Source organism: Lepidochelys olivacea (genome assembly GCF_965140295.1).
Source record: "Lepidochelys olivacea isolate rLepOli2 genome assembly, chromosome: 3".
NCBI lineage: Eukaryota > Metazoa > Chordata > Testudines > Cheloniidae > Lepidochelys > Lepidochelys olivacea.
The window spans coordinates 128731178-128800940 of NC_140413.1; the positions used below are offsets into that span (position 1 = coordinate 128731178).

Consider the following 69763-nt stretch of genomic DNA (forward strand, 5'->3'; position numbering starts at 1 on the left):
TGTAGACACACCCTCAGAGCCTGCATCAATTGACTCAGGCTTGGGCTGCGGGACTAAAAATGTCCAGAGACGTTTCTGGTTGGGCTGGAGCCCAGGCTCCAAGACCCTCTGCTCTCACTGGGTTTCAGATCCTGAGCTCCAGCCTGAGTGGGAATGTCTACATTCCTATTTTTAGCTGTGCAGCCCATGCCCCATGAGCCTGAGTCAATTTACCTGGACTCTGGAACTTGGCACTGGGCGTTTTTCTTTGCAGTTTAGACATACTCAGAGACTACAGTTTCCAGCATTCACCAAGTGACATGAGCCAGATTAATACAATAGCAGATTAAAGTAAAATGGTACACTGGGCTAGATCCTCAACTGGTGTAAATCGGCATAGTTTCATTGAAGTCAAAGCTGTGCAGGGAGCAAATAACAACAAGAGAAAAAGTCTGGCACACCTAGCAAGCAGCAAACCAATTAAAGGCAAAGAGCATAATAAAAGGGCCCGATATCTGCTCTTGGTTACACTTATGCTAAATTGTTAAGTAAATGGACCATATAAGACAACAATGAGAGGTTTTTCGCAGGAGTGGGTGGGTGAGATTCTGTGGCCTGCGTTGTGCAGGAGGTCGGACTAGATGATCATAATGGTCCCTTCTGACCTTAATATCTATGAATCTATGAAAAACAATGTGTTCTAGATGGGGCTACACCTTAAATCCATATTGCACACATATAACCATTAACATTGGCAAGTCAAGCACGCAAAGGTTAGGAAATGCCAGAATTAAGGTTGACTGTTTAACCTTATGACACAGTCTTTAATTACCTGATCATGATCATGTACTGTTTTTTCCACAGGACCCTGCCTGAGATGTAATGCATATTTATAGCGGAGCTGATTGGAAAACGGAATTTCTGTCCACGGGAAATTCTAATATTTTAAAATTTATTTTTGTCCTCAATTGAAAGGAACAGTCAAAATCTTGAAATATTTTGGAGAACAAAATGTTCCAAAATACATTGATTCAGAAACATTGAGGTGTTTTGTATCAATGCTGAAGCATTGTAATGTTAATATTAATATTGTGTCTATATATTCTTATAAAACATAACATTTAAATGATATAATATAAAAGTAAAAATGCAACAATAGTTAAAACTAAGCAAATAATCAGAAGGAAACACTACATTTTTAATCATTTCAAAACTTTTCAGATTAAAACTGCATCAAAATCAACACATTCCCACAAAACATAGATTTTGAGAAAAAAAGCAATTTCCAACTAAATCCATTCCACCAACATTTTGACCAGCTCTACTTTATAGTAACATAATTTTTAGTGATACACACAAGAGATCTAGCCACCCTATTAATCTAAAAATACATCTGTATGTGCCCTGACATCTCTGAACCAACAAAGGAAATTCTGCATTGTTAAAAATACCATTGGAACAAAGACAGTATATCTGTCATAGTCCAGTGTGGAAGACAAGCTATTGGAATGCGGGATAAACCCCCATATGAGGACCACCACAATAGAGGGAAGAATCTTGGAATAATTTGGTTTCAGAGTAGCACCCGTGTTAGTCTGTATCCGCAAAAAGAAAAGGAGGACTTGTGACACCTTAGAGACTAACAAATTTGTTTGAGCACAAGCTTTCGTGAGCTACAGCTCACTGCATCTGATGAAGTGAGCTGTAGCTCACGAAAGCTTATGCTCAAATAAATTTGTTAGTCTCTAAGGTGCCACAAGTCCTCCTTTTACTTTTTTTGGAATAATTTGGGGTTCTGTGAATTTTGTTTGCCATCCTGGACTCTTAATGAGAGTTGAGGAAGCATATTTTAGTTATAGTATTAAAAATAAATGTGAGAAATCCATTTTCCAAAATACAAAATACAGTTATAGAGCAGCAGAGGAAGGAAAGAAATAGGAGGCATAGGATGGGGGGAAAAATACAGGTTTTCAGGTAAGATTTGAAATGTTCAGACCTGGAGGTATATGCAGTATGGGCTCAAATTTACAAACACTTAAGGCATTTAGGTACCTATATTCACAATGGGCCATATCCTTGGGTGTGTTGGAGCAGCCCATGTCGCACCTGGGAGAAGGGGTGGCCTTCTGTCTCCTTCCTACACATCCCACTACATACAATATGATAGCCAGGAGCCAGTTTGGTCCCCAGTGCAGGACAAGTCATCCGTAGGGCTTCTCTAATGTGCACTGGCAGTAACCACAGCCATTCTGCTGTCCCACAATTGCTGGAGCAGAGAGTGTGTTTTAGCCATGGTCTTTTCTGTACCCAACCCACTCCCTGCACTGGGGGAGCCAGGACTAAAGTCTAGGTAGCAATTAATGCTCAGTGATAAAAATAAGACAGTGAAAATCTCTTAGGTACTTATATCCCCTCCCGCCCATTACTGTGGTATCATCTGCTCATATAACTTAAGCATTGAGGACTCTCAGATCTTTGCTAAAAGTGATTTGCAAAATAAAAATTAGGTTTGCACACTACTTAAAATAGAGTACAAGAAGACGACCTGCACATTATTTTAAATGGCTGTTTTTCCTGTCTATTTCTAGATGAGAAATTCTGGTCTTGTCTACCATTATTCTTAGAAGACTCTATGGATGACTAAAAAACTAGCATGTTTATGACATTAGGGAAATCATATAAGTGAAACCTGAGTAACAGATGGGAAGTAATTTTCTTACTCTTAAATTCTTCTTGTTAACACCTATTCAAGTTAAACAGTTGAGAGAAATGCTCTCTTTGTTAAAGATTCAGCACTTTCAACCCTTTAACAGAGATTGAGAAAATGCCCACTCATCTTCTCAGAATTATCTAAAAAGTCCTCTAGCAAAAACAGAGAAGGTGAAACATGACATTCCTATGTTACTAAGACTAAAAAACATCCTAAATCAGCAAAAATTGGCATCCAGTTTTTAAATTTGTGCTCCGCTGGTCACCGTTAATGCTTTTCTTTCTCTAAAGGTGTCTAGAATGAAATTTAGAAGTGACTTAAAAACTGGAGCTGTATTTTTTTTTAAATAAAAACATTAATTGCCAGTAGGGCCACCTTATTTCAGACAGATATTCACAGTCTTGGAAGATGACTGGGTTGGCAAATCTAGAAACTTAACATCTGGTAGCCTCAAGCTGCAGTCTTCGCTGTTCATTTTCTTCTTTGTGTATTGATTGCCCTCAGAAGGGGCTTTCTGCTAAACATCTCTAGCCTGAAGGCATGAGTCTTTGTTTTGTTAAGTTTTTGGCAGCTTGGCAGCAGCTGGATGCCCATATTTTAAACACATTTGTCCTTTCTTCAGCTCTACAGAATGCATTTTAATTATATATAGTTTCACATCAGCCCCAGGACGTTGCCGGCTAATGCAGTGGCAACTCTGTAGCTGCCTGTGTAGCAAGACAAAGGCTGTTGTATTTTCAACGTGTTTATGTCTTTCTTAAAGACCTTTTCATCCCAGAGAAGAACTGTGCAGTGTTTGGGAAAATAAACACATCATCAGAAAAAAGGTGCAAATTTTTAGCAGTGAGGGTACTTAAGCGTTTGGACAAGGTATCAAGGGTTGTTGTGGATTCTCTGTCACTGGAAATTTTTAAATCAAGATTGGATGTTTTTCTAAAAGATATGATCTAGTTCAAACAGGAACTAATTGAGAGAAGTTCTATGGCCTATGGTGTGGTGTTTGAGAGCTGAATCTGGGCATTCCCCCTTTTCCCTTGATCCCAAATAAGCTGCTCCACATAAGCGCTGCAAAAATACAGATTAGCAGGTGGGCTGATGATATGGCTAGGCCTGTTCTTTGTTGTATGCTCTATTTCACAAAACTGCAGGGCAAAGTTGTTCCAGGTGCTGCTAAATGAGTCCATCATAGCTTGTCCAGGTTCCTTCTACGCACTGTGGACCACTCCCAGCCTGAAGGGGGTTCTGAAATGGCAGCTGAGAGATCCTGGCAATCTGGACCCTTCAGGCCCTATCAAGGGGCTGCACGGAGCTGTGGAAGCCTGTAGGTAGTGTGGACACACAGTGTCTCAGCTCATATGGTAATTGCCTCAAGCAGGTCCCTTCCAATGAAAAATGCCAATTAAGAGGAGGCACCCTGGCCTCTTCTGTGTGTGGGGAAATCTTACCAGCTCCTACAGAAAAATGAGCAGGAAACTCTACATTTCTTCTCCCTCATGTGAGATGAACCTGCCTATATGAGGTATAAAACCTTCATTCCTATTTTTTTTCCATTCAGTCTGTAATCCTCATTTATTTTTTCTTCCTCCAAGGGAGACACTATTCTATATATGGGTGAATCAAACAAAAGGAGCCTGATTCTCTTTTTGATAAAGACTTCTTATTGTAACTTATACTGACCGAACTAGAGTGATCAAAAGCACCTAGAACAAGCAGCTCTCTCAGAGGCTACGGCAATCTTCCTCCCATTAAAGTTAAGGAAAGACGCACTCATTTCAGTGAAAACTTGACCAGAGGCTGAATCAGCATAACAGACTTCTCTCAGTCCCATAGAAACACAAAAATATAGTTTTGCAAAGTTCAGAAATGTTAACGTTCATTATTTGGAGGAAATGAAGATGGCATAAGAACATAAGAAAGGTCCATCTAGCCCAGTATCCGGTCTTCCGACAGTGGCCAATGCCAGGTGCCCCAGAGGGAATGAACAGAACAGGCAGTCATCTAGTGATCCATCCCCTGTCGCTCATTCCCAGCTTCTGGCAAACATGATGGATATGGGACCAGTATCAATCAATTCAGAAGTGAATTGGGTGGAAATACTATCTGCTAAAGAGTACAAATTATAAAGTGCCCTTCAAACATTATGTTGCCATCAAGTCCTTCAGAATGGTTTCCACAGCTGTAGCGTCCCAGAACATTAAAATTTTCTCGCTTTACATCACTTTCAGTTTTGTTGAAAACACTATTGTTGCCCGAATTCATAGATTTTAAGGCCAGAAGTCTGACCTGTATATCACAGCCCATTACATTTCACTCAGTTATTCCTGTATTAAGCCCAATAATTTGTGTTGGGCCAAATCATGTCTTCCAGAAAAGCATCTAGTGTTGATCTGCAAAAAATCATGAGATGGAGAATTCACAACTTCCCCATTGGTAGCTTGTTCCAAAGGTTAATGTATCTCACTATTAAAAAATTGTGCCTTTATTTCTAATTTGACTTCAGCTTCTAGCTATTAGTTCTTGTTGCACCTTTTTCCACTAGATTAGAGAGCCCTTTAATACCCAGGCTTTAGGGGTTTGGAGGAGCAAATGGCAGCAGAGGTTGAGGAGTGGGAAGGGCTCAGGGTAGCAGGTACCTGCTGAGGAGCTCAGCGTGAGGAAGCAAGAAGCTGGGGAGCAGGTACCTGCCAGGGCTGAGGAGTGGTGATGGCTGGAAGGGGAGAGGATGACTTGGGAGAGCAGAAACTTTGGGAAGAGGAACTAAATGGGGCTTGAGGCAAAGGAGGAAGGGGATGGGAGCAGGTACTGACTGGGAGCAGCGAGCCAAGAGAGATCAGGAGGGAGGGAGGGAAAGCAGGAGCCAGAGTAGGGAAGGCTGTGGGGGGCAAGGAACCATGTGGCAGATACACCTGGGGTGCCCCAGAAATTTTTCAGACAATCAGATAGTATGAACTAGCAGGCATCAGCATGAAACTTCTAGACAATGGACAGAAAGCTAGCAGGAGAAGGAAATCAAAACTCATGTCTGATAAGATATTGCATATTGTAAACTTCAGTCTGAAAAAATATAGTTCAAAAGTAGATGGCAAATGTTGGAGTTGTGATTCAACAGAAAATTTTTGGGCTCAAAACAAGAGTCACTGGGTGAAATTCTATTATCTGTGTTATATAGGAGATCAGACTAAGTGACCTAATGGTCCCTTCTGGCCTATATATATATATATATATATATATATATATATGAAGCAAGGAGAATTTGACTCATTTAGAGCTGTGTGAATAATTGATTTTTCAGTTCACTGGCAGTTCTGGAAAAAAAAATTGGGGTCAAGCTGAAACCAAAATTTTTCAGAATTTTCAGTGAATCAAAAAGATTGACCCAAAATGAATTTTTTCTAACTAATCATTCTGCTTGACCCAAAATGAAACATTTTGTTTCAATTTCTGGCATCTTTAACCATTTTGTTTAAGCAAACAACAATTTTTGTGGTGGGCAGGGAGAAGGTTTTGCTCTCTGAATTGCAGCATCATCTCCACTGAATGCAGTCTCCTTCAATTTAACTACACCAGAAGAAAGAGCACAAATATTATGGCTGAACTTAAATAAATAATAATTTTACCTAGCTCTCTCATTAGTAGATCTCAAAGTGTTTTACGAAGGAAGTCCGTATCATTGCCCCATGTTACAGATGGGGAAACTGAGGCATAAAGCAGTAAAGTGACTTACCCAAGGTCACCCAGCAGGCTAGCAGTAGAGGTAGGAATGGAACCCAGGTCTCTTGAGTCCCAGTCTCAATTCAGTAGGCCACACTGCCTCGCCAACTTTCAGTATGTAACATTAAAGCAAGCTAAACATTTACTTGCACAAGTTATTGAACAACAGCACAAACACTAATCATTATCTTCTGCACTGTAGACCAAGAAAGTCACAGCTATGCATTTTAACAAAGGTAAAAATCTGGATTCTCCAACATGATGGAAAACAATGACTAGATAGATACTGAATGTAATGCTAAAAAGGCAAACCAATCAACCAGAAATACCTACCCACACAACAGAAACCAATCTATATTAGTGCAATGCTATGGTTATGAATTTAAATGCACCTGGGTTGGGAAATGAACGGACAGTTTTAATGGTATCATAGTAACATGAAATAACCTACATCATACAAACAAGGGGAGATGTTTTTAGGGCCAAAATTGAAGTCAGTCACCCTATTCCCATTGATTTTCAACAGGAGATGGGCACTTAACTTTCCTTTGTGCTTTGAAAATCTTCCCCTTAAATCTACCTTCAATCAGCTTAAATAGTCATGAAGAAGATTAGATATTCTTTTTAGGTGCTTGTGCTGTGCCAATCAACAGGGTATCTGAACACCTTCCAGAATCTATATATAATAAAACAGTAAGACATGTATCTATATATGCCAATACTCCTAGATCATTGTGATATCAGAGGTAACTCACCCAATCACCATCCTTACTGTACAGGTAGTTTGCATGCACCAATTTCTTTGGTTGTTACAGAATCAAAGAAGTGTAGCTGTAGAAGAGATCTTGAGAGGTCATTAAGTCCAGCCCCCTGTGCTGAGGCAGGACCAAGGAAACCTTAGTCTTAGATTTTCTTCTCATGGTACCTTACCTACCAGTTCTCTGAGTTTATTAAAAAGTTTGCTTTTTTGAAGTCCATTGTCCTTATTCTGCTGTGCTCACTCCTTCCTTTCCTTAGGATCAAGAAATCTATCATTTCATGATCACTTAGTTTCATCCAAATTGCCTTCCACCTTCAGATTCACTATCAATTCCTCCCTATTGGTCAGAATCAAGTCTACACTGACTGTCTCCCAGTTACTTCCTCCATTTTCCAAAACAAAAGAAGTTATCCCCAATACATTTCAAGAACTTATTGGAAATTGTGTTTTGCCATTTTACTTTTCCAGTAGATGTCTGGGTAGTTAAAGTCCTCCACTACTACCAAGTCTTATGTTTTGTCTGTTTCTGTTATTTGTTCTAGAAATGCCTCATCCACATCCACTTCCTGATTTGGTGGTCTATAGTAGACCCCTACCATGACATCACCCCCTATTTTTTTTTAACTCCTTTTATCTTTAAGGAGAGACTTTCAACTGGTCTGCCCCTTACCTCCTTATTGACCTTAGAACAAGTGTATGTATTCTTGATAAATAATGGAACACCTCTTTCCTTTTTATACTGCCTGAGCTTCCTGAACAAGTTATACCCTTCTATGCCAATATTCCAGTCATGAGACTTATCCCATCAAGTATGGGACAGTGTTGTGAGGGACGCTACATAGATGGTGGACTTCTTGTTTCAACTGCCACAGTTCTTCACCACCACCCACACAACAACACAGCTAGCACACTCAAAAACTTCAGACACACATAGCCCTGCACCAGAGCACATACGCCTCATTTGTCACCTGCACAAATCAACACACACACAGAAAATCAACTAATATCTCCCATAACCATCCACACTCAAACCAAAACAAAATTCCCTTGTGACAGATATTGCATAGGACCATTGTAGTCAATTTATGAATGGTTTATGTATGATTGTGTTTTACTCCATGGGGGAGGGTCACCACAGCTTCTCCAGGAACTATGAACAGTGAGGGACAATTACCCTGGGAATGGTAAACAACTCCTGAGAAGCATAACCCCAGGGGTGTTTGCATATACTGGTTCAAACTGGGTTTTCCAGAGACTCAAACTAAAAAAGGGCTTTTAGTATGAAAAGCTGAGCTTGAACTGACACAGGGTCTTTTAATTCAGAAAACAGACAAGACCTTCTGTCCCAGGGGGTCCCCAACCCTTGTGGAAGGGTTGGAAAGACTTTGGCTTCCTAGGACCCCCCCAGACTGATGGGTGAGTTCTGGTAAGCTTTTATCATGTGCATAGGAACTTTTATTGTTTTCGATATTTTTTCTGTAATGGTTTTACCCTAGAAATAAATGTACTTTGCTTTGTGAAGGCTGGTTGGTAACTAGTATGAACTGTTGTAGCCCCAGAGAAAGGTTAATCTCACATACTGGACCCTGGTCAGACCTACTGAGGGACTGCAAGCCTAAAACCCTGATCTGGAGGAAGAGAGATGCAGGTCCCCACCTAAGAGGTGGCAGCTGGAAACCTGAAACTTTAAATGGGTGCCCTCTGCCCTCAAAAAAGACTCAAAAGTAGGGGGTGTGAAATGTGACCCTCACTGAAAGTGGTCAGGCAGGGGTATGGGCGAGGGATTCCCCTTCCAGACATCTTCCCTTTCTTCTGCAACTCCAGCCTGTGCAGCCAGTCCCTTCTTTTGCAGGTCAGCCCTCAGGCCCAGTCATACATCCACCCCTTTCAGAGTATACAGGAAGAAAAGTTCAATAACTGAGTAGTTGTTTGGTGCCCATAAGGGCTTTCTCCTCAGGTCTAGGACTTGGGGTCTGGACCCTTGTGTAGTCAGGGTCTTCCCCAGATGCATTCTCTGCCGAAAGGTAGACTCTTATAGTTGTTCCACCTTTAGGGGCTGGTGGGGAGCCCAGGCCCACCCTCTCCACCGGGCTCTGATCCAGGGTTGAATGGTAAGCAGCTAAGTTCTGCACTTGGAAATGTTAAAGAGGTGCCTCCCTGGATCACTTCCTACTGGAATTCCCCCCACAGGTTAAATGAAAGAATTGAACCAAAAATAAAGTTTCTGACCTTCTCAAATAGTCACCAGTCTCTCCTCTGCAGGCTTGGGCAGGACTGTGTAGTCAGGTCTAAGGCTACAAGAGCTCCTGGCCTGTTATTTCCCCAGACTTCAGGTCTGCTCCCTTCCCTTGCTTACCTCCCACTGAGTTGCTCTGCTTCCTCTTTTAAACTCCACCGCCAGCTTGTGCAGGCTTTGTAGGTGCAGCTGGGTGGGGCTGCCTGGGCCCAGAGCTGCTCCTTAGCCACTTCTTCTCCTGTGTGAGGTTTGTATACCTGTGCAGTTAGTGCTGACACTGTGACACCCCCCAGCACAACCCCCTCGACACAAATCAACACAACCACCAATACTACAACACAAGCAGCACACACAATAACCCCAAACACACACAGCCCCTTCCTGCAGCACACACACCTAGTTCATCACTCGCACAAATCTACACACATCTCCCAGCACGCTTTCCCAAGTCATCTGTTTAAGGCTTCTAGAGCTGCCTGCCAGTGGAGTCAAGCAGCTTGGAGAGCCACCTGGGCATCGAGTCTAGAACCTTCCAGCCCCACCACATCCCTGACCAGCTGCCAGATGGAAAGCAATGCCAACAGTTGCTTGGCTGAGTTGCACGCACATCAACCTGAGCTTTGTTAAAACTACCAAGGTGTGGAAGGGGTGATGCCTGAAATCGTCATACTTACCAAAGATTTGAGTGGCAAAGCTGCAGCTCATCAGTAGTTATTAATAAACGAGGTGGCTAATACTAGTCTGGTTAGGTTTTCTTTCCTCACCTGAGGAGAAAAAATTAAGGTGTATTTTTTATTATATATTTTTAATATAAGTGGTATGCCAAACAGCACAATGTATAAAATAACATATCAATAGAGCACTGGCCTTAGGTGGTGTCAATGTGTGTTACTCTTTTGAAGCCAATGTAGTGGTTCCCTTTTACACCATCTGAGAATCTGGTCTTACATATTTTCATTACTATAGTAATGATACTAAAACCCCACACCTTAACTCTGCCCCTTTAGCAGAGGAAAGGAGAGAAACCTTTTACCTATGTTAGTCACCTAGTTTATTTTTAACATTGGCAGTTGCTCAGATAGCAGGGTGATGGGTGCAGTATAGGAACCTAAATAGAATTCACAAACAAAAAAAACCTCATTTAATGTTAGTTAAGGTTGTTCTCATAATTAAACTAAAACATAAAAAATTAGAAAATACAAAGTTAAGGATTAAAAGGTTTCAAAGTCAAGCATATTCAGGTTAGGAAATGAAAGTTAGCTTGGCAACCTTAATTCACCCTCCCTCCCTCCTGTATGTATACATTATGATACAGCCTTTAATTATACAATCCCATATTATTATTTACACAAACCCCTGCTTCATTCAGTGCCCAGGACAAACTCCTCTGGGGATGGATAAGAGCTGTGTAGTGAAAGAGTGTGTTGTCTGTAAGTCTCCTGCCTAAATTGCTGCAGAAGTTGTAAAGTTTGCGGTGAATGAGACAGGGGATTGCAGGAAGAGAAAGGACAGTTTTGTGGTTAGGGCAGGTGAATGCTGCCTTGAAGACTCAGATTCTATCACTGCCTCTGCCACCAAGTTCCTGAGTGATGCTGGGTAACTCACACCAAACTTTTTTCATAGGTAGTTCCTTCTGCATGCAATTAAAGGCTGTATCATAATACACACGAACAAGGGGAGCAAATTAAGGTTCCAAGGGCAATGTTTAATTCTGGAAGTTCCTAATTTGAGAGTGCTTTACTGTGTAATCCTTTTTAATCCTTGATTTTGGATTTTTAATGGTTTGGTTTACTGATGAGAGCAACCTTAACTAACCTTAACCTTTACTGTTAAACAAAAGTTTGTGAATTTCCTTATTTTTTGACTGAAAGAAAATGTTTTATATATGTGCTATTTAAATAAAGCATTTACATATCTGTTGTCTTCAGTGTATATTTTGATACCATTATTATCTATGTGAAGCTCCATATGTCACCACTCAGTGCCATACTGAGCAATACGTTGAACAGTATTACAGGATGCTCCTGTTTGTTCAAATGGCCTGGGGCCATCCAAAACTTTTGGATAACCAGGTGTTCAGATAAATGGAAGTGCTAGAGAATTAAGTGCTGGAAGCCAGAGGCAGTAGGAGGAGGGTGTGGGGCCAAGCTGTGCTTTGCTCCTGCATGCTGCAGTGACTCTGGCTCCCTGAGGTGCTGCACGGACAGAGCCTGAGGGGAGGAAGGGAGTGAGGAGGGTGGGGGAAAGAAAGAAGGAGACAGGGGGAGTAACCACAGGACCCTCCTCAGTGCTTCTTAGGTGCTTCCCAGCCCTGCCTAGGACATCCATATAATCACTATGCTGTAGTCAAAGGGGATACAATTCAGTCCTTCTGTTCAAAAGCATAGGTCTTATGACATGGGTGAGTAATTTTAATTCCAGCCAGTAGAGGGCAGTGGTACTGCACAAGTCCAGCTTCCCATTGGCGATGAGTGCACCTGCTCCTGGTGTAGAGGGGAACCCCTTTATAGGTTCTAATTCTTCAGAGGAGCTGATTTTCTAATATTCCTTTAAAAACTGCCATGCCTTATGCTTTCCTGTCCATTCTCTTATCTCTGTGATTCTGAGGAACAGAGAATGATATTTTGGAATCTCTTTTAAAGCAAGAAATGTGCAAAAATAATTGGAGTTAGCCTTTCACAGTATATTTATCACTAGATGATAAAACTAAAATGTATGTTGGTATTTTTAAAAATAAAAAAATTCATTGGTGCAAAAATGCACCTGTAATTATTATTTATCTGTAATACTGTAGGGCCTGGGAGCCCTGTAAGGAAGCATTTCCTCACACAATGCAGTCAATCTGGAGAACTCATTGCTAGGGGATTTCATGAAGGCCAAAAGTATAACTGGGTTAAAAAAAGAACTAGATAAGTTCATGGAGGATAGGTCCATCAATGGCTATTAGCCAATTTGGTCAGGGATACAACGTCATGCTCTGGGTGTCCCGAAACCTCTGACTGCCAGAAGCTGGGACTTGAGGACAGGAGATGGATCACTCAATAATTGCCCTGTTCTGTTCATTCCCTCTGAAGCATCTGGCACTGGCCACTGTTGGAAGACAGGATACCGGGCTAGATGGACCATTGGTCTGATCCAGGATGGTCACATTTACATACTTAGTTCTCAAAGTCCGTTGAACTCCATAACTTTTAGTAGCAGCCAGTAATCTATAAAACCACTTTGGCAAACAGGTACTACTATCCATTGTTTTTCAGAAAAAGTTCCATGTAAAGCTAAAGGTGCATTCTCACGCTGGGTTATTATGTTTGCATTCATAAACTGAACTATATCAAGTGCAACCACCAGCTAACATGAAGGCAGATTGGAAAACTACGGGAAAGTAAGAAAACACAATAGGAAAACTAGGTGCTTCAGCCAGAAAACTCTGATAAGATTTCAGATGTTTATTTTATTGACCATGGGACTGAAACCTGTTGTAATGCCTCTTAGGATGCAATGTGCTTTTTCAGCTTTGCCTACTCTAGAGAAATTGGCCAGTGTAAAAGCTGATTTGACTGCCTTGAACACTTGTAAAACACTTTTGTCCAGGTGTAACACTGACAGACCCCGGTCGTGGGTGGGCAGGATTGAACCTGGGACCTCAATGCATGAGCCTCTACCACATGAGCTAAAAGCCAACTTCCTGTTGGTTAAGGCTGTAGAGCAGAACCATTCTTCTCTCTCTCTAAGCAGTCTCGGTGCCACTAGATGGGACAGAACACCACGCCCAGGAGGTGTGTGGGTTACACAGGCACACAAGGACTCCAGCTGGTTTACAAGCATTCCAAGAATGAGCTGTAGACAACTAGGCTTTCCGCAGGTGTAAGAACTGGTTCAGTCTAAACTGGGTGGGTGCCAGTGTAGATGTAAACTATCTGAACTAGTTCCCTTGCTACTACTGTAACACAGTGCGGCAGTAGCCTTTGAAAATCTCTCAGAATACACTGCTTCTGGGAGCTGAGCCGGGGACAGTGAGCTAAGAACTCTGAAGTCAGCGTATCTGAAATTGCTTAAGCCAGTGCCAGTGTGATCATGGTCAAAACTTACATCAATTCAGCCTGGTTAGTGTGGACACATTAACTGGACTGGTTTAAGCGAAACGTTTCAAACTGGTTCATTTCTCTAGTGTAGGCCCAGCATAAATGACACATTATTAACTGGTCAGAATCCAAAAGTCAAATGCAAAGGCCTTGACAACACAGTGGAAGTTTACCAAATCTGGTTCAGTTGTTGGAGATTTAACTATATCAGTTATAAGAACTGTTTTGTTCACTGGAGCGGGGTCTACTTTGAGGCTCCAAAAAGAGTTTGAAATTTTTTGGACGGTTCCCCAATGCAGACTAGGTCCTATTCACATTGGTGAGTACTTACTCATGTGAACTGCCCTGCTAACCCATTGATGCTATGTGTAAGAGTAAGTGCTCACCAAAAGTATGGGTTCCACAATCAAGTCCTCAACATTTACCATAGTAATACAGGTCTCAATTAGAAGGCTGTATACAAGGCTTAAAGTTGGCTGTATCAGATAGATTTGCAGTCTCAGTTTAAATAAAATAAATAAATAATGAAAGGAGCTTTGAGGTATGTCTGAGAGGGGCTGTGTGCAGGTGCACTGGTAAATCTGGAACAGCAGTTTCTGAATGGCCGAGTCCAGCACTTACCATTCACATCACACAACCAAATGAACTTAGTGGAGTTGTTCCAAGGTAATAGTGCAGAACTTGGCCCGCTGTGTGTACATAGGACAGAACACACATACACATGTCCTCTATAATGTGTGCAGAAGAAGGCCAACTGCTCACAGCAAAAGCCAAAAGGCAGACCCACTGCAGAACTTGGTTAAGGCAGAAAGCCCTCTCTAATCAAGCAATAATGTGAACAGCCACAACTTGACGCAGATTGGGTTCAGAAAGACCAAATCAATGCTCATTTAGTCCACACTAAACCTTCCTTTTCCCTCAGAGAGGCCCAGGGTGTCTCTCTCATTCACCAAGTTTTCAAAGAGTTTGTAAAGTCCTAGAGTTGCCTGAAAAACAACCCAAGATTTTTCCCGCAAGAAATTTTGAACAAAAAAAATCTTAATATTATTTTGTTTGGGGTTATTTTAAAGATAAAAGCTGAAATGATGTAACACTTCAAGTAAGAACAAAAAAAAGTTGGATTTTATAAATTCCTGGAAAAGAATTCAGTTTTAGTGAAACCATAAACTTTCTACGAATTATCAATCAGCTTTGCGCACTGAGTTCTGGGAAAACCTCTGCATGTTCAAATTCCATTTGAAATGGACATAAATAATCAGGAACTTGGGAAATGATTGATTGCTGATTATATCCACATGCTATGAAGGAGGAAATGATATTTTGTTAGTTATTGTCTTGAAAAGACATTGTGTTAAGAAAATGCTAACTTGTATTGTAAACTGTGACAAGTTTACTTCAAAGGCTGGAGGCTAGGTTGGTCTATGGGTTTTTGGCGGATTTCACAATCTTTCAGCAGATGTCACTCACAGAGGTAGCTTTGACACCCTGGATGGAGAAAGAAAGTTTTTACTGTTAGAAGGCCAAGAGCTTTTTACCACATAAGCAACAAGATCAAACACACAAGGGTGGTTAATATCTAACATCTTTTTATTTACTTTCTCTTATGTAAACTGCCTATAAACACTTTTTTTTTTTTTTAGTTTAACATAAGTTGAACTTGTATTGCCTTATCTCTTTTGGGGATTTTACAAGCTGACATTCTTGAAATGAACATTTCTCTCTCCTCATGAAAAAGCATGTGACAACCTGTATACCATTTTAGGGCATAGGGGCCTTTCTTCTGGAAGTGTACCCTTGAGAGCACAAGTGGGACAAACCATCTAAGGGCTCAATCCTGCAAATACTTAAGCCTGGTTTAACATGTGAGTAGTCCTACTGACTTCAACAGGAGCACACCACTGTAAGGACCCTGGGCGGGGACGCGGTGGAGCTGGGTGGGCCCGCATCCCTGCTGTCATGTCACCCTTGAGGTGGCAATACTCCCCCTCCTTAGGCCAAGAGGCCTGCATTTGTCTGTTGCCCAGAGCCAGGATGATAGACTGGGGGGCATTCGCCCCTGCCGGTGCCCTAGACTGTTCGCTGGGTGCTTAACCCCTGCCAGCACCCCATAGACTGTGGGTGGTGCTCGCCCCCGTTAAAGGACCAGAGCACTAGATTGCAAGGCGCCCCACCCTGTCCAAGGGACTGGGCTCCTCAACTGTCCCTAACTATTGTACCCCACTTGAGGGCTGGAACTCTAGACTGTTTGGGCCCTGGAATTGCTGGCTGCTCTCCACTGACTGAGAGCTGAGACTGCTAACTTTCCCACTTTGATATACTGCTACTCCAGGGACATGACAGAAAAGAGGTGTGGCCTCCCTTGGAGATTGGCAGAGAGGGACGGCCACATGCCCCTACACACCTACACTTCATAAAGCAAAGTATATTTATTTTAGGACAAAAACATTACAGAAAAAACATACCATAAAGCAAGAAAAGGCCTAACTGCATACTAAGCTTACCTGATAGCCCCCATCTTTCTTATGGAAATGCTGGCAAATTCCAATTCTTCAAATCTTTCAGCAGGGTTTGCCCCCTTGGTTAAAAGTTTGTGTCAATTTGTTGGATCAAAATGAGTCCCTCAGTCATCTCAGGATGACATTTTATACAGTTTTGGGGCCTTTCTTTCCCAGGCCTTCTGAAACAGATAAAACTAGTCAATGCTCCTTTCCTTAGGTTGCAAAGCTTCAAAGGCTGGGTATCTGCATAAGAAGGATTGGAAGTTTGCATTAATCACCCCATAGTGATTCCAGGTTCCATGGAAAATCCACCTAGCAAGCCAAGAATACATACATATATATAACATGTATTGATGCAAAGATCTCTGAATAGTCTGTGTGCCCATGTCATCTGGCTTATCTCAATACAATAGTCTTTGAAGCTTTCATACTTCCAATGTCTAGCTCACAAAAATGCAGATCACATTTACAAAGTTGATACAATAGACTCAGCGCTCTGCTGGTGTTCAACATCTCTTTCAGAGGCAGCTCCATTGACATCAATGGATCTGCACCAGTTTGAACTAGGAAAGAATTTGACTGATATTGTTCAGCTATTTTAGGACTGCCACAAATTCTGAAACCATTTTGAGAGTCTTAACACATCAGTTAGTACCCCACCCTCCCCAGCACACCCCTTTTCAGGACCCAATCTTTCTGCTGCTATTGCTGTTGATATCCTGTTATCTCGCAGGCCCTCACAATCTTGACTTGCAATATACAGGATGAAATGCTGGCCTCAATGAATGGCAAAGCTCCCATTGACTTCAGTTACTCCAGGATTTCACCCACAATCTTCATGATTTTAGATTATGGAAGTTAATCCTTCTCAAACTGGGCTCATTATTAATGATGTATTATTTACTTCTTCTTCTTCTTCTTACAATAGTGCCTAGATGGGTCTTCACTGTGCTAGGAGCTGTACAGACACACAGTAAAAGACAATCCCTGTCCCAAAGAGCTTACACTTTTAGGGCGTGTCTACACAGCAAAAGCTGTGGATGGGCTAGTCTACCCAAGATAGCTTGAATCAGCTAATATGGGTAATGACAGAAGTGAAGACAGCACACTACGGGCTTCAGAGCAGGCTAGTGAGCTGAACACATATCCATGGTCCATGCTGGGCTTGTACTGCCTACACTAAAGCCTGCTATTCACTGTCTTCATTGCTCTTGTAATTGGATTCAAGCTAGCTCAGGTGGGCTAGCCCACGAACAGCTTGCTCTGTGTAGCCATACCCTTAGTTTAAGACCAGATGTAACAGATGGTTGAAAAAACCAGAGCAGGATTGTGTGGGGAGAAGACAGAACACCATGACAGTAATATGAACTTGGTTTTTTTGGTTAGACTAGCTGTGTGCACAATTTGTAGGTGTTGAGGGTATGGTTGAGCGGTCAGTTGTCGTTTGCTGTTAAGGGAGCGAAACAGAAGGTCAGAAGCAGTAGTCAGCTCACCACTAGCCTAGCTATTAGCTGCCAATGTTCTGTAGGCATCATGTCTGAAGCCCACTAACTTACCGTGCAAAACTCTATGTTCAGTAAAGAGCAGTTCAGACACTGCATTGTTGTCCTAGACCTTTGGGAGGTGGTAAGCTGGGCAGAATGCTGGATTTCATTAAACTGGATACTACCAAGTGCTCTCATCTTTTTAATTTTCCATTTTTTGTAAACACCTTCTTAGAAGCTTTTAAACAAAATTGTATTCCTCTGCCATCCTCCCCTTTTGACATTTGGTGCATTCAGATGGCGTCGTGACTCTGCACATTTTATATAATCTGTATAAAGTATCGTGCTCTCTCCCAATCTCTTAGCAAATGTTTAATAGCAGAATGCTGTACTGAGAGCTCATATTACTAAGACTTTATCAGGCCTTTTGCCAAGACACTTAATTCTGCTCCAAATCCCTCCTCAAAACTCACTTTTTCTAGCTGGCTTTCCACCACGAATCTCCATTCTGGCATGACCTAATCTTACTGTTGTGCCTGATCATTGCTATTTGGGTGGGAGAGATAGCTCAGTGCTTTGAGCATTAGCTTGCTAAACCTAGGTTTTTGAGTTCAATCCTTGAGAGGGTGATTTAGGGATCTGGGGCAAAAATTGGAGATTGGTTCTGCTTTAAGCAGGGGGTTGGACTAGATGACCTCCTGAGGTCCCTTCCAACCCTAGTGTTCTATGATAATAAGAATCCACCCATAACAAACAAAGGGCCCAACCACCCCTGCCTGAAGAAATACCTGCAGGAGGGAAATCCCTTAAGATTTCCCTCAAAGATCCCAAATTATTTCATTGGGGTAGGGTTTGAAATAAAATGGGCCATGGTTCTACCACCAAAACTGCACCCTAACCCTAATATGGTCTCAGTTCTCTCCTTGAAGAATTTACCAAGGTCCTGTGCAGAGAGGAGTAGAATTTAAGGAGGAACTCAAAGTCTTCAAATAAGTGATTGGGAATGGGGTTCAGTGAATGGGACTTATTGCTCATGGGAATACAGTATCAGAAAGGCTGAGACCATAGATGCTCCTCAAGGCAGAGATTTTGGCCTCGCTGGAGTCAATGGGAGTTTTGCCTTTGAGTTCAATGGAGCCAGGATTTCATACCTTGATACAGACACTAATTGATCTATATTAATACAAACATAATAATCATTAATAAAACATTATGTACTCATTAAAGAAAAAAATCAGCCATCCCCCCAACCACTAGATAGCAAAAACTCCATCATCTCACTCCAAACTTGAGAAAATGTTTGGCTGAAAGGAGGAGCTAGCCATTGTACCCTGAAGGCCACCAAATGGAGGCTCTGGTGACCCACCCTAGCAGGCGAGTTCTGAAGCCATAAGCCCTATATGGAAGCCACTCTTCTTCAGGTCTCAGGACTCAAAGAATGATGTGATTGTGTAAAGACAAAACCCATTGTAATGCATATGTAAAAGGGCAGGGTTATCATGGGAAACCTATTCTGGGGCATGTACTATCCCAACAGGAACCTAGCATCAGTGTAATTTTTTGCATGTCACTAATGTATTATGTACACGGGCACTATGAACTCATTCTACAGCAATCTTTTACATGTGATATTTTGAAATTATATAAGAGTTTTGGCTTAAGAAGCAATTTAATTCCCTTGTTTTCCTCTTTCGGTCTTCTCCAACTCCCACTGATGTGAATGACAGGACTGTAAATGACCCCAACATGAGCTGGATCAGGCTTTCTGTCTGGGGCTCTATCGCTGTCTACAGATGAATAGGGAGGAGTCAAATGTTGTTCACTTAATCCATAAAAGGGCTACTAAAAGGTAGTCTGCACCTGTCTCTGTCTGAATACAGCTTTACATCAAGAGAGAGGAGAATGGCAAACCATAGGAAGAAATTCATTGATCTGGTGGATAAGGCAATTGCTGTTGGTGACACAATGGACCATGAGGATCTGCTTTTTTCTTACAACGGGCTTCTCTACCCCACAACTGTGTGCAGTCCTGAAATAGTCAAGGCTCTTGAGTCCTTTGAAGCCAGGCAGGAGGATGTGATCCTAGCAGGGTATCCTAAAACCAGTGAATATAATGTATTTGCTATGGAAATATAAGGTGTAATATAATTATAAATAACCAGGCTGTAGTTAAAAGAGTGAATGAATTATTCCAGTTTATGTTAAACAACCTTGGTTAGGAAGATATGGCAATGGGAATTATTCATATAAATGAGAGAAGAAAAATGATTTATCTCATATTCCTTGCCAAAGAAATGCCATTGCTATTTAAAAATTTAAATGTACAGGTTAGGAAAATCAAAGTAATGGTTTTTACAGAAAACATTACTTGCTTCTATGGTGCATATATATTGTTTTGTAGTACTGTGCATTTTGTTATATTTGCATCATTTACAAATATGTATTTTTGCATAACATTTAGCATTTGGTTTCTCATGCGTTTTAGTTTCTTTTAGTTTCTTCCTATTAAAAAAATTGCAGTTTTCTGAAACTTCTTGAAAAATTGACAAGTTAGGATTGTGAAATCATGGAAAGTGAATTAGTGAATAATTCTCCATGAATTCTTGTAATTTTTTCTTTCCATTGATTTCACTCAATCCTACTTGGGTGATGAAACTGGAAATTATTCTCTATGAAACTTTAAATGCTGGAATTTATTGCCACAGGAAGTCACTGAAGCAAAGAGTTTATGAAGATTAAAAAAGGGATAGGACATTTACATGGAAGACATAACTATCTAATTATCATAATTCTGATAAAACTTTTGAAAGAGATATTAAATGTGATGATTAAGGGCTTAAGCCAATCTCTAACTATTAGAGATGAGAATCAGACTTCACGTGGGAGGCAGATTATCCCACATCTGCTCTATTGGCATTTCTCCCTATTCTTCCAAAAATTCTATGGGCATGGGGGTAACTGTCATTAATGCAACAATAAAGATTGAGAAATCCAGCACCCAAATGTCAGGAAATGCAAGGCTAAGGGTGAGAACTCACTCTATGCTCTCTTACAATTGATGCATCAAAATATCACTTTCTACTAGGCAGTTTTACAAACTGAAGTTCTGTGTACAACTTTACCTACTAGTATAAGTTACTATACAGCACAGTCTTCAGACTTGGCTAGATTTTTAAAGTCTCAGTCAGGTCTTTAGAAAAGTATGTATGAAACTTTCACCAGAAAAAAGAAGAGGAAAACTTCTCTTATAACTAATCTAGAACTACTGAAATAGGTATAAAATGGGGCTTTCTTCTCCATTCTGTTGGTTTCCAACCCTAATTAAAATAGATGTAAATGGCTTTAATAATTCCCATATACTGCTTCTACTGTATAACATGTAATCAAGAACAAAAGTTAATGGAGCAAATTCAATCCTGATGTAACTTCACTGACTTGGAGTCACATCAGGGATGGATTTGGCTTAACAGGAGTTTTGACAAAGATTTGACAACAGAATCAGCTAGAGAGTACAATGCACTGCAGAACCAGAATATTTCTTGTTGATTTTGATTAATATTCCTGTGTTATCTAACTGAATAATTCTGTACATCTGAACTTAATGTATGGTAAGTGTCACACTGCTGAGGCTGTGTTCATTTCTGTCCCCTGTCTAGTCTCTCTCAGTGTACCTGTTGTTCAGGTGTTAGGCTTCGTGCCCTTACCTGTCTCAGGTGTTGAATTTCACAACTTCCCCACCCTTAGATGGGGATCAGGGTTCAACACCACATCCATGCCAATCACTTATTACCATGCAGGTTCAACTGGAAACCTCAATTTCTTCCTTTTGGGAGACTGTGACCAATGATATAGTGACCAACTGCCTCCTTAAAATCAGTATGTTTATTTGCAGTGGAATAAGCATTAGAAAAAAATATTTCAAAACAACAAACAGCTTATATGCCTATTTAGCCTCACAGTATTTTTCATGTCACTACAAGCTAAGTTAGATAGGCTTCTCTTCCGTAATAGGAAAAGAACAGACCTGAATTATACTCTTTTAGGAAGCCTTGGAGCTCTTGCTATCAAGTATGGTCCCAGTTTGTCTGCCAGGCCCAGACTTAATTTATTTAGCTCCTTGAAGCTCATTGATTTTTCTTGTTTTTCTTGATTTTTCTTGATTTTTCAAGATTTTTCAGAGTTAATATACTCTGTACAAATCTTTCCAATTGCTGTATATACATTCAAATCTGAGAAATTATTTTTTTCCCAAAGGTTTTTAAACCAGTTCTGTGAATTTTTAAGGTTCCAATTGGGTTGTCCAGATCTTAACTGACTTGGTAACAACATCTGCAGAAAATAATGAAGATGAAACAAATAGCCTGAATGATGAGGAACTGGAAGAATTTCCTTACCTTGAAGTTGGAGATGCTGAGAAATATCAGGTGGGAACTGAGGACCAGATCCTCAAAGGTATTTAGGTGCCTAACTCCCATGGAACTCAATAGGAGTAAGGTGCCAAAATACTGTTGAGGATCTGGCCCTGAACACTTACTGAAATTGCGAAGACATACTGTTTCACATATAATTGATAACAACATGGTGTGTGAAATACCATTGCAAAGCAAGGTCTCTGTCCAACTACAGCAATTGCTGTGACTAGAATAGATGCTGCATGCGCCACTCAATTCAGGGGGAAATGCTGGTAAATGGGCAGTCAGAAAGAGTTGAGGAGAATGCAAATGAATAACAATTACATGAGACACTTACAAAAACTCAATAATATATTATTCCAAATAGGGTGTACGGAGGAGTTCCATACAAAGACCATGGAATAGAATGGAAATGCCAGACCCACAAAGGTTCTTAGGTGGGTAAGTCCCAATTTTAGGCTCCACTGTGATCCACAAAACTCCTGATTGGCTGCCACCTAACCCTGCAGGTGCCCAAACTCACATGTCACCTAAGTTTTTTCAGTAAAAGTTCTCTAGGCACCTATGTTTCTGCCTCTGGGCCTGTGCACAGATACCGCCCTAGTCATCCAGACGTCTGTCTTCCCCACTAATTCCTGTGCAATCCACAAACTGGAGAAAATAGGTGTTCCTCTGCCTAACTGGTGTGCTGAGTCCAATCCAGTAGGCATGCTCAAGATGCTGCCTAGATCTACCCAAAATGGGCGGTGGAAGAGAGAACCACCTCCCTTATACTCTTTAGCCCAGCAGAATGTGAGAGACCACTGGTTCAAGTCCACCCTCTACCTGATGAGGAGAAAGGATCTGAACAGAAATCTGCCACCTCTCAGGTGAGTGCTCTGACCACTGGACTATGGGATCTCCTGATGTGGGCCTCCTTCAATCTCTCCAACAGAAGTTGTTCCACTTTAATTGACTAATTACATATTAATTAGGTGAGAAAAAGAGAGTCACTCCATAGTCCACTGATTAGAGCACTCACATGAATGGTGGGAATTTCTTGTTCAAATCCATTCACCTCATCAGGCACAAGGGGGGAGTTGAACCGGGGGGAGGAGTGGTCTCTCACCATTGGACTAAAGATTAAAAGGGAAGTGTTCCTTCTCCTCCTTGTTTCCATCCTGCACCCCACCCCAGTTGTTTTATGTACATCTGGGTTCTCAGGACAAATTTTTTGGTGGCCTCAGAGTACGGCCACCAACTCTTGCTGGTGGCCGCTCTTGCACTTTTCCCTAAAATACATAATTAACTTTAGGAAAAACAAATAAATTGCACATGTACACATCCTAATCATTGCCATTTATTTATTGCTAGCTAGTAAGTCCATTGTGAAAAGTGATATTAACAAACATACAAGTATCACTTTTAACTGCAGACTTACTCAGTCCTGCCAAGCCTGGGAACAAATTAAGCCCTGGATGGGGTTCCAGGGGATGCAGCAGGGGGATGGAGCCTGAAGCCCCACCGCCGGAGCCTGGGGCCTGTTGCTGCACAGCTGGAGCCCGAAGCCCTGTGGCCAGAGCCTGCCACCCCACCACCCCAGGCTGAAGCCCAAAGCCTGAGCTCCACTGCCCCTGGGAAGGAGGGGAACTCATTGGGTGCCTGCTTCTCCACTGTTATGGCCCAGGTGTCTCCAGAGGAGGGCAGGTCCCAACCCCTACTGTGGCCCCAGCAACCAACACCAAGGCAGGGCGTCCAGGAGCAAAGGGAGGGGGAGTGGCCACTACATCCCCCCATCTCCCACAGCCCAGGAGGCCGTGGCCGCAAGAAAAAACCCTGGTGGCTGCATGCTGCCATGGTGGCCACATTTGGGAAATGCTGACTCTGAGCACACCTACCAGATCAGGCCCAGCATACTGTCAAGCTGTCTGGAGTGTCTCAAGAGCATGAGTCCCAATCTCAGGGCACATTGTTAAGATTCAGGGCACAAACCCGAAGCTAGTTGTGAACTCTATACTTAGATTTCACCAACCAGATATCAAGTGTGAACTTCTCAAGCACTATAACAGCCTTAACGTGGTGCCACAGACCATCCCCATGGGCACTTCAGTCTATCTGGCCACCTAGGCAAGCTTGCTTTTGTGAAACACAGCTCCTTACCCCTTACCCCCAAAATCACAACAATATTCAGATTACTACCAGTCCCAAAGGACCAGTCATTTACCCCTGGTCAGTTGCACCTTAGATTTCACACCAAGGAGAACACTTGTAGCTAATTCTATAAGAAACTATCTAAAGATTTATTAACTAAGAAAAAGAGATGAGAGAGTTATTTACAAGGTTAAAGCAGGTAAATGAATTACAGACTTAGGTTCCAAAAGGTGTAGAAGCTTCTATAATAAGCAATCTCTATATATCCTTTAGGGCTAACCCAGGCCAAACACTAGGGATCTTTTGCTTATGTTTAGTAATCCTTGCCCCTCAGAGTCCAAGCAGCATAAAGATACAGTTTCTTCTTGTCAGGGATTTTTACTCCCTTCCACCAGAGTTCAAGCTGATGGGACAAGTTCACATGTACATCTCCTGTTCATGGATGTAGGGGCGAGCAATCAACAAAGTCTTTTGTCCTCTGATGTCCCACAATGGTTTGTCTGGTGTCTATGGGCCTTCTTTTGCTGGGCAAGACATAAAGCCTCTTGTGGCAACTAGTATTTCACACTTGGTAATATTTCTATTCTGACTGTGGGGGTTTACAGTTTCAGAGCAAACACTTTTACAGTTATCGAACAAACACTTAAATATTACCGTATACCACGGCATACAGATTTTATAAGTAAGATTAATGCAGGCAGCAATTTACAAGCATTTCATAATGTCTAAACACTAAACTCTTTTATAAACCTAATACCAATTTTAACAATACGAACACACAGGTGAGCCAGACTGGTTTCCAGCTGTGCATTTGCCAGTGTTCAGTCGAGGCATAGGGGCCTTGGCATGAGCTGGCACCTGGTCTGCCAGCATCACATGTGACTGAGGCAGAGGAGTGCCTATCTTTTCCCAGTTTGTGGATCACTAGCAGAGATAGGCACCTCCCTGTAGCCCGGACCTAAGCACTATCTCTGAGGGCTTAGAATACACCTACTCACCTGTGTTTCCCATTGGCTAGTTTAGGTGGCTCCTCCCCAGCGTGCTGGCTTTGCAGATCGCATTGTATGGCACCTGTCTCTCCCCATCCATTGTATAGGGAGCCTCAGTTGCCTAATTCAGGCTTTGTGGATCACAGTGTGGTTCCTGTGGTTTTCTAAGGACCTAAAAATCAGGTAATGCAATACTGATCATTGCAATGACTAAGTCCCTTTGTGGATCCGGGCCTGGGTACTTAATCCTAGATGAAATCCCTCTTGCACCAGTGCCAGGCTGATTCAATCCATCACTGCTCTGCTGCTCACCACCTCCAGTCTGTGTATTTATTAACATTTTCATTCATGTACTTAGTTTTGTTTCTGACGTGAGCTTAGTGCTTGTCAAAGGCGAAGTTTATTTATCCAGAAAAGAGATACAGCTTCTGCAGAGTTAGTGAGAGGTTCCCTGTGCTGTCTTGCCAATGTGCCTTAGTCATGATCTAGATGAGCTAGCTCTAGAGGTGACAGAGTAGCTCTATCCCCAATGCCTATTCAGTCCTTGGCCTTTTTGCTGAGACTGCAAACAAGGATGCCAGTTACTGATGGGAACTCTTTGAAAGATACAGCCAAGAGGAGTCAGAGCTCAGATGGTTGTCCTGAACTTTCTGAGTTATCACTTTTTTCTACGTTCCTCTCTTCTCCTTGTCCCATCTTTCACACCCCTTCAGAACCCAACCAGAACCTCTTTCCTTCTTCTGGTTCCCAACCCCCTCTCTCTTAGTCCCAACAGATCCCCCCATCTTTATAACTCCTCCTTTTGACCCCAAACAATGTCCTTTAGTGCTCATCTCCCTTTTCCCTCATTCCCCAGTTAGATTCTGTTTCTTACTTTTAGATGTGTTCCATCATGTAGGGGGAAGTGTGAAATCATATTTCACTTTATCTGTTGGGTATTAGCCAGGTCTCTTCCCAATTCTACTACACTCAGAGGTATCTATATATTTGAGACACTCATCCCAGAAAAATCACAGAACTCCTAAGACATGAAAACTGCTGTCAGCTCAGCAGAGCTTTCCAGAGCCACTGATACACCAGCAATGGGGTATTTTGGCATAGGGTTACAGAAAATGTAATGTTGCATTAACTGATTTGTCTGCTTTTCCTCTTCTTTCAATTTGTACTAAAGCGAATGGAGAAATTATCTTCTAGAAGAGTTATATTTACTCATCTCCTTCCGCACAATCTACCTGAGTCCATCTTCAAAAATAAAGCCAAGGTGAGTGCTCATTTAAATGTCTTGTAGACATATGCCCTTCAGTAGAATTTTCAGGCTTCTTTAGACTTCCATTGTCATTTTCAAAGTCTACATAATAGGTACAGAGTGCTCATTATGGCCACTTTTAGGGCCTAGTCCTCTGTCTAGTACAGCATAGATATTTCACATCACAGCACGATGAAGTCTGAGAGTGTATCCAGCCCCATAAGGATCAAACTTCAAATCCAGACTCCAGCGAGAAACTGCTGAATTGGAATTCATTTGCAAATTGGATACTATTAATTTAGGCTTAAATAGAGACTGGGAGTGGCTAAGTCATTATGCAAGGTAGCCTGTGTCCTCTTGTTTTTTCCTACCCCCCCCCGCGATGTTCTGGTTTAACTTGGATTTAAACTTGGAGAGTGGTCAGTTTGGATGAGCTATTACCAGCAGGAGAGTGAGTTTGTGTGTGTATGGGGGTGGAGGGGATGTGAGAAAACCTGGATTTGTGCAGGAAAGAGCCCAACTTGATTGTCATGCACATTGTGTAAAGAGTTGTCACTTTGGATGGGCTATCACCAGCAGGAGAGTGAATTTGTGTGGGGGGGTGGAGGGTGAGAAAACCTGGATTTGTGCTGGAAATGGCCCACTGGATGATCACTTTAGATAAGCTATTACCAGCAGGACAGTGGGGTGGGAGGAAGTATTGTTTCATGGTCTCTGTGTATATAATGTCTTCTGCAGTTTCCACAGTATGCATCCGATGAAGTGAGCTGTAGCTCACGAAAGCTTATGCTCAAATAAATTGGTTAGTCTCTAAGGTGCCACAAGTACTCCTTTTCAGTAGAAGAGGGATAGTCCACTGATAGAGGAATTGCTACACAGTCTATTGTGGGTGGTCTCTCATTTTGGTGTCACTAGTGGGTGGGGCTTCAGAGTGGATGGAGCTTGAGTACCACTATTTATTTTTTCCAATATGGCCTTTGATTTTGTCCTCGTAACTTTTAATCCAGTTTATTTTAAGAATATTCATTAACACAAATGGGTGAAGGAGTCTTGTTTCAGACAAAGCACATGCAGATAGTGTATAATTAATTTGGGGAGATCAGGACAAGCACACTTAAGTGAATGTAGCCAATAATCTTTGAAATCTAATGAGGAATAATGAAAGAATTGCATCATTTGCATATAGGATTACATTGTTATTTCTGTGCTTAATATATGAGGTATAAGAAATTACCAATATTACAATTAAATATTATTATTTTTCTGATACTGCAGTTTTGCTATTTCTAGCTCCAGAAATAATACATATATATAAATTGTCTAGATTCTGGTGCTTGTTCGAAATCCTAAAGACATAGCTACATCTTTTTACCATTTTACCAATGGCATGTCTCCACTTCCCTCTTATGAGACCTGGGATGAGTTCTTCACAGCTTTCATGACTGGAAAAAGTACTGTTCCTTTTTCTACCTATCCCAATTATTCAATGTGTAGACTAAATCTGAAAATATGGAATTTGTAACCCAGTTTCATTATTCTTTTTTCATTTTATTTTATCACAAAAATGACAGAGATTAATAGAAGGATCTTTAAAAATTCAGACAATCTTCTTTTAAAAGGGGCTCATTGTGGGAACATGTATCATTTTTATAAAAATCACTGAGGACAAGGAAGAAACAGTCTCACAGGAGCAATCTAGAGTTTATAAGGAAGTCCAAATTGCTGACCCAAGCTTTTGGGCCCAAGGCTAAAGTTCTGTGAACAGAGTAAACTGGAACTCCCCATTTCCTTCACTGGTAGGTAAGGATTTTGATGCAGATATCTCCAAAGAATGTCAGGGGACACATTTTTATTGCCTTGTAAGGGAGTGGAAGGGGAATTGAAATAAAGCCCCCGTCTTTGCTTTCACCTGGGGAACCCTTTTTCCTGCTTGCAAAGTCCACAGATGTGACTTTTGTTTTAGTCTGGCCTGCCACAAATCAGTTTAGTAAAAGGTGGCTTTCTATTGTTGGCGAATGAACAAATAGCAAATGCATTTTTAAAAATATCACAGTAAATAACCAAAAACTTTCAAACCCAGGCAAAACAACCTCCTGCATCTCTCACCTTATTTTAATAGTTAAGGGATGACAATTAATTTCCAGTACAAAGTGTTTGAGGAATAAAAGGAACATAGAGGTTTCTAAGTAAAATTCCTAAAATTCTGGTACCCGGAACTGGACTAAATCCTATTATGTCTTTAGTGGGCTAAGTGAACATCAAGCTCTAACAATCTTCTTCAAGAGTGCCATGAGACTATGCTGCCTGGCAGAGGGGTCAGTCTGAAGTTCTAACTATTAGTCTAGGTTTTAAGAAATATACTCAGTCTTCCGCCATTATTCATGTTAATAATTATTAATCTATATGATTCTTTGGTGTCCTTCAATGCCTTGGGGCTCCTATTCTGACTACATTGGTGAATGGAGCAAGCATGTTGATGATGAAAATGTTATGACAATAACCTATGAAGAACTGAAAGAGGTGAAATTACTGAAGAAGTGTTCAGGTAACAATTATACAGATTGTCTTTTGACTCCATCAGTCTTGCTAAACTATTTAACAGCATTTGGTATGTGGAGACATTTTCAAAAAATGTTTTAAATGAAGCATCTTCTTCATAAAGGGATTTCTACCAAACACAGGGACTGATTTATCTCCAGTTCAAGTCAATAGAAATCTTTCCATAAGAAGACCCATAATAAGCATTGATGAAATGGAAGGACAGAGAGAGTAGTTATTAAAATAAAGGGAGCACAATATTTTCTTAAGGCTTTTCATCGTTCTGAAAATAGAGTCTTAGTCTGGGACTGAATGGCTTTGGGAAATTTGCCTGCAGATTTATGGCCAAATTCCCTGCTGGTGTAAATGGGGAAAACTGCATTGGAGTCAGAGGCATTGTGCCCATTTATACCCACAGAGAATTTGACTGTTAGTATCCCAAAATACATTACCTTGATTCTCCTCTTGGTTATATGGGTGTCAATCAGCAGCAGCTCCATTGAAATCAGTGAAGTTACACCAGAACAAAATTGGCGCGAGGGAGAGCAGAGTCAGGCCCTGTACACATTTTCTTGTGTGTCATTCTTAACTCTTGCTTTTGTTATTGCTGTATCTATAATACAATTAAAACTATAGTCTAGCAATGACTTATACGCTATTTCACAGATTCTGTTGGTCTCCAAGACACAGAACTTGGCTTGAGGTTTTGGGGTAGCCCATCCTGATGCTTAGGGTCACAAGTGGGATAGTGGATTTCAGAAAAAGGTGTTTGAAGTGTGCTAATATATAATGCACTAACCGGCTATGGTAATAATTGAGTGAACAGGGAAACTGAAATACCCTGCACCCTCAGCTTTCCATGCAGTAGGCAGGGAAAAGCTTATTGGCAGGGGAGGGTAAGGACACTGGTGCTCCCTTGTCCCATGTGGTACTTATTATATGGATAAAGAGAGGACTTTAATCTCCATGGCTGTAAATTCAGCATCTTTCCTAAGCACTAAAATTCAACAGAAAATTTGTTAACGAGAATAATATTCCAGGCCTGCTCACCTGATGTCAAAGTAAGGCAGTTGTTCAAATACTGGAGCCAAGAACACCTACAAGTGCAAAGAGATGATACAGAGGATCAGAGAGAAATGATAAAAATGGCCAGAGTACAGCGAAATAGCGATCAACCTGAATAAATGCCTATTGTTTCCCAAAGGAAAAATAATCTCAAACACATATATTCAGTGGGAATATATAGGAAACAGCAATGCTGAAAGGGATTTAGGGATGAAAGTGGACAGCAAACTACATTTCAGTTTGTAATACTATATGGCTGCTGTGAAATGGTCAGTACAAGTTTAGGGTGCAAAGAGAAAATAATAATGAAACAAAGAGGTGATATTTCCCCTCTATGTGGCTCTACTTGACTGTGTCTGAAATATTGTGTTCAGTTCTGAGAACTTCACTGCTAAAAAGATATTGACAAACTAGGTGCAGTTCAGATAAGATCAACAAAGATTATCAGCGGGGTGGAGGGATTGATGTATAAAGAAGATTCAGAGAGTGAGCCAGATTATGCTCTTGGTTACACCAGTTTAAGCCAGGACAGAAGCCAAAGGTACAAGTCAACATCATAAAGCAATAAAATATACAGTACTTCACCCTGGCACCAAAATGTTAAAATAAAATAACTAGTTTATAGATATACTAGACAATGGGTAAGGCAGTAAATTATCAAGCCTCATGTACTTTGTTCAATTCAGCAAAGCTAATAAGATGACGTGCCCTTTAGCTCTGGGCAGTAATTTTTTAAAAATACTGGACTATGAACTCAGTTATTCCCGCAGCCAGAAACTAATGGTTAACAAAAAGCTAGCTATTGCTTCAGGTTTATTGGCTAGGGTGCTAACTTGGGAGTCAGTTGATCTGTGTCTACTGTCAGCTCAGCCACTGGCCTACTTTGTGAATTTTGGCAAGTTACTCCTTCTCTCCACGCCTCTGTTTTATCATCCATCCTTTATTTGTCTGGTCTATTTACATTGTAAACTCTTTAGGGCAGGAATTGAACTGTCTCTTCCTTTGGTTATACGGCACCTACTAATACAGAGACTTGATTTTGGTTGGGGCCTACAGGCACTAGTATAATACAAATAATAAATATTAATACTATATAGGAAATGTAGTTCTTCCTTTATTTTTAAACAATACACTACATTTTATTCAAAGACAAGATTTCTTTTATTATTCACAGACAAAAACAAACAAACTTTATTAACTTGAAGTTAGGGTTGCAAAAGGGAACAGAACTCAGCCAAACTGCAGTACAACACTGCAGTTTAAAATTTTCAAGATTTTTGAAAATAGAAGCCTAAAGTTAGGTTCTTAAATCCATATTTAGGCACTGAAAATTAGGCCTGATATTCAAAATTGCTGAGTACATAGATATTCTCCCCTTGACTCTAATGAGAAATGCTTGGTGCTGAGTGTGACAATTTAGGATATGGCTACATCAAATTGTGAAGTCTGTTTTGGGCCGGTGTTGAAATATTGGCACTTTAGCGACATTAACTCAAACTTGCCTGTTATGCTGCATTTCAAACCCCTGCCCTTACACTGGCATAAAACTGGTGGGAGATCAGACTCAAGCATTATACGCGTTTATGTGTCATCTTTAACCACTGATATTGTGACTGCTATAGCTATAATACAATCAAACTTTAGTTAAGAAACAGGCTTTACACTATTCCACAGGCTCTCACTGCTTTTTTCACACAACTCCAGGAACCCAGCACCCCTTGGGGGACAAATCCTGCTTGCCTTATTCAGATGAGTAGTACAACTGACTTTAGGGCATGAGTCAAGGTTAGGAAGAACTGGATCTCCAGCAATTATCATTTAGTTATATCGTTAATTTTATCCACTAGTTGTGTAAAAACAATGGTGTCGGACTATACTTGTACTAACAATTGCTGTGGCCTGCCATTTCAAACCAAGATATAGATCCTGGCATGAGATTTTGGGGTACACTGCAAGTGAAGGTGTGGATATATTAAAAAAATCTTAGGGCTAAATGGTGTAAGTGAGTGCAAATCCATTTGAAGATAACGGCGTTACACCTGCTTACAGCAAGGCTGATGTTGGCTCTTGGTAATGATTTCCGCATGAAGTGGATACTATTAGATGTAGGCCTTATTTATTCCAAAGTCTCTTTGTTCCTAGAGTCAAGTTTCTTGGCACATTGGTGGTCACAGAAGGTGAAATTCCACCCTATTCAGAGGTCTTCACCAGGAGTATATGACATTTGCATCTGACTTATTTCATCATAGGGTTTAAATAGAGCTGGTTAAAAATTTTCCACTGAAACATGAGGGTTTTTTTTATAGAATGTGGCTTTTTGATTACATTTTCATCAAAATTTCTGTTTTGTCCGTTTCTGTCAAAAACAAAATGAATTGTATAGGCCTGGCATGGGCTTAGTAGATGTGTTGTTATAATTTGCTATACACTGTTTCAGTATGAAGTAAAGATTCCTTTAAACAGCATTAACTTCACCTCTTTCAGCTCTTCATAGGCTATCGCCATGATATTTTCATCATCCACATGTTTGTTCCATTCAACTAAATAATCGAAATAGGAGCCCCTGCACACTGGAGAAAAAAATCCCAGAAAATCAGAATGATTCAATAATAATGAGGTAAAGATGAACTGAGACAGGGAACGTGGACTCCTTTTATAGGCTTAGTCTGACTTCATGGGGTCAGACAGGGTTTTGAGGTGAGAACTACAGTAACACGTTTTGCCACTGCTCCTCTGAACAGAAGCAATAAGTGTTCCTTCCATCTGATGGCTAGTACTGGCCACTAATGGAAGAGCACACATCTGCTAGGTCGAAAGGACTAAACACCCTCTTAAACACCTTAGGGACATAGTGTACAAGCTGGAAAGCTAGCCAGCTGAACATTCCAGTGCACTTCTGTTTGCCAGGGAGACATCCTGTCTGACCGTTGGCTGCGTCGAAAAGGAAGCTCTCCTTTGCACTGTTCCCTATTACAGCTGAGTGGGTGATGGATTTTTTGGTTCAGACAGTGAACCAAAAAGTCAAAAAAAAAATCTGGTTTGATTTGAACCAAAAATAATGTTTTAAATAATTATTTTTTGTTTTTGCTGAATCAAATAAGTAGAAAAAAAATTAGTTTAGAATCAACTAAAATATTTCACTTGACGCCAAACAAGTTTTATTTTGAGTTATTCATTTTGATTAAGCCGTTTTGGATTTTTTTCACCCTTTTTCACCCCTTTTTGTAGTTTTTTCTTTAACTGACCAAATTTGAAAGTGAAATGCCATTTTGAATAGAAAGTTTAACAAAACATTTACAACTGAAACAGTCAAAATGAAATGATTCAGAATGATTGAAACAAAATGTTTCGTCTGTTTAGAAATTTTGTTTCCAAACAAAACTATTTACCAAATTCAGCCTGAAGTCAGCAAATATTTTTGACCCCCAAAAAACAATTATTTGAAAACATTTTGGTCACCTCTATTCCCTACTTTGTGCACCAGAGGGAAGAATTTTAGCCTTCTACCCAGTAAATGAATTCAGCTTATGCATAGATTAGCAGAAAGAAAAGTTTAGGGGGAAGTTGTTTTGAGTTAGAATATTGGGTTTGGATTTCTAGACCAATATAGTTATGTCTATTTTAATAAGTACTGTATCAGCATAGTCAGTAATATAACTCATATTTAATTTCCTAAATCTGTGTTTCAGACTATATAAGGTTCACGGTAATGGTGGTCAGGCTGTAAAAGCTTACATGACTTACTCAAGATCGCAGAGGGAGTCAGTGTTATCGAATGAATTATCTCTTGATTTCAGTGGTCACAGTCTGATTTCAATTACATCATTTATAAATCTAGAATAACTCTAAGACCATGAAGTTCTTCTCGAATTATAACATTACAACTGAGATCAGAATCTGCCCTAGGTCTTCCTGAATCCCAGTGCCCAGTTTTGCCAATCCATTAATTAATCAGAATAGCTAAAAAACAGAAAAACAGAGTGTACATTTTCTATGCATAAAAGCTGTAAAATACTCATCCCATGAGCTGAAGGAGGGAAGTGGAGGCATATTGTTGTGAAAAGGAAGTAAGATACACCAGTGTCTTTTAGATTTTGAACCAGCAGCAGTATCTAAAAAATATAAGTAAATGAATTATTTATTTAAAGCTTGAAAGTCAATACAAAACAGTTTGTACTTTTCCTAGCACAATGAGATCCTAGTCTATGACTAGGGCTCTGGGCGCTTTGGTAATACAAATAATTAATAATAATTAAGTAAGAAAAAGTTTATATTTGTTTAACAATCACAGCATAAGTAGAAACAGTTTAATTAATTTTACCTTATTTGAAAAATAAGGAATGGCTAAGCTCATTAGCAGGATATTTCTGCTGAAATGATAGCAGAGAAACAGTAAACATTTAAATTGTCAGCATTAGGTTTCAGTGTCAATGCATCCTGTAGATGAATGGGGCCAGTTTACTCCCAACCTAAAGCTATTCTTTCAGCTGTTTGCTGTCTCAATACATAACACTGTATCAGTTCACATGCAGAAATCTTATCTTCACAACCATAAAACCTAGATGAAATCATAGAAAACACAAGGCCCTGCATATAGCATAGAGGAAATCCAGACTGGTCTGAAAATGCCATTACAGTGCGTATTTTCTATGATACTGTAAATGAGGACTCACTTTGGCCTTGCTTTTGAAAATAGATTTCGGCAGGACTTGAGGAGGGAGGTGTGTTATTATGATTCTTCTGAAAGGTAATTCCTTCATCCTCTTTCAATAAAATTGGAAAGAAACATAAATTTAAATAACAGTCTATTAAAGAGACTATCTTTTTAAGAATTTTGTTTTAAAAAACTAGACTTAATAGGAAATAATATTTATTTCCTGCCAATTTAGAGGGTGACTATTTCACTATCATTAACATATTGCAGAATCTAAGACAAATTAGTATTAATTTTTCCAAGTCCTTCTTGAGTCTCTGATTTTTTTCAAACTTTAACTACCATGCTCCCAATTATTAATGTTCCTCTAATGCCCTCTAGTGAATGTGGTCCCATGTATGTTGCTCCTCCAGAGGAAATACTGTGCAAGACCCTGTTCTAACAGTATTTCCAGCCTGACTAGAAATAGGGGGCCTGTTCTTTTGAGATGTCCAGCTGAGTTTAGGTAGAACCAGTGATGCACTCATTATCTAACAGCTGACAGTAAGCACTTCTCCTGTTTTCCAAAACCTAACTCTTACATGTTCAGATAAACAGAACTAGCAAACCCCTCTGCAATAGCACCCTCTAGTGCATTTACGTACGTTACGTACTAAGGGTGCGTTTACTGTCATCTCAGGGGTGGCTTTGTGGCCAAGCAGATGGATAGAGCACTAGACTGGTACTCAGGAGACCTGCGTGTTTGTGCACAAGTCATTTCTCCATTCTGTGCCTCAGTTTCACCTTCTCTAAAATGCGGATAATAACACTTACCTCCTTTGTAAAGTGCTTTGAGATCTGCTGATGAAAAAGGCTATATAGGAGCCTGGTATTATTATGTGTGACTAATGAATATCTTTCTACAGTTCCAAAAGGACAGGTCACATGTCACAAAAAATCATCATCATAGCTCTGTCTAATTGTCCTTAGAGATGGGAAATCCAGTTTAAACACAATAAAAGCCAACCTAAATCTTGAACCAAACCCTGTTTTTTTCCAATTTGATAAAATGAAATCCAAGGGGTGGGTAACACATAAAACTGGGAGTCAGGAGTCCTGGGTTCTTCCCTTTCTGGCTCCGTCACAGGCTTTGCATGCTACCCCTTTGGGATCAAGGAGAGAAAACGTGGCAGTGGGAGGAGGAGTGTTACTTGAAGACAAGTGAACTGATGTTGGGAGTGTTTTGGATGGATGAGAGAAGGAAAGGTGGAGAAGGATGGAATATGGTAAATGTGGAAAGCTGAAGGGGGAAAGAAGTGGATTTTTAAAAACAATTCATATTAATCTGAATGAGCATCTAATGGACCTGGAGACTGGATGATGTCCCCCCTACTACAGCAGAGCCTTCTAGGTCAGGATTTGAGATCCTTTGACAGGATACCATGAAGCTATTTGCATTGCTTGTGTTATGAGAGTTTTTTGGCTAAACAGAGGGCCCTATAAGATGAAGTCATCGATATGACACCTTTCTCAGGCAATAAAATCAGTTACTTACAGAAATGATAAAATAATAACACACACAAATTCTGTCTACAGGGAGCGTCCATGGCATATCAATCAGCTGTTCAGCAGCTGCAGATTCTGTGAGCTCTGTACTGGTGTTAGAGGTTGTTCATCTAGGATTAATCACTTATCTCTTGAATTTTTGCTCCTGTTGGTCTCTGTATTCGACAGTGAATGAAACTCCTCCTTATGACTTCGGAAGTAATATTTGTTCAGTAATTGTTATTCATTCATACTCCCACTATCCTTTATTATTTACTCATTGATCTGCACGTTTGTCCCTAATGTTTGGGCATTTTGCCCACTGACACTTCAGAAAAGCCACAGACCAAGAGGAAGTATAGATCCAAATATCTCTGCTGCAGTTCTGGCTTCCCACCAGATTTATGGACTAGTCATGCTGCCGGCAGTAGGTACGCGGAGCCAAGAAGGGGTTACAGGGGCAGGTCCAACCAGATAGTTGATATGGTCCCTCAGTTTCACCATATGTGTCCCCAAAAGTATCAGTGTTCCCTTCACACCCCTCCCTGCCCTCATTCTTCAGCGGATTACTACTGCTGTCTTCTGTGGAAGAGCTGTGCATGGGCCTAGGGTTAGCACCCTGCTGTGTTTGCCGCCTCAGTGTGCTCTTGTTTTTGGAGTAATTTGGTGCAATACTATGGCCCTAATCTACGTTCCCTCTAAACTGCGTGGCCACTCAGCAGTCTACCAAGTGCCACACACATCAGGTGCCCCTCCCCCCACTGCCACATTGCTCCTGCCCTCTGCCTTGGAGCTTCTGGCCAGCTGCTCCCAGGAGCCTCCTGCTTGCTGTGCAGAGTAGGGGGAAGGGGGGGCGCTGATGTCAGGGTGTCCCCCTCCCACCCCTGTACCCCATCTCCACAGAACGGGGGGGGGCACAAAAGGGCTCAGGAGTGGGACGGGGGGAGCTTGAAGGTGGCTACTGTTGTGTCTGAACAAGCAGGCTTCAGACTGGTGAGTACCAATCTACTTAAAAGGGCAGCGTACTTAAAGTGGCAAAGCGTCTCTCTCTCTCTCACCCACACTGTGTGTGTGTCTCTGTCTGTCTGTCTCTCTCTTCCCCCCGCCACACACAGTTTGTCTCTGTCTCACACACACACTGTCTTTCACACTCACTTCCCAACACATATCTGTATTATTGCTGTTGTTGTTACTTCTTGATACTTCTTTCAAAGTGCTGGTATTTGAGTGATCTATGCATTTCATAATTTTTATTTCTCTCTTATGCTTAAATTTAATTCTTTTTGAGTAGTAAATTCTAAAATACCTAACCTGTACTGGCTGGAGTAATTATCCCTATGATAACTCTTTAAAGATATATATTATATCTAGGTTTTTAGTTTCTACTGGTGGCACATGTCCACATATTGCCTTGATATGATGCACATAACAAAATTTATTCTGCACATGGATGGAAAAAATTAGAGGGAACACTGGCCCTAATACCATTCAGTTAAAACAACGAGGGGTCTGGTAACAGCTTAAAGACTAACAGATTTATTTGGGCATAAGCTTTCGTGGGTAAAAATCCCACTTCTTTAGATGCAAGGAGTGCATTTTTACAGAAAATTACAGATACAGGTATAAATATACTGACACATGAAGAGAAGAGAGTTACCTTACAAGTGGAGAGCCAGTGTTGACAGGGCCAATTCGATCAGGGTGGATGTGGTCCACTCCCAATAATTGATGAGGAGGTGTCAATACCAAGAGAGGGAAAATTGCTTTTGTAGTGAGCCAGCCACTCCCAGTCCCTATTCAAGCCCAAACTGATGGTGTTAAATTTGCAAATGAATTGTAGCTCTGCAGTTTCTCTTTGAAGTCTCTTTTTGAAGTTTTGGTTTTGAAGCTCTCAAAACTGGAGACTCTCATACAAAACCAACCTTCCACACAAACGTCCACGTGGCTGGACTTTACAAAAACCAGACAAGCCATTTACAATGCACACTTTGCTCCTCTACAGAGGAAAAAGGACAGTAAACTATCTAAACTCCTACATGCCACAGGGGGCTACAACAGTGGTACCCCAAACTCACCCACAACTATTGTTAATCTATTCAACCACATACTTAGCCCGGCAGAAGAGTCTGTCCTATCTTCGCAAAAAGAAAAGGAGTACTTGTGGCACCTTAGAGACTAACCAATTTATTTGAGCATAAGCTTTCGTGAGCTACAGCTCACTTCATCGGATGCATACTGTGGAAAGTGTAGAAGATCTTATTATATACACATAAAGCATGAAAAAATACCTCCTCCCACCCCACTCTCCTGCTGGTAATAGCTTATCTAAAGTGATGCTTTATGTGTATATAATAAGATCTTCTACACTTTCCACAGTATGCATCCGATGAAGTGAGCTGTAGCTCACAAAAGCTTATGCTCAAATAAATTGGTTAGTCTCTAAGGTGCCACAAGTACTCCTTTTCTTTTTGTGAATACAGACTAACACGGCTGTTACTCTGAAACCTGTCCTATCTTTGGGACTCTCTTTCTGCCCCACCACCCCCAGACACATTTTACAATTCTGCAGTGATCTGGAAGCCTACTTTTGCTGTCTCCAACTCAAGGAATATTTTCAACACACCACTGAACAGAGCACTGACCTACAGGAACCCTCCTACCAACACTACAAGAAAAAGAATTCTGCGTGGACCCCTCCTGACAGTCAAAATGACAGACTGGACTTCTACATAAAGTGCTTCTGCAGACGTGCACAGGCTGAAATTGTGAACAAACAGCATCACTTGCCCCATAACCTCAGCCGTACAGAACACAACGCCATCCACAGCCTCAGAAACAACTCTGACATTATAATCAAAGGGGCTGACAAAGGACATGTAGTCGTCATGAACAGGTTCGGATTATGAACAGGAGGCTGCCAGGCAACTCTCCAACACAACATTCTGTAGCCACTATCCTCTGATCTCACTGAGGAGTACCAAAAGAAACTACACCATCTGCTCCAGAAACTCCCTGCTATAGCTCAGGAACAAATCTACACAGACACACCCCTAGAGCCCAGACCACGGGTATTTTATCTGCTATCCAAGATCCATAAACCTGGAAATCCTGGATGCCCCATCATCTCAGGCATTGGCATTCTTACAGCAGGATTATCTGGCTATTTGGACTCTCTCCTCAGACCCTACATTACCAGCTATCTTTGAGACACCACCGACTTTCTGAGGAAACTACAGTGCATTGGTGATCTTCCTGAAAACACCATCCTGGCCACCATGGATGTAGAAGCTCTTTACACCAATATTCCACATGAGGATGGACTACAAGCTGTCAGGAACTGTATCCCTGATGAAGCCACGGCACACCTGGTGGCTGAGCTTTGTGACTTTGTCCTCACCTGCAACCATTTCAGATTTGGGGATAACTTATACCTTCAAGTCAGCAGTACTGCTATTGGTACCCACATGGACCCACAGTATGCCAACATTTTTATGGCTGACTTAGAACAACGCTTCCTCAGCTCTCGTCCCTTAGCGCCCTCCCTCTACTTATGCTACATTGATGACATCTTCATCATATGGACCCACAGGAAGGAGGCCCTTGAAGAATTCCACCTGGATTTCAACAATTTCCACCCCATCATCAACCTCATCCTGGACCAGTCCACACAAGAGATCCACTTCCTGGAAGCTACAGTGCAAATAAGTGATGGTCACATAAACACCACCCTATACCAGTAACCTACTGACTGCTATACTTACCTACATGCCTCCAGCTTCCATCCAGGATACATCACACAATCCATTGACTACAGCCAAGCTGTAAGATACAACCGCATTTGCTCCAGTCCCTCAGACAGAGACAAACATCTACAAGATCTTTATCAAGCATTCTTAAAACTACAATATCCACCTGGGGAAGTGAGGAAATAGATTGACAGAGCGAATCGGGCACTCAGAAGTCACCTACTACAGGACAGGCCCAACAAGGAAAATAACAGAACACTACTGGCCATCACATACAGCCCCCAGCTAAAACCTCTCCAGCACATCACCAGTGATCTATAGCCTATCCTAGAAATAATCCCTCAGTCTCACAGACCTTGGGAGGCAGGCCAATCCTCGCTTACAGACAGCCCCCCAACCTGAAGCAAATACTCACCAGCAACTACATACCACACAACAGAACCACTAACCCAGGAACCTATCCCTGTAATAACCCCATTGCCTACTCTGTCCCCATATCTACTCTAGCGATACCATCAGAGGAGCCAACCACATCAGCCATACCATCAGGGGCTCATTCACCTGCACATCTACTAATGTGATATATGCCATCATGTGCCAGCAATGCCCCTCTGCCATGTACATTGGCCAAACCAGACAGTCTCTATGTAAAAGAATAAATGGACACAAATCAGACATCAGGAATGGTAACATAGAAAAGCCAGTAGAAGACTCTAATGGGCAGCAGCCATAGAACTATTCCCTACTACCCTTTTCTCCGAAGGCAGAGTCTGAGTGCCCTCCCATCGCGTCCCCCAATAACTCTGAAATAAGGGGAGGGGTCTCTGCAGCTGAGTGAAATCCTGGGAAACGGTGGGGCAGAAAATCAACCCTGGCGCTGACTGAGAGTTATGAAGGAGCTGTTAGCAACCAGAATGGGAGACTCCATGGAAAATGAAATGGAGATGGCGTAACAGAATCTTTCCTCAACCCCCAGTCCCATTGCTAACTGCCTGTTTTGGGGTGGAGGCTCTCAAATCCCTCCTCTCCACATAGTCAGTTCTATGGGGACGATAGTAGTGCAAAGGAGAGAGAGGGGGACAGATCGGAATCTAAAGAAACCAGTGGTGGGGAGGTCATTTGCATGAATTCTCCACCCCTTGTCTGAACTTCCATGGTTTCCAGTCATGGAAATGCAAATGCACTGCACTCTGATTTTGCTGACCTGATCACACCCTGGGGGAGGTAAGAGTCCTCTATAACCTGTAAAATTCAGCCATTACATTTTATCAATTCTTATCAATATGTCATACAGTTCATATTAATATTTCTAATATCATCCCGTGCTGACCTTAAATTTCTCTGGATCCCCAAATTCTAGACGTAGAAATTCACTTGTAATATTAATTCTCTCATTCATTTCCTTCTCTGTATGTTTTGCAGCTGTAATTTCCAAGTCATTTAGGATTTGATCAAGCCAGTTAGTACCTGAAACAAGATAGAAACTGGTTTAAAGACTATGGAAGTGAAAATTGTCAGAACAAGTGTTGAATGTATTTAGTTGGAAATAACTATGTATGGTATTGATTTCTGTGCAAGAAAAAACATTAACATTCAAGGATCATAGCTAACAAAACTGAAATCATACTTTGATACAGAAATATTTTGCTGTTGTTTATGACACAAGCTATGAGTGAACAGAAGTGTCATATGATTGGGCTAAATAATCTGTTGACAAACAGGAACAGTCCTGTCTGTGAAACACATACTTCTTTGCGACTCACAATGAGGTTATAAATCACTAAATTAAAAACTATGTTCTCTGGGTGAATTCATGTCACAGATAAATGCAAGCACCACCATTGTCACTGACTACTCTCCTACTTGCCAATCCAGAGTAAACCATTAGTACTAGCTCGACCAAAAGCAAAATATACAATAATGGCTTCTAAAAAGAAGAAATCAATTTGGGGGAAATAGACAGAAACACTCGTTATCATAGTTATGCGAAATCTGGATACCCTCATATCTGTGAGTCATATTGTGTTTTTTCTCACATTTCAGCTGTGTAAATTTGGAATTATTCCATTGGCTTCAATTGAGTGTTTGCAGATTTACAGCAGTGCAACTGATAGCAGAATTTGAGGTAATTTTTCTATATGAGACATGCTCAATTAATACGTGAAGGAATTGTTTTTCAACCACCAGCCTTTCAAACTCAGTCAAATTGACAGTCAAGCTGTCTTCTCAGCTCTTTCATCACCACAATGCAAAATATTAGCAAAGCTTTGTCATGTGCATTGAATCAGATCTACAATGAGACACACACAAACATTTTCTCTAAACCAATAAACACTGGACATATAGTTACCTAAAATGTAAAATGTAAATATTCAGAGGGAGAAGAAATTAATTGACAGTCATTAATGGCCGAAATTATTCTTCTCACCTCATTCATCTGAACAATCCCTAATACAGTATCTTCATGATGGACTGCATTTACTATAAACTGCAGTCATGTATAATCATCATATTAAATGCTGCCTAATCATTCATACTACTTTATAACATTTCACATTTAGTTTTGTAACAAGCTAGCAATATTCACCATTTTTAGGGTATCCCGCTAGGATCACATCCTCACTCCTGGCTTCAAAAGAATCAAGAACTTGGAAAGTTTCAAGGTTGCAAAAAGTAGCAGGGTACAAAATTCCTGTATAGGAAAATAGCAGGTCTTCAGCCGTTGCCTTTTCACTATCAGCCAATGCCTTATCCAGCTATTCAACTACTTTCTTCCTGCTCTTTTCCATGTTTGCGAAACTCTCTATTCAGAGAGACTGAAACAAAGGCTGTCTTTTAACGAAACAATTGTGGTAGTGATATACAGTGTAATTTAATGGTAAATGACACTCCCTTGGGCATGAAGGTAAGTAAGTATGTCAACATGAGCCAGTGGCCTAATATTAAAAAATACTGAACATCTATAGTTCCCACTGGTTTGGCTGGGGCGTGTGGGTGCGCTGCATCTCTGAAACTCAGACCAAACATCTTCACCATAAAACCAGCCGAGTTTTTCAGTCCTCACTCAGTCAGAACTTTAAATTGTCTTCAGTGGGACATTTTGCCAAAATGGAGGACAATAAGGTATGGTCATATGTAACCAATGTGGACTAAAATGTGGACGTCTAAAAATCTCACACGAATGAGCTGGATGGGAATGTATTCTACATATTGCATTAAAACCTAAATTACAGTAACATGAAGTGTGTGAAGCACTGACAAAATCCACAAAACCACCTAACAATGATTTACATTTGTAAATCAAGGCTGTCTTTAGCTTGCCTTCCTATTATGCCCAGCTACCACAAAGCATATGGAGAGTTACCATGGGGAAACACTAACCACTTTATAATAGGTTAAGTGGAAAAACCGTGTTCCGTTTACAGTCTCGACACCTAACCTTGCTAAAGTGAAATGAATTCACCTGAAATTTCACAGATGTGATAATGGGCAGGGTAGATTTTTTCCTGGAAAGCTTGCTGCAAATTGGACAAGGTGTTTGGGAGATTATTTTAAAAAATAAAATAAAAACAGGGTGATCTAATTTCTTCAATGCCTGCAGTGTGGTACCTTGGCCCCACACTAAATCTATTTAGAAAAATCCTAATGCAATCTCTCTTTCTCGCTCTTTAAGATACTGTCAGCTTTCCAACAGAAAATGCTGATTCAATGGACTCTACATGTTCCCAGGGGAACATGTAGATTGCTTCAATACTTTTGATGGAAACCAGGCAGGCCGGCCAACTGGCCATCCTGCCTCCCTGCTTTCCTGCTAGCTCACCTGCCTGCCTACCTCTCTGTTCTCATGCTTCTTGGCAGCCTCAGTGGTGGAACTGGGGTTGTCCCGAGCTTTCAGGCTCCTTGTTCCTCAGCAGCCAGGCTCCTTGCTGCCCATCTGCTGAGCAGTTGCAGAGCTGGGCTTCCAAGCTCCCTAAGCTACCAATAGTGGCGGATTAGCCACTGGGCCAATGGGGCCTCTGCCCAGGGACCACGACCACTTGGGGGGCTCTAGAAAAAAGGGTGCCCTAACCTGCTCCGCCAGCCCGGTGCTCCTGCTGGGGAGCATGATGAGGGTGCAGGGCCTTGCCCCACTCCCCGGCAGGAGCACCAGGTGGGTGGAGCAGGTTGGGGCACCAGTGCAGGAGTGCCAGGCAGGGCAGGGCAGGGCAGGGCAAGCCCCCATACCCCAACCCCATTTCCCCAGCAGGACTGCCTGGAGGGGGGCGAGGGGGACGCAGGCAGAAGGGGTGGGGAGGAGCCCCCACTAGCTGTGGCCCAGGGCCCCACAAAACCATAATTCGACTCTGGCCAGGAGTCTGGGTGGCTGGCTTCCAGGGATGCCTGCTTCATGAATGGACAGGTGGGATCCTAGGCTCCCTGAGCAGCTGACTCCCTAGCTCCCTGGGCTACTGGTCTCCTTGGCTGGCCAGGTCTCCAGGCTGCCTGCCAGGTAGGTGATCTGGGTATCCCAGTGATCATATTTCACTTTGGAAACACCACAACATTTCCACTATAGGAACATTTCAGCATGTTCGAAACAAGATATTACAGAATTTGAAATGTTTGGCCTTTCATCCCAAATCTGGATGAAAAGTTCTGCAAATTCAATTTTTTTGGTGGGATGGAAATTCTGTTTCCTGGCCTGTTCTAAGGGGCTGCCTTATTTGATTAATTTATTTTATTCTCCTAGTTTTCCTCTTATTATTTTTAGGTCCACTACTGTCAAATCCCCTTAGAACAACTCTTTCTGCTCACTGTTTTATCTGTCAAAATGCACTGTCACTTGGTGTGTGAAGGGCACAACCACATATAAAAAGTATAGAGCCCAGTCTTCATTTAGACAAACAATCCTACTTGCATGAGTTAGGAGTTGGGGACAAGGCTCACTGTACAGAAGCTGTCTGAAAATTAAAACCTGTTAGAATTCCTTGGTAATGCAAAATGAAGTAGTTTCAGATTTTTCATGGTAGTTCTGCTCTGTGAAAGTACGAGCCCTTCAGAGATACTGTTACAATTACTCCACAGGTGCGATCCAAATGGAGTGTTGTTTCAATAATATTCACTCTTATCTTCCTTTTTTTCAGAATCAGACTTTAGGACTGAAAAAAATAGCTGACTTCTTTGGGTTCTCCCTGAGTGAGGAAGAGATTCAGACTGTTGTAGAGAAGAGCGGCTTCAAAACTATAAAAGAGAAATCCTCCAAAACTCATGGAACATTTGGGAAAATTATCTTCTGTAAAGGTAAATTTCTGAAAACTCCCTATAAGTGATCACCAGTCCCTTGCAGTGAAGTCATTGGCCAGCACCTCTAGCTGGCTGGGTGAACTGAAGGTGCAGGTTCTGATGAGGTCTTGGCTCCAGCATCCCAGTCTTTCAGGGCTATTGTACAAGTCTGGTCCTCTGTGACATCACAGACTTGGCAACTCTAGCTTGCTGGTGTGATGTGAAGGCACAGTCCCCTGCAAGGGTTAGTGGCACAGGACTTCTGTCTTGCTGGGATAGTATCCAGGAACCTTTTATTGCTGGGCGGCTGGCCAGGGAAAGACCTCTCTCATGCCACTAGAGTAGCACTTATATCCCCTACTGTGATGAGCATGTAACATCCACCTCCAATCCCAGGCCAAAGACAAAATCCAGAGTGCATCCAACTCTAGGTGTTGAACCAGACTGTCCCCGGGCTAGTGCTATGCCTGTCATTGGTGGCTGTGGAATCTTGGGCTAACGTAGAAGCACCACAATCAGTGCAAAAGTTGAAATCGTCTAATGCAATTGCTGCTGTAACCCTGGCACTACTACTGGTTTGTTCAGGAATGTACTCCGCGATACAGCGGGGTTATCTGTAGCTCACATTAGCCTGGGGCTCTATTATCTTTCATTGGCATTTGACTGCATCCCGTCCCCTGAGGGGAGACCACGCCTGTTTCTCCCTCAGCCTCACCACTGGCCCACCTCTCCTGATATGTGGATCACATGGGCTCCAGAGAAAGGGGAAGATGAAGTGAAGACAGTTCACCCCCACCTTCCATAGAGAATACATCAGATTTGTGCATGGAGGTTCCCCTCTGTGGGTCATGAATCATGGGGCCTTATCAGGCCCTGAGTTAGGATCTCTGCTTGCCACAGGCTGAGGGTGGCACACAAGAACAGAGCTACTAATGGGGGAGTGTGGGTGGAGAATCTGTCTTCCCCTCCATTTATTTAAGAATAAGTACCATGCCTAACAATACACGTGCTTAGTTTGCAGGTTGAAGACCATCTGGTCAAGAAAAAAAGCTACAGACTTGGGGCCAAATCAGACCTGGTATAAATGAGTGTAATGACTCTTGAATATAACAAAACAGATGTTTCTGGGGCCAGTTATTTCTGAGATATGTTATGACTAAAAAAAGAAGATATACCAAGAACTCTACCTGTATTTTTTAAAAAATCCTACATCTTAGAAATGGCTTCACCAATTCACCTCATACATTGCTGAAAAAATTCTCCGGCGGTCACAAACCTCAAATGTAGAGTCTCAAGAAGAAAGGATCAATTCTAAGGGATATAGCTGGGGGAATGAAGGTTGTGATGTGCAAAAATCAGCCTTGCAATGGAAAGCTAGTTACCACTTCAACCAAGGAGTTTCTCTCTAACAAATGATTATATATTTTTTTAATGTTTGCAGGAACGGTTGGTGACTGGCAGGACCATTTTTCTGAAGCTCAGAGTAAAGAAATGGACAGAAAATTTGAAGAGTGTTTAGCAGGAACTAAACTGGGAGAAAAGATGAAATATGAGTTGTATTGCAAGGCCTAAAGAGCAAAACCTAATGCAACTGTTTTCCTTAGTAGGATCTGTTCACTTGTTTTTGTACACTTGAAAAATCATCTAAACTTCTGCGTATCTGTCATAAATATAAAGGGAAGGGTAAACCCCTTTGAAATCCCTCCTGGCCAGGGGAAAGCTCCTCTCACCTGTAAAGGGTTAAGAAGCTAAAGGTAACCTCGCTGGCACCTGACCAAAATGACCAATGAGGAGGCAAGATACTTTCAAAAGCTGGGAGGAGGGAGAGAAACAAAGGGTCTGTGTCTGTCTGTAGTCGTCTTGGCCGGGGACAGAACAGGAATGGAGTCTTAGAACTTTTAGTAAGTAATCTAGCTAGGTATGTGTTAGATTATGATTTCTTTAAATGGCTGAGAAAAGAATTGTGCTGAATAGAATAACTATTTCTGTCTGTGTATCTTTTTTGTAACTTAAGGTTTTGCCTAGAGGGGTTCTCTATGTTTTTGAATCTAATTACCCTGTAAGATATCTACCATCCTGATTTTACAGGGGGGATTTCTTTATTTCTATTTACTTCTATTTTTTATTAAAAGTCTTCTTGTAAAACACTGAATGCTTTTTCATTGTTCTCAGATCCAAGGGTTTGGGTCTGTGGTCACCTATGCAAATTGGTGAGGCTTTTTATCCAACATTTCCCAGGAAAGGGGGGTGCAAGTGTTGGGAGGATTGTTCATTGTTCTTAAGATCCAAGGGTCTGGGTCTGTAGTCACCTAGGCAAATTGGTGAGGCTTTTTACCAAACCTTGTCCAGGAAGTGGGGTGCAAGGTTTTGGGAAGTATTTTGGGGGGAAGGACGCGTCCAAACAGCTCTTCCCCAGTAACCAGTATTAGTTTGGTGGTGGTAGCGGCCAGTCCAAGGTGTAATATTTTGTACCTTGGGGAAGTTTTGACCTAAGCTGGTAAAGATAAGCTTAGGAGGTTTTTCATGCAGGTCCCCACATCTGTACCCTAGAGTTCAGAGTGGGGGAGGAACCGTGACATGGTGGCACAGTGCTGGGATTAACCTGAAATCATTTTGAGATCCAGTTGAGATTTTTTGAACTAGAAATACAGATTTTAAAAAAGAATTTTTTTTTCCTTTGGAAAGGAAGCAGTTGAAACTGAAAGCAGATTGTTTTTTCTCTGCTTTGTGGCCAAGCAGAGACAAAAGGGGATTATCTTGTGAATTGCAGGTTTTCTTTGCCTGGAGGCAGGGTACTTAACTCCTGCAGGGAAATTCACAGTCTTCCAACCCAGAGGTTTTTTTTTTCTTTTCTTCCTAAAAGTAAATAGGGGGTGTGTGCTCTACCCATTTGCCTGGAGACAAAAGTGGCAGGGTTTTTTTTTAGGATTTTGATTTTTTTTTGTTTTACAAGGAGCACAGGTTTGAAAAGAAAATTTTTTTTTTCTTTGGGCTGGGTAAGCAGGTTTCCAAGTAGTTGGAGGTTTTTTGCTTTAATTTGGGCCCAGAGCAGAGACAAGGGAATTGTCTTTTTCTGTAGGCTGACAATCACTATCAGAGAATAGGTATTCTATTCCAGCACAGCAAAATTTTACAGCCAAGTTTTGTTTGTTTATTTCTAAACCTCGGGTGTAAAGTTAGTTAAAAACAGAGAGGTTAGAATGGCCAAATCCTCGGCTCGACTACAGCTGGAATTAGCCAAATTTCAGGCTGAGGAAAAACAAAGGGAACATGAAAGACAGATAGAACTCATGCGGCTGGAGAAGGAGGTACAGGAGGCTGCCCACAAGAGGGAAATGGAGGCAAGGAAGCATGTGGAGGAGATGGAGAGGATAAAGGCCCAGCAGAATATACCAACAAACCCTAGCAATCCTTCTCCAGGTACCACTTCCCATCCCAGAAAGTTCCCCACCTACAAGGCAGGTGATGATACTGAGGCCTTCTTAGAAAACTTCGAAAGGGCCTGCCTTGGGTACAACATCTCTACTGACCAATAAATGGTAGAGCTGAGGCCGCAGCTCAGTGGACCCTTAGCTGAGGTGGCAGCTGAAATGCCTAAAGAACATATGAACAAGTATGAACTGTTTAAATCCAAGGCGAGAGTCAGAATGGGGATAACACCCGAGCAGTCTCGTCGGAGGTTCCGAGCCCTAAGGTGGAAACCAGACATGTCATTTACCCGACATGCCTACCACATTGTGAAACATTGGGATGCCTGGATATCAGGAGCAAGTGTTGAATCTCCAGTAAATTTGCCCTTCCTAATGCAAATGGAACAATTCTTAGAGGGTGTTCCTGAGGAAATAGAAAGATACATCCTAGATGGGAAACCCAAAACTGTAATCGAGGCAGGAGAGATTGGAGCCAGATGGGTGGAGGTGGCAGAGAAGAAGAAAACTGGTCGCAGTTGGAGCGGAGACCAGAAGGGACCACCCCAGACCACACCCTATTACCGGGGGCCGCCCAAAGCCCCACCTACCTCCCAAAGAACCCTCCAGACCCCTTATCGTCCCACCACCCCGTTCTCCAGAAACCCACCTCGCCCCGGTGACCCGTCAGCTGGACGATGTTTTAAATGTAACGAGCTGGGGCATGTAAAGGCCAACTGCCCCAAGAACCCCAACAGATTACAGTTCATTGCACCGGAATCACACCAGAGGTCCACAGGCCCAGATACCTCCCAGATACCCTTGGAGCGGAGGGAAACTGTGAGTGTGGGCGGGAAGAAGGTCACCGCGTGGAGGGACACCGGAGCACAAGTGTCAGCTATCCATGCTTCCTTAGTGGACCCCAATTTAATCAACCCAGAGATCCAAGTGACGATTCAACCCTTCAAGTCCAACTCTTTCAATTTGCCTACAGCCAAGTTTCCTGTCCAGTACAAGGGCTGGTCAGGAATGTGGACTTTTGCAGTCTATGATGATTATCCCATCCCCATGCTGTTGGGGGAAGACTTGGCCAATCATGTGAAGCAGGCCAAGAGGGTGGGAACGGTCACCCGCAGCCAGGCTAAACAAGCCGTGAGGCCTAGCTCTGTTCCGGAAACTTCTATCAGAACCCGGTCAGAGGTGATGGACCCGGACCCCAGGCCAATGTCTGCAACAGCAGTAGTGGATCCAGTCCCAGAGACCCAGACGGAACCAGTCCCAGAACCGGAACCAGCCGAACAACCAACACCAGACCCCGTGTCAGCACTGAATCCAGTACTTGCAACCTCAACACCAGAGGGCCCCACTGAACCTGAACTGGCAGCAGCCGATAACCCTACCCAAGAGGCTCAGCCGGAGCCTGAATCCCAACATAGTGCACCAGCGGAGAGCGGTTCACAGTCAACAGAAGCAGCTCCATCCTCTATATCGCTTCCAGAGGGACCAAGCCTAGGTCCACAATCCAATGAGGAACTGATGTCTCCAGCATCAAGGGAACAGTTCCAGACTGAACAGGAAGCAGATGAAAGCCTCCAGAGAGCTTGGACGGCGGCACGAAGCAACCCACCGCCTCTCAGCTCTTCTAATCAATCCAGGTTTGTTGTAGAAAGAGTACTTTTATACAAGGAAACTCTTTCTGGTGAACACCAGGAAGACTGGCATCCTCAGAGACAGTTGGTAGTTCCAACTAAATACCGGGCCAAGCTCTTGAGCTTAGCCCACGATCACCCTAGTGGCCATGCTGGGGTGAACAGGACCAAAGACTGTTTGGGGGGGTCATTCCACTGGGAGGGAATGGGCAAGGATGTTTCTACCTATGTCCAGTCTTGTGAGGTGTGCCAAAGAGTGGGAAAACCCCAAGACCAGGTCAAAGCCCCTCTCCAGCCACTCCCCATCATTGAAGTTCCATTTCAGCAAGTAGCTGTGGATATTCTGGGTCCTTTTCCGAAAAAGACACCCAGAGGAAAGCAGTACATACTGACTTTCATGGATTTTGCCACCCGATGGCCGGAAGCAGTAGCTCTAAGCAACACCAGGGCTAAAAGTGTGTGCCAGGCACTAGCAGACATTTTTGCCAGGGTAGGTTGGCCCTCCGACATCCTCACAGATGCAGGGACTAATTTCCTGGCAGGAACTATGAAAACCTTTGGGAAGCTCATGGGGTAAATCACTTGGTTGCCACTCCTTACCATCATCAAACAAATGGCATGGTGGAGAAGTTTAATGGAACTTTGGGGGCCATGATACGTAAATTCGTAAATGAGCACTCCAATGATTGGGACCTAGTATTGCAGCAGTTGCTCGTTGCCTACAGAGCTGTACCACATCCCAGTTTAGGGTTTTCCCCATTTGAACTTGTATATGGCCATGAGGTTAAGGGGCCATTGCAGTTGGTGAAGCAGCAATGGGAGGGATTTACACCTTCTCCAGGAACTAACATTCTGGACTTTGTAACCAACCTACAAAACACCCTCCGAACCTCTTTAGCCCTTGCTAGAGAAAACTTACAGGATGCTCAAAAAGAGCAAAAAGCCTGGTATGATAAACATGCCAGAGAGCGTTCCTTCAAAGTAGGAGACCAGGTCATGGTCTTAAAGGCGCTCCAGGCCCATAAAATGGAAGCATCGTGGGAAGGGCCATTCGTGGTCCAGGAGCGCCTGGGAGCTGTTAATTATCTCATAGCATTCCCCACCTCCAACCGAAAGCCTAAGGTGTATCATATTAATTCTCTAAAGCCCTTTTATTCCAGAGAATTAAAGGTTTGTCAGTTTACAGCCCAGGGAGGAGACGACGCTGAGTGGCCTGAAGGTGTCTATTACGAAGGGAAATGTGCTGGTGGTGTGGAAGAGGTGAACCTCTCCATGACCCTTGGGCGTATGCAGCGACAGCAGATCCAGGAGCTGTGCACTAGCTACGCGCCAACGTTCTCAGCCACCCCAGGACTGACTGAACGGGCATACCACTCCATTGACACAGGTAATGCTCACCCAATTAGGGTCCACCCTTACCGGGTGTCTCCTCAAGCTAAAACTGCTATAGAATGGGAGATCCAGGATATGTTACAGATGGGTGTAATCCGCCCCTCTGAAAGTGCATGGGCATCTCCAGTGGTTCTAGTTCCCAAACCAGATGGGGAAATATGTTTTTGCGTGGACTACCGTAAGCTAAATGCTGTAACTCGCCCAGACAACTATCCAATGCCACGCACTGATGAACTATTAGAGAAACTGGGACGGGCCCAGTTCATCTCTACCTTGGACTTAACCAAGGGGTACTGGCAGGTACCGCTAGATGAATCTGCCAAGGAAAGGTCAGCCTTCATCACACATCTCGGGCTGTATGAATTTAATGTACTCCCTTTCGGGCTGCGAAATGCACCCACCACTTTCCAAAGACTTGTAGATGGTCTCCTAGCGGGATTAGGAGAATATGCAGTCGCCTACCTTGACGATGTGGCCATATTTTCGGATTCCTGGGCAGACCACCTGGAACATCTACAAAAAGTCCTTGAGCGCATAAGGGAGGCAGGACTAACTGTTAAGGCTAAGAAGTGTCAAATAGGCCTAAACAGAGTGACTTACCTTGGACACCAGGTGGGTCAAGGAACTATCAGCCCCCTACAGGCCAAAGTGGATGCTATCCAAAAGTGGCCTGTCCCAAAGTCAAAGAAACAGGTTCAATCCTTCTTAGGCTTGGCCGGTTATTACAGACGATTTGTACCGCACTACAGCCAAATCGCTGCCCCACTGACAGACCTAACCAAAAAGAAACAGCCAAATGCTGTTCAGTGGACCGGAAAGTGTCAGAAGGCCTTTAACAAGCTTAAAGCGACACTCATGTCTGACCCTGTACTAAGGGCCCCAGACTTTGACAAACCGTTCCTAGTAACCACAGATGCATCCGAGCATGGTGTGGGAGCAGTTTTAATGCAGAAAGGACCTGATCAAGAATTCCACCCTGTAGTGTTTCTCAGCAAAAAACTGTCTGAGAGGGAAAGCAACTGGTCAGTCACTGAAAAAGAATGTTATGCCATTGTCTACGCTCTGGAAAAGCTACGCCCATATGTTTGGGGATGGCGTTTCCACCTGCAAACCGACCATGCTGCACTAAAGTGGCTTCACACCGTCAAAGAAACTAACAAAAAACTTCTTCGGTGGAGTTTAGCTCTCCAAGATTTTGATTTCGACATCCAACACATCTCAGGAGCTTCTAACAAAGTGGCTGATGCACTCTCCCGTGAAAGTTTCCCAGAATCAACTGGTTAAAATCGTCCTTGAGATGTGGAAAATATTGTTAGTCTTTATGTACTTGGTAGTATATTTAGAGATGCATGTGTCTTATTAACTCTGTTTTCCTAGAGCTCCAGGAAGAAATCCCAGCCAGTGTTTCACCCTAGCTGAGATTTGGGGGGCGTGTCATAAATATAAAGGGAAGGGTAAACCCCTTTGAAATCCCTCCTGGCCAGGGGAAAGCTCCTCTCACCTGTAAAGGGTTAAGAAGCTAAAGGTAACCTCGCTGGCACCTGACCAAAATGACCAATGAGGAGGCAAGATACTTTCAAAAGCTGGGAGGAGGGAGAGAAACAAAGGGTCTGTGTCTGTCTGTAGTCGTCTTGGCCGGGGACAGAACAGGAATGGAGTCTTAGAACTTTTAGTAAGTAATCTAGCTAGGTATGTGTTAGATTATGATTTCTTTAAATGGCTGAGAAAAGAACTGTGCTGAATAGAATGACTATTTCTGTCTGTGTATCTTTTTTGTAACTTAAGGTTTTGCCTAGAGGGGTTCTCTATGTTTTTGAATCTAATTACCCTGTAAGATATCTACCATCCTGATTTTACAGGGGGGATTTCTTTATTTCTATTTACTTCTATTTTTTATTAAAAGTCTTCTTGTAAAACACTGAATGCTTTTTCATTGTTCTCAGATCCAAGGGTTTGGGTCTGTGGTCACCTATGCAAATTGGTGAGGCTTTTTATCCAACATTTCCCAGGAAAGGGGGGGTGCAAGTGTTGGGAGGATTGTTCATTGTTCTTAAGATCCAAGGGTCTGGGTCTGTAGTCACCTAGGCAAATTGGTGAGGCTTTTTACCAAACCTTGTCCAGGAAGTGGGGTGCAAGGTTTTGGGAAGTATTTTGGGGGGAAGGACGCATCCAAACAGCTCTTCCCCAGTAACCAGTATTAGTTTGGTGGTGGTAGCGGCCAGTCCAAGGTGTAATATTTTGTACCTTGGGGAAGTTTTGACCTAAGCTGGTAAAGATAAGCTTAGGAGGTTTTTCATGCAGGTCCCCACATCTGTACCCTAGAGTTCAGAGTGGGGGAGGAACCGTGACAGTATCCAATTGTAAATAATTATGTTCTAGTCCTTAATACCAGCAATTTATGTCAGATGTGTGCCTTAAATCTGATACCTCATCATGCTTAATAGATCTTTTATGTATGCAGATGCCAATTGTATGGCATTGCCTTAGAAAGGAGCTCTAGAGTTCATTATCATCTACACTATTCTGAGGAGGTATCAGCCAGAAACACCATCAGTTATTTAACCACTCTGTCAAAATCAATTTAATCGGAGAGCCAATTCTTCTCTGAGAAATCCCTTGAAATTCATGGGGGTTGAATTTGTTGTAAGCTAGTGCAGAATTAGACTTAGAGTATCCAGACGATCCAGATGTACAAAAGCGACAGAAAGTCCACCAAATAATATTAATGGCAAAAACTAATCTAACAGTGACTTGAGTCTGGCTATCTTCTGGTGGAACATGTTGATTCCCTCCAGGATAACTGTTAGCCAAGCAGCTTTTCTGTTTCTGTTTTTCTGCTTGCATTCATTATTTGTATGTGTCCTTTTAAATCCTTGATTTGATAAGTGTATTAAAAATGTTACTAATTGGTTCTTCTTTCCTCAATCACAGGGGGTATGTTGGAAGTCAGTTTTGTTTGGACATATTCCTGAAGGTTTTATGACATGACATAATCTTTAATGAAAGATTCTTTAATTCCTGGAGTCTCCAGAACAATCCTGGAGGGTTTGCAACCCTAGGCCTGGTACAAGACAGAGGAGCCCTGAGGCTTGAATTATTCATGGTCATAATCTCTATGCAGAGTAGCAAATGTTTGTATCATTGCTGCAAACTAACTGGTCTACTCTGGAAGCTGTGGCTGAGATTTTCAAAGCCAGGGCAACTGCACTGAAATTAATGGGAAATTAATTAATTAGTGGTTAATTCTCCTAGTTGGCTTTGAAACTCTCGGTCTATCTATTGTACTCTTAGCATAACCATACTATTGCCAAAATATAGGACACCCCTTCCCTGAGAAGATCTTGAGGATACAAAATCAAAATAAAGCACCAAGGGTGGAGACCAGTGGGGTGTTTTCTCACGGCACATCTGACCCATTCTGGGCAAAACCAAGACACATGTATCTGATATAGCTGCTGGTATCATTGTGCTTCCTGAGCTTTTGTGAATGACCCTTTTAAATCTACTCCTTTGTATTAGCCCAAAAGGTTGGGTGTTTCCTTCCCACCCCATCAGACTCAAATTTCTTCTCTTGCTTCACCCAATTTTGAAACCATGATGTCAGTGTGTATTCCAAATTTAGAAAAATAAGTTCTCCCATTCCTATTTTTTTGGTTACTTGTTCTCAAAAATAGTGTTCGGGGCAGGTAATCAGCATGCAGCCTTCTTGTCTGTGTCTATCTATCTATAATATATAGATGTTTCTAGTTGAAAAAGCAGAATTTTCCTCCTGAGAAATTCTGATATTTCTACATTTATTTTCACTCAAAATATTGAGCCAAAAAGTCAAGACAGTGAAATTTTTCACAGAACGGTAAGTTCTGAAATATTTAAATTCAGAAATGGTGAAGCGTTTCATTTCTACATTTACAACTGAAACAAAATGTTTTGACATTCCCAAATTGAAACTTTTCATTTTGGCCTGGTTCAGCATTATTGTCCGTGTCCTTCTGAGTTGCTGTGGTGTCTCGTAGGAGTTGAGGTTTAGGTGGCTTAGACCCCCATTTTCCTCTATCAACCAGGCTCCCAAGCCAGACTACATCTGCATGATGCACAATGTTCACTCAAGTCCCATGATTCACTGTCGAAGTTACAGGGGAGACTGCGGTGTATCACGGGAGACAAAGTCCAGAGGGGGAGCCTAGCCCATAGAGGAGAATGGGGACACGAGGCACCTGAACTGCAGCTTCCATGAGACACTGCACTATCTCAGGCAAATATTGCTTAATGTCAAACTTGCCTGGAAATGAGATGTTTTTACTTAGGCAACCAGACCCCAAACTAAATATATTTCATTTTGATTTTCCATTAGAAAAATCAAAAAATTTCAGCAAGACTAAAATTTTCCAGAAACTGCATTTTCTGCCAAAACACGTCGTCATAAAATTCCTGACCAGCTCTAATTCCTATGTATAGATGTAGATACAGGCTGTAGCAGGGTGCTGGTGCAAAAGCACCTAATTAGCCCCTGCCCAGTCAGCTCCAATCAGGGGAAACAGATTGGGGCTGATGGAAAAGGCCTGATGCTGGCCTGAGGATTGGCAACACCTGCTGGCCTGACAAGCCAAGGGCTATAAAGGCTGGGAGGAGCCAGAAGTAAGTCAGGGAACTAGAGGTCTCCTAGCTGAAGGCTGACTCTGAGGTGGAGGTAAAAGTGGTTGAATAATCCTGTAAAGCTTGTAAATAGATAAATACTGGTGGTGGGATAACTGCAGGTAAATAAAGACACAGGTGTTGCACAACCCTGAAGCCTTTCTGAGCCTTATTGGGGGCAGCAAGCAGGCCCCAAGAAGAGGGGTGGGTCATGGACCCTATTACACAGGCCAAGATTGTCAGAATTGGCTAGTGATTTTCAGTGCCCAACCCAAGACACCATAAAGGAGCCTACTTTTCAGAGGACAGATGCTCAGTGCTTTCTAAAAACCAGGACCCTGTAAGGAGTTTCAAACTGGGCACCCAAAAAATTGAGGCAACCTAAAGCCACTAGTTACTTTTCAAAACTTGGGCCACAGTATGTATGTATGTCCATATATTTAATTCCAACCAGTGTGCCTGTATGTACACACACACACAGAGTGAATATGCTGTCAGAGTAAATCCAGGCAAGAAATGGGTTGGAGAATATTACTTCAATAATAACTCCTTTGCTGTGGCTGCTTGTACAAGATGTTACACTGCCCATCACCATCTTCTGGAAAACTCTCTTTGAAATCCTTTAAAATAATTACAAATGCATGTGCAATTTAAGGCACCACAGTTAGTCTGTTGTATCCTCCTTCGGAGGAAATGAATCTTTATGATCTCTAAAATGGGTTTAGCAGAACACCCCCAAATCTCTGTACCACAGAAGGAACTAAGTGCAGCTTGTGTACCATACATTCTAAGGAGCAAAACCTGCTCCCTTCCCCAGATACAGAGGCCTGAGGGTATGTTTACACAGCAGCTAGACACCTGTGGCTGGCCCATGCTGACACAATATAACGTGTCTCTCCCCTCTCCCCAGGGAAACTCCTGGGAAAGCAATTTGGCCTTGTGGGGCTCAGCCTGCGGGGCTGTTTCATTGTAGACTTTTGGGCTCAGGCTGGAGCCTGGACTCTAGGACCCTGTGAGGTGGGACGGTCCCAGAGCTCGGGCTTAGCTGTCCTATCTTATTCCTCCTGAAGTACATGACAAAGGCCCCATGGACTTTGATGAGGTTGGGCTTAGTCTCTAGGTGTGGCTGAGTGTTTTATCACTCAGATCATAGCAAAGAGATTCACCACAACTCACCCTTGGCAAAAGAGAATGGGAGTACAGAGGCCTCGGCCCTTGCCCCCACAAGGACATGGTGTACGATCCTTGTCCCCGCAACCATCACACAAATGAGTTAGAGTATGATTTCCCCTCCAACTCACACTCGGACACAAATATGAGATGGATCATGACGTCCCCTCTCCTCACTAGCAGTCTGTGTACAACCCACACATGCGTGAGTAGGAGGAAGCAGTAGTGCAGAGCTGCTTCTCTCTGTCCCCCATCCCGTGTGCCAGAAAGAGCAAGGTAACTTATTTTCAGCATAGTTTTTAAAATACTTCATACAATATCTCTTTAACCTCTGACTAATCAGTAGATTTGACCTTCCTCTTGACTCAGTGGTACAACAAAGTTCAATGTTTGTTAAGGCTCATACAGTACTTCATCATAATCCTTATAGGTATCCTTGGGTTCACAATAAATTGTTCACTGCTGTAGCCCCAAACAGCCACCAGAGGGCAAACATCATCTATTAATTTGCAGAGTTGGAAAAAAGGGGAGTCTGGCCCTGGCCCCGGCCATGTTCCTTACGCAGGTGTGAGCCCTGGAACAAGTGTTTTGGATTATACTGAAACAGAATGCTGGGGATAGTTTGGATAAACATGCTTTCGCAAACCTATTGCTCTGGGCTCCTTTTGTACTGTCAGATTGAAAACTACTTCCCTCCCCCACTCCCAACCCCCACCGCCAGTTAAACTCAAACCAGATGGTACCTCTCAAAGTGAATAAATGCTTCTTTCTTTATTTAGCGAAAGAATAATCTAGATGAAATGTTAGAAATCCAAAATACAAAAGTCAGACGATAAGTGTGATTCCACAGCAATGGAATCAATCGCATGACCATGGGAAAGGCTTCCTCAAAGAGATCGTGGTAATAAGCCATCAGACTTGATGTCTTTACTGGAAAGAATTAAGGGGTATATTTTTCATTACATTTTTTGTCAAACATAGTAATTAGAGATCTACACTACTTTGCGTGTGTTTAGTGTCTAATGTTTCTTTATTAAAACTTTAATTTTTTGCTTCAAGAATCAGCTGTCAGCGGAAAGTAGAACATAGTCACCGTGTTTGGTAATTTGCGAACTGATTGCTCGAGTGGCTCTTGAAGGCATTGTTTCATTGTCTTCTGGAAAACAAAAGAAACTCAGGAAAACAGGATTTTCCATACAAGAACAGATCCAAGAACCATCTTGTCAGTTATCATGTTGCCAACAACAGCCAGTCCTGGATGAATGAGTGGAAAATCCTAGCTAAAATGCACCTAATTTTGCATTTGTGTATTACAGGCTGGAAGAAAGAAAACATTCTTGACCACAGCCAATTAGCTTTTGCTGTGTAACATTAGATGATAGAAAATGTAATGCTTTATTTTTCTGCCTCTTTGCTCACCCTCAGACCTTCATTATTTTAAAAATCAAAGTACACGAAACTGGGACTTTAATAAGACTGAATATATTCCTTTCAAAATCAGAGTGTTACTCCTGATGGCTCCCACTAACTGGAACCTCCTGCTTGTCCTATGGCCAGGTACAGAAAGGGGCATCAGAGAAGTTTTTCACTCCCCACATATTCCACATGAGATTTGCCTCTCCATGGCTCAGATGAACAATCCTTGCCACAGGTACATAGTCCTTAGGACGCGATCCTAATTATCTCTGAGACAAAGTCTGACAAAAGGAACTCTGCTGAATTATTTGATTCTTTGTGTGTGACTATGTGTGTGTGCTTATGCTCAAATAAATTGGTTAGTCTCTAAGGTGCCACAAGTACTCCTTTTCTTTTTATGTTTATTTAGCTTTATACTACTTTACACTCCAAAGGCACTCTCTGAAGATCTCAGAACTTTCCAAATATCAGTGCAGTTACGCTCGTGGCTGTTGTGAAGTTAAGTATTACTATCCCCAGTTTACAGATAGAGCACAAAAAAGTTAAATAACTTGCCCAACACAACAAAGAAAGTTTGTGGCACAGCCAGATTGACCGTCCCTCCCCCTGACCAGTAGATCTGTACTTTAACCACCAGACCATCTTCTTTTGTTTCCCAGATACCACTTTGTGGAACTACTGTCTCCATTTTGGATGAAGCAGTGACAATAGTCAGTATTCAGTCTGAAAATAAAGGATTCTCCTTATAGAGTACATCTGCCATGAAAAGTGCCAATGTGAAAATGGAATCTTCATGCTCAACAGATCTTCTCCTTTTGGGTATGCAAAAGTATTGTCAATCCCAGGCCTTCCAAAATCATGAGTCAGGCCTTAAAATCATGAGATTTAAAAAAAAAACAAAACAGTAAGTTTGTGGCTTTTTTGTTTGCCTTCTGGTTTCTGAGTGTTTAAGACTCACTTGGGGCACATTTTCCAGCTTTTGTCTGCAACCATGAGGGTTAGAAACATGTTTATTTTTTAAAAACGCAAGATGAAATTTTCACATAATCACTTAACTGAGGGAGCTGGGGCTTTTGAGAAAATATTGTGAGACTCACAATAAAATCGCAAGAGTTGGCAACACAGTGCAGTGTCACCCCTCCTTTTTGTACAAAGTGTCACATTTTACTACTGTAAGTCCCCTGGAAATAGGGTGACCAGATGTCCCAATTTTATAGGGACAGTCCTGATTTTTGGGTCTTTTTCTTATATAGGCTCCTATTGCTCCCCAGCCCCTGTCCTGATTTTTCACATTTGCTGTCTGGTCACCCTACCTGGAAATAACACCGAAGAGAGCGTGAACTGGATCCTTTCCTGGCTCATGGATCATTAACAGAATTGATAACTAAGTTTCATTAGAAGGGCTATCTGTGCAACCCCACCATTCTCAAATTATGTGCTAAATCACACCCGTGCAACCCTGTGGAATAGCAGAATTATGCCGGTGGAACACAGGACATAAATTCTTGGCCAATTAAGTTGCACATGTTGAAATGAAAGCAGCATTTGGCCTGCAGAATCGTTAGGCAGGTGATGTCACAAACCATAAAGAACATTGTTTGGCGTTCAGAACACAGGCTGAGCTTGTCATCCGTTGAACACTCTTCACCCCATCTTTTTACTTAAAAACATTGCAAATCTGATTTGGAGCTACTGAGACACAATAAGGTCACAAACCTGCAAACATTCATTCTCTGTAACTTTAAGCATGTGAGTAGTCCCACCGAAGTGACTGGCACTACTCACGAACTTAAGGTTGTATAATCCTCATCTTTATGCAGCAACATTTGCTTTTTAAGTCCAAAGGCAGGGAGAGAAGCAGTGGGGACGAGACATGGATTTTTGTTTGAATCCAGGGCCGGGCATCTCAGCTAGAAGAACCCAGAAACATCTAGAAATAGGGTGTTGCAGTTATTAGACATGCTCAATAACTGTTCTGGAAGCTGTACAGTTTCCAATAAGGACAAACCATCTTGCAGGGACCACACATATTCACCATCTGAGAGCAGAGCCAATCAGACATTAGAGAGGGGAAGGTTGTAGACACAGGAGGTAAAGACAGCCCCGTGCACTCAGTGGCTGATCGATGCAGGACCAAGAGATGTGTCTGTTGTAAGACTTGGGTGCCAATGCCATGTTGGATACAGGTGTTTGTTGTGTCTGCTGTGCACACAACGTTCAGAAATGAGGAAACCAGCTGGACATAGCTGGGCTCCAAATAACCACATTTATTAACTATATATAAAGATACATGGTCTAGCTACTTATATACACTGCTGCTCTATTAAGTTCTGGTGGCTAGTGCAATAGGAGACAGGGAGGCCCACTAGAGGGATCACAGCCTACTTAAAGGGATATTACCCAATTCCTATACAATTCAGAGTTATTCCCACTTTACTGACACTCTCAGCTGAAGTAATGAAAGGTCCACCACAGTGTATTTTATGGACCCAGAGGGAGAGCTGGAGGGGAGCATTTGTCACACCTTGAGGCTACAGAGTCTATTGAAATAAAACTTGGCTTTTAGCTAACTACTTCCTGCTAAGGTTGTGTCTCAGTTAAAGAGAAAAGAATTAGAGCTCAGAGAGGTGAGGGTCTGTAGATCCGTCTCTGACTTAGTTGCTCTGGTGGGGATAAAATAGAGCCCGATGGACTAGAGTGACAGCCTTTTAGACATCCACAGGAAACTGTAATTCTATATGCTGATCCCAATACTTGTACCACTTGGGATACAGGCTGTAGATTGCCTATTTTACCAGCTACTGAGAAGGCAAGTCAACTATTAACCCAAGGACTGAAGCACTGCCAGTTGTGAGAATCCCCAGACTTTTGTTTGCTGACAAGACTACAGTGTTTGAGAATAAAGAATTGAGACGGTTGCCAGTCTTCTCAAGCTCTGAAGAGGATCCAGGTGTCAGATATATTTTAAGGCCACATTGTAGAGACTTTCTTCTCTAAAAAAGGATCAGAGGGAATATGTGTATGTATGTATGTGTGCTAATGTAACAGAAGTGTAAATGTTCCATTGGAACCCTCCATGGAATATACATAATGGGAACAAAGGGGTGAAAGTCTGTATAAGGAACATCAGTAGATTTACTACTTAATAGCTTTTGTTTAAAAGTTTATCATAAGTATTCCAAATATTATTTACAATTTTTCATGGGTATCAAAGGTTTGTTTACTAATCATTATGGGGTACCGGCTTGGAAGCTGTCACAAGCACCTACGTTCAGGGTTTTGCAAACAGTAGCCCTGAGGTTTAACTCTGTGTAATTCTTTCCAAAAAGTCTTGAAAGGGCAGAACTCTGGCCTGTGCTTCAGCAAAGAGTTAAGCTGAAGTGCAGGAAAAGGGAGTGTCCTCGAACTTTATATAATTTAACCCAAGTATCTGTAACACAAATGGCACCCAAACAGGGACTGCCACTTACTACATTTGCATGAGTGTTTGCAGTATGATGCCCTGTATATGGACCCCACAGTGCCCAAACTGCTTTGCATGTACTATTGTCTTCTAATTTTAGTAATTTTCATAGCATTGCATTTTTGCATGGCACAATAGTGAAGAAACATAAAATAAATGAGAACATACGTACTACTGCTCTTTTAAGGGAACGGTCACTAGATGGCACTACAGACTAAGGTAAAGATCTGCATATTATTAAGACTAATTCTGAAAATTGCACTAGTTCTGTTCACTTTCATGCGAGAAGTTAATTCTCATTTAAAAATAAATTAGAAATAAAAAAATAAAGTGTTTTTGGTTATGTACAGAAACAGAAAAAAGAAAAAATAAGCATCTCATTCTAATGATATTGATTTCCATTTGTTTTTTATAGACTACTCATTGTTTCTCAACCACCAGTTTGTGGACAGGCACTGGTCCCTGACATCATCCTGACAGTTTAGGAAGGCAGCAAGTCCGTCCCTAGCATCAAAATGGTTGAGAAACAGTGGACTACATCTTTTATTCAAAAGGATCACAAAACAATTTACATTGCAGATATATATCTATTCCAAGATCACCTTTTTTGACAGGCATTTTTACAGAATTCTCTCCTGCTGATTTTGCAACCCTCAGTTTCATTGAGACTGTATCAATAAGGGTTGCTTGGTTTACATTAATCAGGTAGCATGTTATTTCATTAAACTGTATTTTTTTTTAAAAAAACAACAGTATGCAAGCACCATGCAGCCTAAGGTCAGAGAGGTACACAGGACCATGGTGCTCCAGCATGTAATACGGGCATAGAAGTTGATGTGTGTTTGGGGGACGGGTGCACGCCTCTGCATCACCGCACATTTCCCTTCTTATCCCATCTTTCTTACAAGGACCTTGGCTAACCTTCTCCCCCCTCTTTAATTTCCTTCCCTTCTCTTTCCCACAATCCAATATAGTTTTGTATGTAAGGTGAGTGGGGACATTGGCAACAACTATGAACCATAACTTCTTTGTACACAAAGCAAATGAATGGACAGAACCATAACTTCTTTGTACACAAAGCAAAGCAAATGAATGGACAATATTTAACGTCTAGATTTTTTGTTAATTTGCCAGTTTGTAATGGAGACAGGCAGGAAGGACGAAAAGCAAAATTTGATCTTTTTTCTTCTTCTTTCTTTTAACAAATACTGGCTTTCTGTCAGTCACCCCCATAAGGCCTTACATGCATTCTTTAGGGAGCTCTTGCTGTGCTAGTTGAGCTCAGGTGAAATGTAATATTTTGTATTTCCTTTTGTATTTATTAAATGTGTCCACACAGCCTTTGGCTGTACAAATTTGAAAACCAAGTAGTTTGTTGATCTATGTCAGCTCTATGTAGAATCCCATCCAGAGTAAACTAGACACATTTCCCACTGCTACCTCTGCAGGCAAAGGCCTGAGTAAATAGATGAGCCACACTCCCTGTCCAGAAGGTCAACAGATGTGCATTCTGTCAGATCAAGGGAGGAAGCAAAATTTCACAGCAGAGAGTTCTCCACCGACAACTCCCTGCCACCAGTGCCTAAATCTTCAAAACTAGGGGTTGCTGGCAAAAGTGATCCAGCTGAGCTTGTGGAAAGAAAGAGAGAGGTGGTCTTGAATTGAGGCAGTTTAATATCTGACATGCTTTCTATCAGTGGGGGGTGGGGGGTTAGAGGCCCAGTCCCACAAATCATAGAAATAATTCTATTGAAACTGAGGGATTATTTACAGGAGTAAAGATTACTTACATAAGGAAGGCCAGAAAGATCTGGCCATATATTGTGCACTTGTAGGAAAAGGACTATGATGATCTAGAAGGTCTTTTCCATTTCTATCTCCTAGGATCCCATGAGCCAAGCTGACAGAGAAAAGAGAGAAATATTGGGTGTCAATTTTCCTGATTTACACTTGTGTAAGTGACAGAAGAAACTCCAGTTCCATCAATGGAGTTATGCTAGTACAAAAGCAGCGTGAGAGGAGAATCAGGCCCCAAGAATGGTTGCATGATGGCCAAAATATTTTAGCCTTTATTCAATATTAGGTTGACTCCATTGACTTGAACCCACTTACAGAATTTAGCCCACGATGAGTGGTTGCTAGCAGGTAACGGATAGCTGTAGCTCTGCTTGAGCAAGTCAAAAGAAATGCTATGATATTTATTGTATTAGCTCCCAACAGAACAATCCATCAACTTTGTATGTATTCAAACCATAATTAAGGCAAGCTGGTATATGACTAGCAATTATTCATAATCCATGAATAGCAAGATGTTGGGTATACAGCTGTCAGGTGACAGCTTTTCCTTGTTGATGTTCTGAGAAAACAAAACATTCATTTAAAGGTGAGCTGAGGTGACTTGGAAAGCTTTTTTTTTTTAAGGGTTTAAGAACTGTGTATGAGCATGAGTGGAGGAGAGCATGTGGTGCCCACTGATTTATTTTAACCACATTGTAAAACATATTTTCGTCTTTTACCTACCTGTCAAGACCTTTGTTCAGGGTTATATTACTCCTGCCTGAGCTGAATAAATCACAAACAGTGCACAGCAGACCATTTTCCTGCACTCCCCATATGGCAATGGTTACCAAACATTTTTGTTAAATTGTTCCCTGGTGACTGACATATGGACCTCCCAAGGCTGTTCATGTCCCCTCACTCTTGGCATGCTTGCCCCCATCTCTCCTTTTGTCTTTCCTCTTTCTCCTGTTCTTTCTTCGTTCTCATCTTCTTGTTTTTTTCTCTCTCCCTCCCTCCCTTTATCTGACTACCTTCGTTTTTTCTCCCACCTTTTCTTCTCCATCCCAGCTTAAATTCGCCTGTTCCTAGGCCACCTCCTGTTTCCAAAACCTGTAATGTTTTGTGTCTTGTTTAAGCACGCACTAAAAAACTAACACAGTCCACTTCCAGCCAGTCCTATTCCCAAGAGCTCATTCTGACTGCCAAGCAGGGGTTAACAGGACAACATAGCTGCTACTCAACAACCCCAACAACTGTGATGAGACACAAACACAAGAATGGTGGCTGTCCTATTTTGATCTATTTGAACCACTGATGCTGGGCTAGCAACCCCATCTTTCTTGCTGTTGTTTGACACGAGCCCAGAAAGCCAGATGTTCTGAGCTAGTAACTTCAGAAAGGCGCGTCTGTGTCTTGCTTTGGTTTCAGTCTAGCCAGCTACAGCTAGAGATGTTGACCCAGTGTCACAGAGACCTCTCTCTTGATATCAGCCCAATCAGATAGAGGAGTGGAGCCAGTGACCTCACATAGGCCTGTGCTTTTACAACACACAGCAAAAAAAGGTGCAAAAGGGAGCACATGGAAGGACAGCCTGGCAGCTCCCCCCATTCTAGATGCTGAGTAAGAGAGTTCCCCTCCTCTTCTCTACAGCTTGGGTGAGCTCAGGAGAGCTCCCTTACCTTCTGCCACTGCAATGGATGGTGAAATGACAACTTGTGAGGTGGGAGAATCAGAACTGGGATCAGAAGTGGGAGCTGGTGCCTGGATGTGTGGAGTAGCTGTCATGGAGTCATTCCTGGAACTATGTTCTCCTTCATTTCCATGTTAAGGGCCACTCCATGCCTTAGCATGCTCAACACACCCCCCGGAGAGTTTATGTTAGGAGGCCCCAAGCCTTTCCAACAGCAGGTGGAGTGGCAGATGGAGAAGAATTGTCCAAGGTGGAGTCCCCTATCTACATTCATTTTTCTATTTCCCTGCTGGTTTCTCCTCTGGGGCAGGGGGAAAGAAGTAAAACCTGCCACCTTCAACTCCTCTTCTTTCCTGCGGAAAATGGGGACCCTGCTCTCAATTTTGCCAACCTGAGCTAGAATCTCAATGGCAGAATGGCAATATTTAGTTCTGTCTCCTGTCCTGGCTCTGTATAATGGGAAGTGGGGGTAAGAACTCCAGTGTTGTCCCCCATGTAGCACTATGGTCTGTGTTCACAAGCACATCCATCCTTTTGTTTGGCTGGCTATGGGCCTTTTGAAGGATGCTGCCTCCCTTCAGACACAATTCCTCATCTCCATTCTCTATCCCATACCACTTCCCATCGCACAAGACAATGCAATGATATTCATGTCAAGACCTCAACAACCATGATAACATCCAGGACAACCACCAAAACCAGTCAGTTCCATCTTTCTGTTTTGATCTATTTTAACCTCTTTTGCCAAAGATTGGTGACATTGACACAGAGCAAGTTTATTCTGAGGCCTTGTCCTTCTCCTAGCATGCCAAAGGGATGGGGAGTCTAGAGGGAATGGTGTCGATAAGCTAACGAGACATGCAAAGAGCAATGCCACATGCTATAACCAGTTCCAGTTCTTCCCATTCAATCCCAATTCTCCCTCTCTGGAAAAATGCACAGGAGACTCCCCTATCTGTCAGATGCATCATCTGCAATTTGGATTGTCTGCTCTCCTCTATTCAAGAGCTGCCCAGTGCTTCTTCCAGTCGAGGTACATTATATGAGGTGGGGGAGGGGGAGTCAGACAGCATACCTGGTTTGTGGCACAGCTCCCTGGTGTAACTGATCTGGTCCAACCCCACCATCCCCTGCAGGGATGGACCCTCATTTTTGATGAAAGTTTGAGTTTTGACACTACAATCAAAATATGCGGGGGGGGGGGAGAAGGGGAAGGAGACCTTGGAAACAGTTTTACCTAGTTTTCTCCCCTATTTTTGACTAGCTCTAATTGTTTGTAGAACTGAGCTAATATTTCACACCAATGAATTTATTTCATGCATGTAACCTTTTTTCTATTTCCAGAATTTCCACAAAAAGGTTCCTCAGTGATAAATATTATTTGCATTTTTGGCAGAATGTCTTTTTGAATGTTTTATTCTATGGCTTGATTGTTTCCATTCAAAATTTGAGCTGTGTTGCCTAATTGTTACTGGGCACTTATGTCACATGGTATTATTTCAGTTCCCTGATTCACACTTCCTGTGTGAATTGTTGTATGTACACCTTTATAATTCAGCCGGTGTGAGAATACTCACACAGACAACTTTAAAATCCACTTTCTCTCCACATTCATGCCACTGAAACTTGATTCTTTGAACGTTTAAGAAAAGTCTTGCAATGTTTAAGGGGAATGCAAAAATGGCAGGAGCATAGCCAAGGTGAGTGCATTTCACATCAGTTATAGAAGATTTTTGCATTATTCTTCCAGCTCTTATGTTCTATCATTTTAAACATATTAACAGGTTTTTTATATCCACCAAAAGGTAATCCAGTTGTAGCTGGTCAAACAAGTTCCAAATGTAATTTTCTCACAAACCTTTTCCAGTTTTTACACTTTCATCCAGCTCATTAATGTTGGAGTCAATGGGTCAGGACTAGAAAAGTAACTGTGGGTGTGAGATACAGGGATTGTTACATGATTGAATTCAGTGGACTTCTCTAATGCATAAAAGTGGCCAAATATCTCTACTACAACCACAGAGAGCTTCTCACTCTTAATCTCTATGCTTCTCCCATGATGTCCTTTCTGTATCCTTGTCCTACATTGTATCTTTGGACCTTCCACCATGTACTTGTCTTTCCTTCCTTCTCCTTGTTTGGCAAAAGGACACCCTCTCTTCATTCAAATTATATGACAGAGTTGCCTGTGATAGCAGGGGACTGGACTCAGTGATCTGGGTTTTCCCCTCCAGTTTCCAAATAATTTCTTGAGGAAACCAGACTTCTTCCATAAAGCCTTTTAAAAATAATCCAAAGAAAGATGAACCTTAAAATATCTACACAGTTTAGAGACGGGACTATCATTTGGTGGCTTGATGTATTATCAATTTTAGACCCAGGCAAATAGAGGAACAAATATCTTCAAATATTCATCTGAAAACAAATTTCAGTCAGTCATTTAATGGCCCTTTTGTCTCTGGCTTTTTGTGAACTTCTGTGAGTTTGACAAAACTTACAATTTTTTAGCTTGCATGTTCACTGACAATGAATTTTGAAATTGGCGCATTCAGTTGTAAAATTTGAAATTGACTGTTCAAAATCTGTTGGATAGTTTTATAACCAACATGGTACAAATTGAGAAGTGCAAATTGTACAAATGAACTTGCAATTAAAAATCCATGCTGTGCTAGGTATAAAAGTAGTCCAATCAGGGAATGGAAACAACAGCAAGTGACTTGAGTTTTATCCAGCATAGGCCATATAGAGAATATCTGCAAATTCTCTGTATGCAGAATGATCTCCCATCTGCTTTGTTTAGAACTTTGCCTCCAGAGGCAGGAGAGTCAAAACATTTGGGTACAGCACATAATGGAACAGGGGGAAAAAGTTCCTGACGAGAAGGGTATCTGTCATCTCTCTCTTCTCTCTATCCCTTGCAAGATAGAGTGAAGGTAATGCTCTGCAGGGATATTCCTGTCCGATAGCACAAGGTGCTTACCATTCCTGCCTCTAGGAGATTCATTACTGATGCAAGACAATGGTTAATGTAACCCTACAGACTAAGTCTGCTATAAGTAGATGCTGTTTTATTGATGATCCCATTAATAGCTGGTGACAGTGGAGAGTGAATTTCCACAGTTCACAGCCTTTTGTAAGACCTCTTCTGGAACATTTCTTTCCACTGTCATCACCCAGACTCCCCCTTTGACCTCTTTATCAGTCAGTGAGTGGTACCAGAGGCTTAAGATGCATACTCACAGCAGTACACCATGTGCACTTTTCACAGCAGCACACCTAGTGGGAAGAATTAAAATAGCCCAGACGTATAAAATAGACATCCTTGAACTGGTGTCTATTAAATAACTCATAAAGTAATAATACTATCATTTCGTTTCCCATTTCCCTCTCGTGGTTACCATGATTGCATTAGTGTTGATCTTTATAGTTATAAGGCCAGATTCAAAACTCTCCGAGGTCAATGGGAGTCTTTCCATTGGCTTTGGCTCAGGTCCCTAATTAGCTCATGGCAGGGGCCCCAATACTTTGTGACACCAAGGGCAGCACTAGCTACTTGCCAGGAGACTGAAAAAAATGCAACCATGCTTGCTTTGCTTTTACTTTTCTTAAAAGAAGAATAGAAATTGCTGCTCGTATGAATTCACCAGCAACTGAAATCTGCAGTTAATCATTTTTTATTATTTATAGTATCAAAAGAGTCCTCAGTGCTATGCAAAGCATGGAAGACGACACTGCAATGAATAAAGGGGAACATCACTAACCAACATTGTTGCTGTTCAGCCCAGAGAATTACATGTACATACAATGGATACCTTGACTGCACTTAGTGCCTGAAAGACGATCTGAGGACTTTGAAGCCTGCCAAATGTTTCAGAGCCCTGCTGTTAGTCTTACGCACAAAGCTACCCAAATAAAATTGTGACATTGCTGGTGATTGTAACTGTGAGAACAGGAGGAAGGGCTGTTGCTCAGTGTGAGATAGGAGAAGTACAGGCATTAAAGATCATTAAACTGTCACCTGGACTTATTGATTTTGCTCCTTTTGATGCCTCCTTCCGAAAACCTTTGCAATAATTTGCAACATATTCTGTTACTTAATTTGCTTGCATGTAAAGACTACATAGGAGTTATCATACCAG

General features: G+C 42.0%; 1 protein-coding gene and 1 pseudogene across 2 annotated transcripts; one reads left to right on the plus strand and one right to left on the minus strand.

The window, feature by feature from the left end:
* Positions 1–19362: 19362 nt before the first annotated feature.
* LOC311518868 (sulfotransferase 6B1-like) lies at positions 19363–46598 on the plus strand (the record flags this gene model as incomplete). The annotated part of the gene is made up of 7 exons (XM_084624936.1): positions 19363–19564; positions 21745–21884; positions 26163–26252; positions 27562–27688; positions 28663–28757; positions 44888–45044; positions 46468–46598. 7 exons carry the CDS (start codon positions 19363–19365, stop codon positions 46596–46598), a joined length of 942 nt encoding a protein of 313 aa, XP_084481062.1.
* Positions 32274–41783, minus strand: LOC311518327 (sulfotransferase 6B1-like; annotated as a pseudogene). Its single transcript has 5 exons — positions 41765–41783; positions 41095–41231; positions 34514–34603; positions 33827–33952; positions 32274–32410 (listed from the first exon to the last, which is right to left on the minus strand). The product of its transcript is annotated as a sulfotransferase 6B1-like (transcript).
* Positions 46599–69763: the final 23165 nt, after the last annotated feature.